Source organism: Abrus precatorius, unplaced genomic scaffold (assembly GCF_003935025.1).
Source record: "Abrus precatorius isolate BTA unplaced genomic scaffold, Abrus_2018 Scaffold3, whole genome shotgun sequence".
NCBI lineage: Eukaryota > Viridiplantae > Streptophyta > Magnoliopsida > Fabales > Fabaceae > Abrus > Abrus precatorius.
This window is the reverse complement of record NW_020874373.1, coordinates 28,970,407-29,042,495: the sequence shown is the minus strand read 5'-3', so window position 1 is coordinate 29,042,495 and position 72,089 is coordinate 28,970,407. Positions and strand designations below refer to the sequence as shown.

The 72,089-nt window shown below is 31.3% G+C and overlaps 5 protein-coding genes across 7 annotated transcripts; 2 read left to right on the top strand and 3 right to left on the bottom strand.

Moving 5' to 3' along the window:
* The first annotated feature begins 12,694 nt into the window (after window positions 1–12,694).
* LOC113863132 (GDSL esterase/lipase CPRD49-like) lies at window positions 12,695–18,017 on the top strand. Of its 2 annotated transcripts, XM_027496574.1 has the most exons (6): window positions 12,695–12,807; window positions 15,858–15,935; window positions 16,387–16,527; window positions 16,833–16,906; window positions 17,565–17,714; window positions 17,800–18,017. In XM_027496574.1, the coding sequence occupies exons 1-6, from the start codon at window positions 12,700–12,702 to the stop codon at window positions 18,011–18,013; spliced, it is 765 nt and encodes a 254-aa protein (XP_027352375.1). In that variant the 5' UTR covers window positions 12,695–12,699; the 3' UTR covers window positions 18,014–18,017. The 2 variants fall into 2 exon arrangements, with proteins under 2 accessions (XP_027352375.1, XP_027352376.1); XM_027496575.1 differs by lacking the exon at window positions 16,387–16,527.
* Window positions 18,018–29,115: 11,098 nt separating this feature from the next.
* LOC113860993 lies at window positions 29,116–52,759 on the top strand. 2 transcript variants are annotated; one of them, XM_027493589.1, is made up of 22 exons: window positions 29,116–29,167; window positions 29,402–29,458; window positions 29,557–29,629; window positions 29,800–29,922; window positions 30,979–31,148; window positions 32,572–32,721; window positions 33,804–33,947; window positions 34,397–34,457; window positions 34,614–34,924; window positions 35,646–35,777; window positions 35,870–35,989; window positions 36,359–36,445; window positions 36,585–36,716; window positions 36,804–36,924; window positions 37,016–37,141; window positions 43,380–43,514; window positions 44,000–44,142; window positions 44,246–44,386; window positions 45,161–45,487; window positions 51,456–51,581; window positions 52,252–52,356; window positions 52,468–52,757. In XM_027493589.1, the coding sequence occupies exons 2-20, from the start codon at window positions 29,408–29,410 to the stop codon at window positions 51,537–51,539; spliced, it is 2,631 nt and encodes an 876-aa protein (XP_027349390.1). In that variant the 5' UTR covers window positions 29,116–29,167; window positions 29,402–29,407; the 3' UTR covers window positions 51,540–51,581; window positions 52,252–52,356; window positions 52,468–52,757. The 2 variants fall into 2 exon arrangements, with proteins under 2 accessions (XP_027349390.1, XP_027349391.1); XM_027493590.1 differs by lacking the exons at window positions 29,116–29,167; window positions 37,016–37,141 and having other exon boundaries at window positions 29,204–29,458; window positions 52,468–52,759.
* A 1,343-nt stretch (window positions 52,760–54,102) lies between these two features.
* On the bottom strand, window positions 54,103–55,002 carry LOC113862435 (chitinase 2-like). Its single transcript, XM_027495523.1, has one exon. The coding sequence runs from the start codon at window positions 55,000–55,002 to the stop codon at window positions 54,103–54,105; it is 900 nt and encodes a 299-aa protein (XP_027351324.1).
* Window positions 55,003–65,093: 10,091 nt separating this feature from the next.
* LOC113862434 (chitinase 2-like) lies at window positions 65,094–65,963 on the bottom strand. The gene has a single exon (XM_027495522.1). It carries the CDS (start codon window positions 65,961–65,963, stop codon window positions 65,094–65,096), a length of 870 nt encoding a protein of 289 aa, XP_027351323.1.
* Window positions 65,964–70,131: 4,168 nt separating this feature from the next.
* Window positions 70,132–71,031, bottom strand: LOC113862433 (chitinase 2-like). Its single transcript, XM_027495520.1, has one exon. The coding sequence runs from the start codon at window positions 71,029–71,031 to the stop codon at window positions 70,132–70,134; it is 900 nt and encodes a 299-aa protein (XP_027351321.1).
* Between the last annotated feature and the right edge of the window lie 1,058 nt (window positions 71,032–72,089).

Genomic DNA, 72,089 nt, shown 5'->3' with positions numbered 1-72,089 from the left:
ATAAAAAATTGAAAAGACTAAAATTATAAACGATCCAAATTAAATGAACTAAAAATGCAATTAAACTTATTTTTTTCAATACCAATTCTATTTATGCAATTTGGAATAATCATATGGTTGATTTTCTTCTCCCTTAAATTTTACTATTTTACCTTAAATAAGAGAGTTCATTGTAATCTCCATTAAGTTTTTCTCTTTTTCTTTCTTTAGTTTGTTATTAAAGATGACAAAGTGAATTCAGCTCAACAAGACAACCCTTATAATTTAACAAAAATACTTATAATTTAACAAAACTAATTAATGAAGTTGGAGGTTTTACATTCGTTAGACTGCTAAGCCCGTCGTCAAAATGTGAATTGAATAGACTAGCCCATTGAGCCTACTTTTAAATTTTTAAAAATATAATATAATTATTTATTAATTAAATATTAAATTTTATAAATATAAAAATACTTTTTAAATTTTTCCTTTGGCTTGTTAGATTAGCTTGTCCACCTTTAAACAGGTCAAGCTAAAATATCTTAGTATATTTTAAAAAAATAAAACGGATTGACCTATTTTATAGTGAACTTTTCACAGGACAAGCAAACTTTTTCAACAACTCATTTCCTTGTCAATGGTCATCTAGTTTCATCATAAATATTCAACTAAAACTTTTGGTCAAAAGTTCACAAAAAATAAGTTTTAGTTTTAAGAGTGAAAAACTTTTCTCATCTAGAATTAAAATATTATTAATGTTAAAATATAAAATGAAATGCTTTGTCACCCCAAATCGATTAATTATTGTATAGTAACTACATTAATTTATTTAATTGAACACGTTGCATTCTTTATTTTACTTTTATTATAAAAAGAATTTGTATTAAAATATATATTTTAAATTATAATATTTATGTAAAACTTTTTAAAATGTAAATTTCAAAAAAAAATTCTTTTAAATTATAAATAATATTTCTAGTATAGTAATATTAATAGCATATTTCTTTTGATGAAAAGAAAAATATAATTATCCATATGAATGAGACAACCATAATAATACAGAGAATTAACTTAGTGACAAAAAAAAGTTCAGAAAAAGAAAAGGAGGCTCCACATATGAACGAGACAACCATAATAATACAGAGAATTAACTTAGTGACAAAAAAAAGTTCAGAAAAAGAAAAGAAGACTCCACATAACTCTCATCTTCACTCCTTACTATTTCCATGCTTTAAATATCATTTCTAGCCCCATACAACTTGGAATTATTTATGTATGAGCTCCACATCCTCTCAAGTTATTTATGCTTCATCAAGGCTTTCTCAATGTTTCAGAATTTGTGGTGCCTATTGTGAACCATGAAGAATAATCCTATGTTGTAGCTGAGACAAAGGAGATATCATTGGTCCTAGCTCACTGGTAGTCAATGGCACATAAATCTAATCATACTCTCCCTTACAAGGCTTTAGTTGGGATACATGAAAGACAGGGCAAATCTTAGTTGCTGAAGGTAATAACAACTTGGAATCAACTTTGCCAACCTTTTAAATAACTGAAAAAAGGCCAAAATATTTTAAACCAAGTTTATGATTCTTACGCAAAGCCACTAAATTTTGTCTATAAGGTTGAAGCTTCACTAAGACCTAAGCTCCTAAGTGGAACTCCATATGTTTGCATTTAAGATTTACATCTTCATATTTGCTTGAGCTTGGTGTAAATTTAACTTTAGTTGAGTCAATATTAAAATCACATTGTTACAGTAACTCTTGCAGGAAAGGAGGATCAATATCATGCCATGAATATTTGGATAATAAGGGAGGGTCCCTGCCATAAACAACCTTGAAGGAGGTCATTTCATACTAGTATGAAAGGACATATTATACCAATACTCCGTCCATGGAAACCAAAAGTAAAGTACCACAAATACATTTTCAAGCATTTGTTGACAACTTTGGATTGACCATCCAATTGTGGATGATGAGCAAAACTTACTGTCAATGTAATGCCACTTTGTTTGAATAAATGCTACCACAATTGGCTAATTAAAACCTTGTCCCAATTTGACATAAGTGATTTAGGAAAGCCATGTAACTTTATAATGTGTTGGAGGAACAACTCAGCAACATATTTACTCAAATAACTAGTCTTTAAATGAGCAAAATGGTCATATTTTGAAAGTCTATCTACGACAACTATGAAAACTATGAACCTATAAGAAGGAGGCAAACTAGTGATGAAATCTATTGCTACATCTTCCTATATTTGAACTAGAATAGATAACGGTTGAAGCAATTCTAATAGCAAAGTAGTAGTAGTCTTTGCTTGTTGACAAAGCAAATAGATGTGAACATAACTTCTAATAACTTTCTACAAATCAGGCCAAAACAATTAAGCGACAATGCGAGCTAATGTCTAGGCCACACCTAAATAACCACCTGGAGGAGAACTATGATATTCTTGCAAAAGTTGAGGAATTAGAGAGTAATTATGAGGAATGACCAAGCGGTCTTTCCAATATAACAACCTATCTTGAGATAAATAGTGTGGAATCAAAGGTGAACCAAGCATACACTGATACAAAATTTCAAAAAGTTGTAAATCTACAATAATTGCGCCTTTTACTTTAGAAATGATTTCACAAGTTGGTTGGGACGAAGCCATCATAAAAGAGCTGGACAAACCATCAGCAGCAAGATTTCTTTTGTCAGACTTATATTCAATTGTAAAGTTATAGTCAATAAACTTATGTAATCAAGCTTGTTCCAATGTTTGTAATGATTGAGCAAAGAGACTCTACTGACCAGTTCAAAATATAAACATATGAACCTAATAGGTAAAGCCTAAACTTAGCAATAGCTTCATTTATGGAAAAAAATTCTTGCACACATGCAAACTATCTTTGAAATTGTGAAACTAATTTCTTCAAGAAGAAAGTTATGAGATGGTGACATTGGTTAAGGATAACACCTATACTGATACCAGAAGCATTTGTTTCCAAGACAAAGGGTTGAGAAAAATTTGGTAAGGCCAAAATCAAGCAGTAACAATAGTTTGCTGTAAAGCCTCAAAAGCCATAGTAGCTTGAGTATCCTAAGCAAAACTAGATTTCTTTAACAAATTTGTTAAAGGAGTTGCAATGTGTGCACATCCATTAATAATCTCTCTATAATAACCTGTGAGTACAAGAAATCCTCTTAGTTGCTTAGCTAAATTTGGAATAGGCCAGACTAAAATAGCTTGCACCTTGGATTTATCCATAATGACACCTTGCCCACTAACCATGTCACCCAAATATTCAATCTTTGTAAGTCCAAATGAGCATTTTTGAGAACTTAACAAATAAAGAGAGTTGTTGTCAGATATGCAAAACAATCTCCAAATGAAAAATGAAAAGACCAAGATGGACTATAAACTAAAATGTCATTAAAAAAATAAAATTAAATTGATTTTCATAACAACACTTTAAAGACATCATTCATCAACATTTGATAAGTGGTTGGGGCGTTTGTAAGTTAAAATTGCATTACAAGCCATTCTTAGTGGCCTTGATGAGTTCTAAATGCAGTCTTGTGGCAGTATTGCTATCTACCAACATCTAATGATAATTAGACTGTAAATCTAGTTTTGAGAAATGTTAGGGACTCCCATAGTTCATCTAATAACTCATCAATTGTGGGTATCACAAAGCTATACTTGATAGCAATATAATTTAAAGCTCTATAATTTATACAAAATTGCCACATGCCATCTTTCTTCTTGACCAATATGATAGGAGATGAAAATGGGCTATTACTTGAGATAATAATGTCACCATCTAACATATCTTACACCATTTTCTCAATATGTTCTTTTCACTTATGCAAATAGTGGTAAGGTCTTACTTTAACTGCTGAATTGCCAGGTAATAAGGGAATTATGTGATCATGAAAATATTGAGGTCGTAAACCTATAGGCTGAGAAAAAATTACCCTATAAGTGTGCAGCAATAGAGTTATTTTAGGTTCAGTGTTGATAAGTGCTATGTTTTAGTAAATTTTTGCATGAATTTGAGCACCTAATAGCTTCAATGAATTGAATTTAGATTTTAATCTCCTTTCAATTAGAATAATTTAAATTTAAGTAATTTAATTAATTTTGAAATTGAGATGAAGATTCATTTTAACTCTCTTTTATTAAATTTTTTTATTCATAGAAATTTAATAAGGATGAAGACATAGGACAAATGCGTGTATCAGACTTGGTTTTTGCCTTGTTTTTGCTGAAGTGAGAATCTCGCTTGAGCGAGAGTGTCTTCATTCTATTTTTAAAGAAAGAAGAATCAAAATGAAAAGCAGAATTTGTGGAGCAGGAAAGAAAAGAGAGATGATAAGAAGACTAGGGCATACCCTAAAGAGATTAGGGAACCTTTCTTTATCCTTTTTCTCTTGTTGTAATGGACGTCATGAGCAAGTAAACCCTGTTTGGGATTGGTTGTAATCTTCTACTTTGAAATATTTTGATAACTTTTATATATAGTTATTCATTTCTATAAATATTGGTAGTTTCATTTTATTCTTAATACTTGATTCTATTTTACGTAATAGTATTTTGATTTAGGATCCAATGTTTAGTTGAAAAACAAACTTTAGAACTGAATTGAATAAAATTCACTCAGTGTATTATGATATTAGGAATAAGTTTTAATATATTAATTGCTCTTTAACTCTTACTTTTAATGCTAGAAGATTCATTGAATATTTGAGGAATCATTATTAATTGAATACTCTTAGAAACCTTGTATTTGAGGAATCAATATAAGAAAACATTAAGAAAGAGTATATACATTAATAGATTAATTTCTAAATATTTATGCATCAATTTATGCATCAAAATATGGAAGAGGAAAAATGGTAAAATTCAATCCTAGCTTAGATTATAATATTTTTACATTTTAGCCAATTTTAATCTTTGAATTTTTTTAATTTCTCACTTATGAACAACTTGTGCAAACATTAACATATTTTTTTGTTAAAAAAATTAATTAGGATAATAGGAACTAAGAATATATCTACCAATCTCTATGCACACGACAAACTTTACTCATTTACTAAAAATAAAAGCTTGGTATGCTTGCCAAAATTCTAACACATGTCATGTGGTAAGTCTATCCACTGATCTTGAGGATTTTATGAAGAGTGGAATTGTAATGTAAACAGCTCAACAGTTGCATTATATGTTGCATGTGTCGCATATGATAGAACTAAGCTTGAGTAGAAAGTATTGGTTGTAAAACTTCAAGGCAATGGCACTGTAATATGTAATATGGGGACCCAAGGTGGCAAATCGAGTTGCACCTAACACCAAATCTACACCTGAAACTAGTAAAAGGTACAAAAGTAACACTAAGGTATGCCCTTGAATTTGAACTTGCAATTCTTTAATGATACCACGGTTGTTAAAGCATTTCCATTTTCTACTAAGACCTAAAAACTAGGAACATGCTCCACTGGAATCTTTAAGCAATGAGTTATCCTTAGTTGTAAAAAATTATCAAAGCTACCATTTTCTATTAAGGTCTAGAAATACTGATTACTATGAAGCTCTATTTTGCAACTAATTTAAGCCTAAAATGCCCAAAAGTCCAATTGTGAGCTTCTTATGCTAAACTGCACAATATATATATATATATATATATATATATATATGAATTAGTGCAAAAATTCAAATAAAATAAATGTCAAACATAAATATATGATTTATAAAAATGGGCCAAAATATAGAGTAATCACTAGGTAATTGCATCTCAATGGGAGATATTTCTTTTATTGGATTTTTTTTTTTATTGTAAGGCAGGTTGGTGGTTCGGAGCAGAGAAAGGAGCTGTGTGACAATTTGTTGCAATGGAATGGAATTATGGGAATTGGAAGTATAGGTTTGATTTTGGTATGTGGGGATAAATGTTTTGGAAGGTGCAGTATACTTGTACTCAAAAAGCTTAACCAGAGAACTTGCCTTAAGTAGTGAGTTAAGACTTTGAGCAATCACTTCACGTCTAATATATATTCTCAAGCCACTCATGAAACAATCTAATAATGCCTCAGAACTAACACCATTAACATGGTTAGCAAGAGCAGTAAATTCAATATAATAATCATGCACAGAACTAGATTGAGACAATTTAAACAAAGTGAACCAAAAGCACTTATAGAGCGAAGGATCAAATTCTAATTTCAACAATCTAGTAAAACTTTACATGAGTGAATAGGTTGTTTCTACTTATGACACCCTCTTTTTCATTTATTTATTAATTAGTAAATTGGTTGATATTAGATAATATTAGAATGTGTTTTAGAAGTGATTTATGGGTGTTTGGTAGAAGTTTGGTGCAGAGGATTTCACTCAGGTGAGCTAAGTCTCGCTCAAGCAAGACTGAGCGCCTAAAACCACAAATTTTTGGGCATTCTTGTTCAAGCGAGAATATGATAAAATCAACCCAACTGTCCTTTCACCCAAACAATAGTGATTTCGCTCAAGCAAGCTGAGATCTCGTTCAGGCGAGATGAGTTCCTTAGACGAGGACTCAGAAGAAAAGTGTTCAACTCTCTATACATTATCTCGCTCAAGTGAAAATGACTCTCGCTCAAGCGAGAATAGCAGAAAAAGCTTTGGTGAACTAGTGTATAGTATTCTCGCTCAAACGAGAATTGTCTCGCTCAAGCGAGAGCGCACGAGAATTGAGAGGTATTTAAGGGATTCCAACATAGAAACTTGCATTACAATCCAAAAAATACTTCCTAACTCTTATTCTCTAAATTCTCTCTTCTCTCCTCTAGAGAAAAGTCTCTGAACTCTGAACTTACTCATAATCCAAGTCTAAATCTCAACTATATAGAATCGTTGGTGAGTATCTCAGAGTTTGGCTATTCGTTTTCACATCTATTTTCTCTGTTTTCTCTCTTCTCAAAGATTATTTTTCTCTATAATATGTAGGAAGATCTTAACTTATTGGACCATATTTTCTACTAACTCCATCACTAAACTTGTCTACTGAGGTAAGGAGAGCTTTGTCTCATTATTGAAAACTTGATATGTTTGTATTCAGAAAAATGTTGTGGTGTGATATATGATTTTGAATGTATGTTAGATTAAAATATTTTTTCTGTGTTTTGATGAGCTAAATAACATATGTTTTAAGTATCTATGTATGTATGTTGTGGAATGAGTCTGGAGCTGACCAACTTTCGGTAATGAATGATTGGTATGTGATATAGTTAATGAACTTGAATAAAATAGAAAGAAGAAAGAATGAACAAAATGTTAACGTGAAAGCATCAAATTAGATTATGATGAGAAATACAAAAAGAGAAATGGAATGAGAAAGGAAATATAATAAGGACAAGTGTGGATAATTCTGAGATACATTAAGAGTGTTAAAGATGGTGGCAATTCTAGGAATATTGGGAAAATGAGGGTGGCTGATGTTCTTCTTGAATTGCGCATAACAAATGAGAACAAGAGCACCACAGGCCTCATACTCATTTTCTGACCTAAACTCCTAATCATGCTTTTGCTAAAAGGGGTCAGGTTGGCACACGTTATATCTGTGTAACTACGACTATCCAGCAACTATCTATGCTAAGAAAGGCCTCAAGGGATCTCAGGGGTAGTGAAATTTAAAATGAGAAATCCAAGGAATAGTAGAAAAGAAATATGATAAAGTTGAATATTTGATAACTATTGTATGCATATAAACATGAATTGTATTTTATGATTGATGAATATATCATCCTTGTTTGTATTGCTTGATTTATTGTAAATTCATATTTGGTAATGAGAAGATAGGCTCATCCTTACAACACCTTTCAGGGAATAAAGATGGTGGATCCCTAAAGACTCGTTAGTTTTTTTAAGCTTTTTATTAGTAGTGGATTAGATCATATATCTAGAGAATGACAACGGTTATGCCATTGTAATTTTATTACACATAGTAATGATGACTCAAATGTTATATTTACTTTAGAAAAAATATTAGAATATGATGTACTCTCACCACTCTTGCTTTTGCCTTTGGGACTCTCTCTCCCTTATATAGCACCTTGTCACTTTGATTACTACTGTTAACCACACAATTAATTCCCTAATTATCACTGTCATAACCACGGGTTAGTTTCAGCTAAATGCTGGCCATGACGCAAGACACTCACCAATTGATTAAGGTACAAACCAATATATATATCAAGGATTGGTCAGACCGTTAAACGCATGAAATTATGTATATACTTTTCTGGGTCATGACTAGCATGGAAGATCAAGTCATTTCATCGCAAAGCGAATCATGGGTACTGAATTGGTAGCTGATACAGGTGACCTTAGTGAAAACGAAAACGTATCCCTAGAAGAATTAACAGAGATAGAGGGATGATTTGGGGATGATGACTAGAATTGTCTTCAATTTTTTGGATGTGGATATATTGTTCATTAGAACTTATTATTTTGTAAATGGTATTGATAAGTCCTAATGCATTTTGAAAATTATACTTTGTAAATATTAAACTCTTATACATTAATGAAAGTAATGCTCTTAAATGTTACTTCAGCCTTTTACTTAAATTTATTTACTTCTGATTGCTCTATTATTGAAAAGTTTTATAATCCTAAGTAATTTAAATGAAAGTTTTATATTTTTACATTTTACATTCTAAATACGAATTTAATTTAATTTTCTCCTTTAATACAAATTTATTTCCTCAAAGTGTATAAATAAATAAGAATATTACACTGCTTATAATTTGAAACCAACGACCACATCCTTTTGAAGATAAATTGCCACAATCGTCACCCGTTGCTTATTCAGAGTATTATAGTAAGAAAAAAAAAATTGCTTTGCTTTGAAAATCCAGTTTAAGACATTAGAACTGTCAAACTTATGAAAATCAATCTTAATGTTCCTTACGTGAAATGGTTGTAAATGCGATCTTGACCTCGCACCAACAGTGGGAACCTCTTTCCTGAGCATTTTTGACGCGAAATCGATATGCTAAAAATTTTGGCCATATTCTACATCATGCTTAGCCAGCATCTCCATAATACACTTCACATTAGCTGACAAATCCTTCAAGCATGTATTCTCAGTCATGGTGGACAATGAAAACACCAAATTGTAAAGAATCACCAACATAACAATTCAATAATGAAGGAAAACAGTGTTTCAGTATGATAGTATATATGTATAGTATTATTAATAGTGTATTTATTTTAATAAAAAAGAAGTATAGCTATCCTTATAAACGAGACAACCATAACAATAAACAAAAAAAATTAAAGAAAAGAAGGCTCACGTAACTCCCGTCCTCACTCCTCACTGTTTCCATACCTTAAAGTATCATTTTCATCCCCATACAAAATCATGCAACTTAACTTAGTCAGTGCTTATGTCTTTCGCCCATGCTCCATTTGAATTCATAACATAAGAATAAGAATAAGAACCTACAAAGAGAATAATTCATTTCTAACTTAGGTAAAATTGTCCCATCACTCAACAGTGATCTCAAAACCTTTCATTTCAGCCTTCTACACCCCAGTTTTCATGTCCAACATGCTTTTCTCCATTGTCCATTCCCCTACCTCATTTCTATAGTACTTTTCACCTTCTATAATATAACATACAAAGTTTTTATTAAAATTTGTAAACAACGCAATCTTTAAAAAGTTAAAATAATTGTCCAATAAATTATTAATTTTTAAATGTTGTTTTTTTTTTCAAAGTGTTTTGTTAGCATTTTTAAATTTCTATTCTCCTACCTAGTTATTTTTCTAAAGCTTTAGATTATAACCCTCGATCTCCTAATACATCTTTGGAGCCGTTTCTCAAACCATCCCTTCCACTTTTAATTTCCATATATGTTACCAAAGTCCTTCCCCGGTGTTGAACTTCTTTTAAACTACCATAATTTCCCCGCACCAACTCTACTTACCTACACTTCAATATTTTTTATTCCCAATCCTGCTTCTTCTGGCCCACAAATGCTAAAAGTCCTTTTGCAATTTGATGATAAATCTAACAACAGATTCAATATTTTAAGAGAGAGAGAGAGAGAGAGGGAGAGAGAATATAAGGGCATGGAGGATAACGTTGAGTTGACGATGCACACTCTAACATCCAAGAATAAATGCTTCACAATTTGGCAAGCATGTTTTTAGAATAGGATTGCATGTTGAGATTTTTCTTGGATTTAACCCCAATTAGTAAATGATGCTACCCACTTTGCAATTTAATATTTATGATGTGTGAAGGGAAAGAAATGCGAAGAAGATTGATCAACTATGGGATGTTATTTTGCTGAAGAATATTTTTATTTTCTTTTGGATTTATGCGTCATTCTTATTCTTTCAAGATACAACTGTTCAATAGCATCACCAAGATGCTTCGCATTCTTGAGCTCTACCTCGCTCTCATCTTCCTCTCATGGATCCTCAATTCTTCACAATATGGTGGTTCACTGTGTAGCCATATGATTAATTTTTTGTTGGAGGTCTCACACTATCTTTTTTTCCTTTCCTGAATAGCATTCTTTCATCTCATGGATCCTTATATTCCCTTAGGTCAAAGTTGTTTAGTACTTCATTGTAAACACATGTTTCTTCTAATGAAATATTAATTAAAAAATTGGCTTACACTTACAAATTCCACAAACTTATCATCAATGGTAAAAATTAATGGTCCATCCATGGACACAAAATTAAGTTATCATTATGTTAAACAACAGCGACATCTATGCCTCCAGTTATCACAATTCTCGCTTCACATTGTGTGTATTCCTTCTCTCTTTCCCCCTTTTTTTCTTCTCCTTTCTCGGTTTATCATTGGCATGCAAATGTATAAAATGCTTTTTACACACAAGTTGGAATTAATTAAATGGTTAATTTGCTTTCTGTCGGGTTCCTTAAGATAATTCCAACAGTAAAATATATATGCTTCTGTATTTTAATGCCCTCGTGGACCAGATGGTTTGGGAACAAGACATAACAACTAGCACAAAATTGTATAAATTTATTAGAATAGATAAAAATATTAATTTAATCTTATCTCATCGTATTTTAATTTATCTTCTAAAATTAGTTTATCTATTTTATTATTATATCTTAAAATTAATTATCGTATATCTTTATAATTATATTAATTAGTTAAGGTTGTAATTAACACGAATCAGAAATTAGTATTTTATATTTTAAGCACATTCTAACATATTATAATATATTTCGGTAAATGTTCATATTCTTTTATTTTTCTTTCACTTTCTATATCTAAAATATCATAATTTGAACAAAATTGTTCATATTGTAAGAAAAGGAACCAGTTGCAACAATTGACACTTTTCTCAACTTTAGTAGTAGCCAGAAAGATTACTGAAGGAGCGGTTCAAGCTGTGGAGCATGGAAGTCTGGGAGGGTAAGGAATTTTATAGCAATTCAATTTTTCAGATGAGTACAAGTGTAAATTTCTTAAAAAACATAACCCATTTTATATACCCTTCACATAGGTAATAAGTATAAAATCTGATCAACCACGCATTATTTTATTATTAAATCGGCGATTATCGATGAACGAATATGTATGGTCCACTTTTTCAAATTTTATTGAATATAATTAATTTTTAATAAAACTTTTAATTTTACATTTATTTTGTAATTATATTATCAATCACATTTTTTCTTCTTCTTCTTGTATTCTTTTTCTTTCTTCCAATCGTCCTAAACTCAAAGCACTGATGGCAATATATAATTATTCATCGTAAGGGATGCAACATATGTGGAATCCCAAGTCTTTGGTCCCATTATTGTTGCTTCATGGGAATAATTTACTTTTTTATTTTTTTATCCCATGTGATAAACTCGCATCTTATCATTTGGTCTGAAGTAATAACAAAAAGTGATCGAAGTTGATTTTTCAAAGATTTGCTTTTATGCATTATTTGATTTTTATTTTATTTTATTTTTGGCCCCTGGTCATCGATGCTCGTCATTTGTGATAATTTTTTATTACAATTTATAAATAATAATTTATGTATTATTTTTTTATTTACATCACTTTTTTACATAATTTGTTAAAATTTAAAATTATACAAAAATATATTTCAAAAATAATAAAAATGTTACTGCTAACTAAAACCAAACCAAAAAATAGAACCTGGTATTAAAAAACAGCGATATTGTTACTTACGAAAATATTATTACAAATTGAGCATGACAAGTAAGAATATACAATCATACGTGATCTGATCTATGTTAAAATAATATTTTATAGTAACAAAATATGTTTATTTTTCATATGGCATTTAAAAATATACCGAAATATGGGATTTAAAAAAAAAAAACAGAAGTATGAAGACTCGAAAATTGACAATAGCAATTTTTGGCTCAAATTCAAAGATTGGAAACAGCTAAAAATTATTTAAAAAATCGTTACAAAAGTGAGCATGAAAAGTAAGAATATATACAACGTGATCAGATATATGTAAAATAATATTTTATTGTAACTAGATAGTCTACTTTTATGTTTTCAATAAATCATCTTCATTTGTATAGTTTTCACGATTTTTGTTTATTATATTAAAAAATATTTTTAGGACAACCGTTGAATTGACCAAAAATGATATAGTTTAATGTTCTGTCGCCCTCCCTACATATAGAAGGTAAATTATTGGACATTAACCAGAGTGAGGGATGCATATTGTGGGAGATATGTCGGGAGCAACGAGGCCTCAATTTGTGCTGTTTGGCTCTTCTATTGTTCAGTTCGGTTATTATGAAGGTTGGGGAGCTACTCTTTCTCACTTGTATTCTCGTAAGGTACTTTTCTTTTCTTTTCTTTTCTTTTAATGTCCCTTCTTCATCTTGAAACGTTGACCTCTGATATATAGTGAAAGAGATGATTGATGTTGAGTTGATTAATCGTATTCAGACATTAGAACGAACATCTTTCATCAGTCTTATTCATTCCTTTTGTCGAAAATGAAGAAGGCACAAACTCATTTTTTCGGTTTTTTCCTTCCTTTTTGCATACAAATTATTGAGTTGATTAAACATGTTCATACATTAGATCCATTCCTTTAATCATAAAAAGGAGAGACGGGTTCATTTTTTCTGTTGATCCCTCCCTTTTAGATTCAAAGTTGTAAAGAAAGGTTATAGAGATTTTGACATATGAATAACTTAACTCTAATAGTAGTTTTGAGAACATGAGATTTTACTAAAATTTCTAATATACTAATGGGAAAAAAATTTAATCATTATTGCTTAATTTGTTTTTGTTAATATAATTTCTCTTAATAAAAATTAATTTATTAATGTAAATGTTAATTATGAATCTATACTAACGATATATAATATTGACGATATACACTAATTTTTATTATTAATGAAATTTACTGTTGGTAATTATATATTTATTTATTAGTATAAAAGTTGGTGTATATCATTGTTAGATCATATTCATACCATCGGCGAAGACCCACCAATGTCGATATTAATATAATTTTTGTTAGATAAAAATTATACTATTGGTAAAGCCTGAATAATGATTAATATATTTTTAGATTAATTTAATTTATTAATTCTTATACATTTTTAAAAAATTAAATAAGTTTTTATATTAATTTTTTAAATTAAAATTATTTTTAATAGAGTTTCTAAGTTTTGTTAAAGCAAATATACCTATTTAAGTACTCTTAAATAATTTAAGAACCCAGTGAATAATTAAAATATTTACCTGGTTTTTAAAATATTTCAAACTTCTAAGTAAGTTATTGTACTTTGACAAAATCTTAATGGAATGTAGGTGAAATTTTAAATAAAAATAATTTGTAAATACAAGGACTTAAATATAAATTAAAATATACAAATATAGTTGTAAATTTTAAATAATTCAGCGACTATAATAAATTAATTTAATCTATATATTTTTATTTAGTATATGATTTGTTAGTATTGTTGTTTATTGTGTGTGTTACGTGGTAAAAGATTGTAATAATTATGGCTTAAGTTTGTCACGCTGAGTTAGATTTAGTTGTAACATCTCATTAATCATCTTTGATAAGATTAGAGGTGTCATCTTTTTCCAAATTTTTACTTTCACTATAAATAAAAAGTGACTACTCACATTCATACCAAGTATTCAGCTTATAATTACGTCAAAATGAAAAATAAAAATACTTAAATATTTATTATTAGTTTTTACTGAACCTTCTGGTAAAGCCACTAATAATATTAAACTATTCTACCTTTTTTTTTTTCTCTCAACTCTTTTGTAAATCTGTGCTAAAAAAATTACTATTTTCGCGGCTTAATTGCGTTACTCCTTACGCTAGGTTGTTTCAATTATGAATGGTTCAAAGTGTAATTTTTATTAAAAAAATATAATATTTAATATTATTAATATATGAAATCTTAGAATATTTTATAAGTTTTAATAAAGAATTTAGTATGACTTTTAATATAAAATGATTATCTAACATTTTATTTTGATATGGTAAGTAGATATAAAAAGAGAGAAAATAAAAAATTATGAAGAATCACTTACTAAAAAAATTATAAATCAACACAGAAAAGTGAGTGTAAAAATTTAAGATTGTATAATATGTCAGCACGCTCATATGGTTCATAGATTTTGTTTTCTTATATTTATGGATGATCCTGTGATGTGACTTTTACCTTAGACTTCAACATATATTTGTTATTTAAACTTTTTCTATTGGATTTTTTTTTCAGTTAAATGAAACAAAAGAAAAAACATTTTTTAACACATGATGACAATTTAATTATACCATATCATTACTTAGCAAAAGTTTATATATATATATATATATATATATATATATATATATATATATATATATAAAAGAAATTAAAAATAATTAATTTTTTTAGACGATGAACATGTTTAAGTTTTAATTTTATTCACATTTTGTTTGACCTTTAAGGGATAAATATATCTTGTTAAGTAACATTGCACAATACATGTATTAGTAAGTGAATGTTTGGTAGATTAATTTTAAGGGTTATATATTATGATATAATTAATTATATTTATTTTTAACATTTATGTCTGAATATTTAAATAAAAAGAGATTTTAAAATAATATATTTCTTTTGAATTTCCTAAAAGATTTATTTTTTAGTAATATTACAAAAAAAATGTATGAAATTATTTATAATAATTCATTTTGTATTGAAAATAACTAATAATTAAAAAATAAAATTTGGGATAGAAATTACCAAAGCATATTGTAATATCCAAAACTTATTTTATTAAATTTAACAGCTAATAGTCGGTGAAAATTGAATTTAGTATAAGTAAAATTCTTAAGAGTTGAGATATTATTCCTCTCTACATAAACCTGATGTGTGTCAATTACTTTTTTAAAACTAAAATCATTTCATTTAATAATTTTATTAGCTTATTCCTTAGATTGAAATGTTTTATTAAATGTATTAAATTTATGCATATATATATATATATATATATATATATATATATATATATAGTTAGTTAGTTAGTTAGTTAGTTAGTTAGTTAATAGTTTACTAATTAATTTTATTTAATGTACAATAATTTTAAAATATAAACATATGTCAATTATAAAGTTACAAGCTAAAAATATTTAATTCATCTGAAAATTAGTAAGCATAGCAAATAAAATAAAATTATATATTTCAACATTTGAATTTCTTAAATTCATATTTTATACAAAAATATTGAAGTATAATAAATTTTAAAAACATATTTCTATCTTTCCAAATTGTCAAAAGAGTGAACTTAAATTTATAAATATCTTTTGGGAAGTAATGATACATCAGACAACGACTAATTAACTTTTCCATCTTACATTAACATGATATAGGCAGATATAGTTTTGCGAGGATATGCTGGTTGGAATTCAAGGCGTGCTTTAGAGATTTTGGATAAAATTTTTCCCAAGGTATTCAATTTTTTAAAGTTATATTCATATGTTATATTCAACGATTCTCATTCTTTTGATTGAAGTTTTAATCCTTTCAACATAAATGTTAAAAAAAAATTCCTCCTTTCCCTTCCTTATTATTATTATTATTATTACATGAGAAGTCTATGATAAATGAAGCTCACAAATTGAATATATGTGTTATGTATTAATTTGACGAATCTTGCACACGTTCTGTTGAACATGCCATAGAAGTTGCCATTGATATATTAGAAAGATTTCACTGATTTTCACAATATTAACTTACAATTTAATAAACTTATTATAATTATCACAAATTGCAAAGCTTTTGTTTGTAGTGTTTATTAATTATTTTTTACATTTATTGTTGTACAATGTGATTACTTTGATTCTTAGTGAGACTGACAAATAAGAAATTGCCCTTTTGAACTGTCATTTTTTAACTAAGAATGCCGCAGAGCAACCATCATTAGTTATTGTCTACTTTGGTGGTAATGATTCTACTTATCCAAATCCAAATGGCATCGGTCCTCATGTACCTCTGGAGGAATACATTGAAAATATGAAGAAAATTGCTATCCATATTGAGGTAAATTTTACCATGTTTCTTCTTAATTATTATCATTTAAAATAAATTATTAGTCTTTTAATATTAATTAAAATATATTTAAAAACACAATAAAAATAGCTTAACATTATTGAATTTAATGTACTGATAACATTAAGTATTATCATTTTCAATAAAAAGTTATAATTTATTAATTATTTATCATATAATATTCAACAACCTTTAAAAAATACTCTTATGTACCATAGGTCCATGTGCACAAAACTAGGTTTTCTTTATTTTATATTTATGATTGCTAGTTTGACACAAATCCTATTGATTGACAGGGCCTTTCAACTAAGACTCGCACTATATTTCTCAGTACTCCTCCTATCAACGAGGCACAAATCCATGAAAATTGGTAACTATTATAATTGATCTGTACTATCATTACAATTTGACGTAAAGGTAAACAGAAATGCAGCGACAGATGTAGAAAATTTATATATGCCATAGAAGAAGTAGAAACATTATTTTTTATATGTCGGGGAATCTCTAACTAATAATTAGAGCTTAATTTTTATAAAATATAAATATTATCAAAGTTTTATCTCTCTCTCTCTCAATATATATATATATATATATATATATATATATGTAAATATAATTTTTATATTAATTATTATAGAAATCAATAATTATTGTTAAATTAATAATTTATGATTGAGTGATAATATAAAAAAATTACACTATCAATGTGTTTTAATTAAATATATGTGTAAAGAAGATGCATTTAGTAAGAGTAATTTTTATATGAAAGTGAGAGAAATAAATTTAACTAATACAATCATGCAAGCAAATCCTTCTACGTAGAGTAAATACTAATCATCATGCCTTGACTTATGTCTAGACTATGATTAGTTAGAAGACATATATGTATATACTTGCTAGCATATGATTAGTTAAGAGAATGTTTAATTGCTTTACAAAAACTTTCAACACCCTTATAGTATTATTATTATTTGAAATTTTACATTCAATTTTAAACCCTAATGAATGAATCGTTGGAGTGAAACTAGTGATCCAGAAGGACACCAATTACGGACAAATGAAGCTTGTCGAATATACTCTGAAGCATGTTTGGAGTTATGTCGCGAGATGAACATCAAGGCCATTGATTTATGGTCTGCAATTCAAAAAAGGGATGATTGGCAAGATGTTTGTTTCATGTAAGTAAGTCTTATACATCACAAAATTGAAACTGTTCAAATATGCATTTCCTTGACTTGATCAATTGCTTTGGTTATTCCTTAGTGATGGAATTCATCTATCAGCGGAGGGAAGCAAAATAGTGTCAAAAGAGATATTGAAGGTCCTTAAAGAATCAGAATGGAAACCAAGTCTTCATTGGAAGGAAATGCCAAGTGATTTTGCCGAAGATTCACCCTATGATCCAGTTGCCTCTGATGGAAAGACAACTATTAATCTCTCTGATTTTGCATTCCCCAGTGATGAGGAATGGGATTAGAATTGTGTGCATTGAAAATGATATATCAACATGCTTCATTTCTTAATGAAATATTGAAATATAATTTTTTCACTCTTATAAATTACCTAGATATAATGAATGAATTTACTATTAAATTTTTTTTGCATACACAAAGACTTTAACTTAAGATCTTGTCTAAGCGATATCGAGTCAGCATGTCAATCAAACTAATTTCTATTGATTTTTTTTTTCTTATTATTCTTAAAGAATCAATTCTCCGTATCAAATGGTAAGAATTTTGAGGTTGTGAAGTAGTAAATGAAAATATATAACTAAACACATTTTAATTTTTTTAAAGCATTTTAATTGTTAACTAAACATTTTTAAAACACTTTTTCTCAAAATTTATTAAAAATAATATAATATAATTTATTGACGTTATTAAATACTATATTTTTAATAAAAAAATATTATTGTATATGTTAAAATCTTCAACAACTCATGAGGGAGCATTTAGGTTAGAATTTATAGAATTTAATTCATCCAAAAAAAACTCTTTAAAACAAACATGAAGATTAGCATAAACAATTGATAAGATCCAACTATTAATTTAATTAATAGAAACATACATATTAATAACATATTTATATTTAGAAATTAAAGATATTTTCACTTTTAAGGATTTGCGTAAACATCAAATCTCTCCTAAGAAACTAATTCAATTAATCTTAAGATAATAATCAAAATTTATCTTTGACTAATGTTATTGATTAATTTGAGAAATGTTTTACCATTTGCCTTTCTACGTTGTAAAATATTAAATTCATTTAATTTAAATTAAAAGATCTAATAGCACCTTGACAATGGGTTAGTAAGTTTATATGATCTAAAATGCTTGATTATCTAATATGATCTCATTATTAAAATATTTTTTTCCTTTATCAATTTCCATTCCTTTATTACAATCAAGTGGTTTATTAATAAGAGTTTTATCTTTAGAACTAGAGTATAACCAATCTTTCCTTTTTTCAATAGGAAAGATTTAATAAAAATCTCTATCTCTATAATCTCTATATTTTCTTTTAGTATCTATGTATAAGTTCTAGATTTTTTTTCTTATAATTAACTAAATTATCCTTCTCGTTAATCTTAGAGTCTATCTACTTATTATGGATAGAAAGTTTCTTATTAGAATCATTCTTTACTAGCATATGCATTTGTTTATATGTATTGTAGTTCTTAGTGGGTTAGACATTTTTCTTAATCTATTTTGTTTTTACTGAAGTGCTTAGTATCCAAGTTATGAACTAATTAAAATTCACATCTTAAGGAAATTTGGAGTTAGGAGTAATGTTTAGAACTTTCTACTATAAAAGTCTACTTTCTCCATTAAAATCAACATTATTTAAAGTTTCAAATCTTAAACTTGAACTTACATGTTCACTGTTTAACATTATTTTGCCTACCCTAATTTTTATATTATCTTCTTTTTCTTTGAAATCACTTAATCAACATCTAATGGCCAAAAATACTTTAATTAATTAATTATTTTATTATAACTCAAATTAGTAACAATAACATCATCCATTTTTATCTAATTAGATTATTACCATTACCATTTAATTCCTCTCTCTATTTAAGTAGATCATGATGATTTACTTTATACTTGAAAGTTAAATTCTTGACCTACAAATAAGGCATAAACCCTTATACTTTATATTAAATTCTTGAACAACAACTTTAAAAGAAAAAAAAAATCTTAGAACAATTTCAATACATATTCTTGCAAATTTATCTTTAGATTGGACTAAAGTATTATAGTTAATATTAAGCATAGTACTTATACTAATTCCTATTTGTTATAAGAATTTTTCATTAGACAGTTTTATAGAAAGGTCAAGGATTCTAACTCATAGTGCTACTTTCTTAAAATTTTAATCTTTAAATTTAAATAAATATTTTTATTTTGAAATAACAAGTAATGATATAAAACTAGCCATTATTCCTCAAATAAAGCATATCAATTATCATCCAAATTATTGAATTTACAAAAAAAAAAAAAAATCATCATTTGAATCTAAAAAACTTTAATATCTTTATTTTTATCCTAAAGAGATTTTAGTTTTTTATTTATTTATGTATTTCAAGCTTATAGATTTTCCCTAAAAGTTTAACTATTAATATCAATTTTCAGATAGAGAATTAACTTTCATAATATATTAGAGAGAGTATTGATTCAAGATACGTAGAACTTTATGATTCTAAATCTTAATGATATCTTCAATTTTTTAAGGGATTTGTAAATCTTTTATTATAAAAGAACAATCTAATTGATTTTTAAATTAAAATTGATTCTTTTGAATAATAAGTAATAACAATTTCTCTCTATAAAAACTAAACCCTAACTAAGGTTGATTAATTTTTGAGTAAATAATAAGTATGTATTATCTTCACAATATTTTCTTCCTTTGTTTTGTCATCAATCTTCACAGTCTTCATCCTTCTTGCTATCAAATCTTCCTTTTCTTTATATGCTTGCTTTATCTCCATTATGAGTATGGTTAATTTACACTAGTAAAGGACACTTTCTTAGTTAGAGATCTCACAATTTCTTAAAATCAACAATTGAAATTACAAAATCATGTCACTCCTAAAAAAAAATAAATTATTCTGTGATGTAGGATTATGTAATCCTAGCTACTTACGCCAGTGTCAAAAGTTTGTAACTAAAAAAAGTATTGTAACATGAGTGGACAGAAAAAGAGAAAAATAATCTTGCAAAGAGAAAGAGAGAGAGAAGCAATGTTAATAATTATATTATTTTTTATTTTAAAATTTAAGATTATACATATATATTATTCAAGAATTATTTTATTTACAATTATATTATTTAAAAAGTTATTCATAATAATCAAAAAACAAAAAAAAAAGTCATTTTCTTAAAAATTATTTTTGATTGAATTTTTTATTTTAATTTGTATCAAAATATTTTTAAAACGATTTATGCATGTACGGTTACATGTTAATAAATAAATAAATAATTGAGTGAAAAATATACTTTTCCCCCTTAATTTATTACGCTAGTGGAAATTTCTATCTTCATATGTATAATTAACACAACACATCCTAATTTATTATAACTATTGCAATTTGTTTCTTTCATTTAATTTCAAAATTATTTTTAATAAAATATTTTATAAATTATTTGACTACCTTTTACAAGTAATTAATTAGAAAAAGTAAATAATAATAATAAATAAATAAATAAATAAATAAATTTTTAATGATGACCTTTAAGTTTATCTTTAAAATTTTAAAATTAATCAAAACAAACTTTATAAATAGTAGAACTCTATAAAATAAAATAAATTTCATGACTGTTCTACTCATAATTATTTAATTTTATTTCAACTTAAATAATTATTTATTTTTATTTGAAATAAAAATGTATAAAAAAGTATTTTTATTTCAAATAATAAATTATTGTTTTTAGTGAATGCTGTGATGCCTAAATATTTGAGGAGTATTTTTTACCCTTTCATCTAATATAATAAGATATAAACATTTGTTAATTAATAATACATTTGAGTTATTGTATACTCTCATCACAATTAGTGTTATGCTTACTTAGAAGTAAGAGTATTTTTTTTTTATTTCAATCTCCTACATCGTTAAGAAAGAAGCAACAAATTATAGTTGTTTATGTGAGGTGATTTGATTATGGTGGTTTATTTCAAGTCTTAATATAAACCATAATAGCAAAAACACAGGACAATTATTATACAAGATAACGAAATATTTATTTTTAACTTTGTTTATTTGATTTTTTTTTAATTGTATAGCATGTTTAATGTGAATCATCTGCTAAAACACCCCTAGAAGTAGTTTTCTAAAGAATAATTTTCATGCATCATCTCTTCGAGTCTTCTACTAACAATTCAATAAACGCACCTTAGTTGCCTTATTCTTTATGAACAATAAATTTTTTTTTTTTTAATATTTCTTTGGAATAGTATGTGACAAGGAAAGTGTCAAAAGATCTTTCAATTTATAGGGCAAAGAAAATGTAGGAATATATTGGAAAAGTTATTTGAATATGGTATAAAATGAAAAGAAGTACAATAATATGGTGTATTTTGCAGTAATGCCAGAATATATCATTGCAAAAAATGTCAATGACAAATTATACGTGAACAGAACTATGTCAATGATGAATTATACGTGAACAAAACTATGTAGGAAGCTTAGATTGCAGTTTCAGGTTGTACAAGATTCTTTAAAAATGCCAATGACAATTTTAATAGTTGTCAAGGCTCTGCAAAAATTGTTACATCTAATCTTTGCATAAGGTCTGTTTAAACTAGCCAAAGGCATTTTTTGACCAACTATTCACCTTGCAATGCACAGAAATGAAGTCAGGAAGATGCCTGACATCTATAAATTCACCAAAGGCATTTTTTGACCAATTGTTCACACTACTATGCACTGAAACAGAGCCAAAAAGACCTCTGAGCCTTGTAAACTCGCTAATGGTCAGTTTTGACCTATATCCATCACATCATATCGGGAGCTGTAGCAAAGAAGACCCCATAAATTGCCAATAGCGATTTTACCTCTTTATGTATGGCTACCAAAGCTTATGCTGCATGTGTGGAAAGAGAACGAAAAATTGAAGAAGAAGAGGCTTTCTGGACAAGAAGAAGGCTGAGAAAGAGAGAGAGAGAGTAGGAAACTAGAAAAAAAACAGAAAATAAGAAATACAATTTTCAGAAAAAATAGTTAAAGATTCAACTATTGATTCAAGAAAACATATATTTAAGCAAATTCAAAATTTAAATATTAGTTTTTCAATTTTATTTAATGTGTATTTTAATATATATGCTATTATTAATGTTTTATGTTAAGTTTTAACTTTTTTATATATGATGTGAAGTGGATTATATTATAATGTAATTTTGCTATAAAATTAGTTAGTTAGATTAATTTAGTAATAAATTATTTAAGTTTATTTTAGAATGAGTTAGGGTAATTTGTAATGAATTAATTAATTAGTAATTACTAATTTGCATGCACAAAATATTTTAATAAAATCTGAGAATTAATTTAAAATAATTAATAATAATATAGTTAAGTATTTATATTGAATGTCTATATTTTTAATAATTATTTATTGCATTTTAAATATTTATAATTTGAATAGTAATTATTATGAATTTGTTTAAAATTTATTATAAGAAATATAATTTAAAATTTAGTAATTATACTATAATAAATTTTGATTTTATAAGAAATATTATTTTATAAATATTTTGTAGGAGTTATTTAATTTATATAATGTATTTAATAATAATTTTTTATATTATTTATAAGAAGTAACGAGATTGTTACGCTTTCGTCACTTGTCAATAATGCTTCCAAAGACAGAAATTATGGAAATTTTACGACATATTGGCTTTGATCAAATTTTTTAACTTTGTTAAATGTAAATAAAGAGATTACTTATAAATGCACTTGTGGAACGTTGGTGACCTAAAACACATACATTTCACCTGGTTTTGTGGAGAATTGCATAATTACATTAGAAGTTGTTTATATGTTACTTGGACTTAAGATCAACGGTGTAGTAGTAATTGTTTTACAAATTCCTTTACTGTAGTAGTACAGGATATTTGTGAAAATTTAATAGAAAGCCGACCTTATTCGAACAACATTGAAGGATCAAAAATTAGATTAAAGTGGTTATTACAACACCTTGGTTAGCTTCCTTTGAATTCTGAAGTGGGTTACAATAACATGTTCGTGTGTATATTCTTTGCTTGCTAGGACATGTTTTGATGCCAAATAAAAGTTATTCAATTGTACATGCAAAAATCTTGCAATTATTAACAAATGTGAATGAAATTGGCAAATACAATTGGGGATCAGCATGCTTAATCTCTCTTTATAAAGGTTTGGATCATACTTCTAGCTATGATGCTAAAGAAATTTGTGGCTGCTTGATACTTCTGTAGGTGTGGGCATGACATTGTCTCCCATGATTGGCTCCAATATGAGGAGAACCAATAATATTTTCACTTACTCTTAGATGGAGACACTTGCGATTTCAAGCGAATACTCTGTTTAAGAATCTTCAGAATATTAGATTAGCATTAGATCAAATGGATGTTAATAAGGTAAAGAGTTTTACTAAATCTTATTATTATATTACATCATGATATCTATACAAACCTTTTTTAATGAGGATTAACACTAATAAATTTTGTTTATTGTAGTTTTTGTAGACACTATATGTGGATGATGAAATTGATGCAATAACTTCAAATAAAGTGAGGCGTGAACAATAAGTGTAGTCAACTGTTAGTCCTTTTATGTGTTTTGAAGTTATAGAGTGGCATGCAATTTACCTTGTGATGTGTCAATTTGGATATGCTCAACCTATTCCTTTTCAGCCTCAACAACTTGAAAGAGTCCATAACAGAGACCTACGTGGAGCAAAAGAACTAAATAATTGCGCAATCATACATCACAAGTGGGTGACAATGTAGGAGCATCAACATGAACATATTTTAGAAGGAGTCTAACATCAAAATTTCTATTCTTCTAATAAATATTGGGCATGGTACACATTGTATGCAATGGATTGACAATAGTTATCTCCACAGATGCAAGACTTAGCACCTTAACAATAATTGTTGCCTATAGAGTCGTCACTTTCTGAGCATGAGGACATTCCTATGGATGCACCACCTATCCAGCCATAAGATATTTCATTAGCTTCTGTACAACCAAATCAAGAGTATTATTGGTCACCTGAAAGGAATGAGTGACAACCTTTTCAATGGGATGAACAATCACTACCATCACAACAAGGATGTATGTCTATAGGTAGGGCAAATGTTGGATGTGGTCGAACAAGCAGGTAGGAAATGGGTCAAAGGTCAATTGATTGTAGTAGTACTAGTGGATTTTCTCATGAATTTATTTTAACATATGATTTTGTGATAGATTCAACTTCACCTTCTCAAAGCAATCTAGTTACAAACTTTGATTTAAATGAAGAACCAACTAAGGAAGATGTTTCTGTACATGAGAAGGATATGTATCGACCAAAACCAATGTATGATACTCTATTTGTGCAATGATTTATGATGATTAGCTCGTGGGATTTCACGCCTCAAGAATACATAGATGCTCAACCATTAGAAAATGCATTGGAGCCAGAAATTAGATAGGAATGCAACAAATGAGGAGGTAGACACTCAAGAGGATGCAAGTAAACTAGAAAGACGAAGGAGATTTCTTTCTCGCATGTTATGTCCCTTTACACATCCTCTTGATAGATATAGTCATTCTTTAATAAAGAAGAAAAAGGAAAAAAGATGATAGTATTTTCTATATCAGTAGTGTCTGTACTTGTCATTAAGTTAATAGTAATTTTTGTATCAGTGGTGTCTGTACTTGTCACTAAGTTATTAGTATTTTCTGTATCAGTGGTATCTGTAGTAGTCAGTTGTAATTTATATATTTCAAGTTCGTGCATGTTTGAGAACGTATTTTAACTCCTATTGTGCAAGATACTAATAACACATTAATATAAAAGAAAATAATGTTCATCACAATCAATAACAACATAACAACAAGCAAATTATCACTACTCCACACTATGAACCAGGGCCAGGAGCATTAGGATGACTATGGTTTTCATCTCGACATAGACTACAGCGTGGTGGCCGCCTCATTTGTCGTAAATCCATTTTGTTAAGAAAATGAGTTGATTTTGGATGACCTTTTAAAGTATGCTTTAAGGCGGGGTTAGTGCAAAACTTCTAACCTCAATATTTGCGCTAATTAGATTCATTACCGACAACCCCAAATTCCTTCTTGTAGACTTTGCATACTTCATTGATTGTATAAACTTCATTCACATAAGTACACTAGTCAATGTTTTGACTACAATAAGCAGTAATGATGTGGCGACATAGATATATATCAGTTTGCATGTTTTCACAATCACAATAATTGTCTTAGATGAACTCTATATTCCTGCTCTTGGAGGTTTCCACTGGCCATTGCTTCTTCTTATTGCTGATATAATTAACTCGTGACAATCAGAAATCATGCCAACACTATCATTGATAACAATATATTTTCATAAATTTTTAAAGAAAAAACTTCACGCATTTATTGTCTCACCTTCAACAACAACAAATGCAATCAACAGTATATTCTAATTTTCATCTTATGCAACAACCATTAGTAGAACTCCCTTATATTTGCCATATAAATGAGTTTCATCAACTTGCATAAGTGGCTTGCAATGTCGAAATGCTCTAATGCAAGGACCAAAACTTCAAAACATTCATTGTAATATTTGAACATTGGGAACCATTTCATCATTGCAATAAACCTTTGCAGCATCTAATTTCACAATAGATCTTCAAACAACATCACATATAGCTATGCACTATTGTGGCAAAACTTTAAAATGAGGCTTTCTAGTAACCAAATACTTTTTTGATTGCCTTTTGTTTTGTCAACCACGTTTTCTGATAACTTATCCTGTATCCAAATCGAGATTGAATTTTTCCAATCATTACTTTGATTTTAAAAGAAGGATCATATTCTACCATTAGCTTTATACATTCTACAATTGTGTTTGTATCTAACTTTTTGTGATCTTGAGAAATGATTGCAACAATACAAGTGTGTGGACCATTATATTTTTAGATTTCCTAAATATACTCGTTCTTCCTGAAACTAGCTCAAAAAAACTATCTGCAATCTAAGTCATATCTTACACATTTGCAACAAAAAGTATTTGGTTCTGACTCTAACACTTTGTAGTCCACTCCTTTTGATACACTGTAATACTTTACTATTTTTATAACAGCTTCTTTGTTACTGAATTGTCTTTAAACATACAATTTATCATCTCTTTCTGTGTTTCCTACCAATAGCAAACATAAATTAATTAACAAAACTAAAATAAATCTCACTAACATAATTACAAATTTCACATACTTAAGTTTGCATACTCTGACAACTTAGAAGCATTCATAGCATCAATATCTAATTCACGCATGAAGGGTGACTCCTCAAAAGGATGTTGCCTACCCATATTGGTCTCCTCTTCATCAGCATCATCATCAAGATCCTTATCACTTTGATATTCTCCTTCAAAGTCGTAGTCATCACTTTCGCTGATGTTGTGTTCCGAATCTATCTCTGTCTCAAGTAGCATGACAAATTTTTCTTGAATCTCATTACTTTTGAAAACAATATACAACTCAATCGTACCACTTGGAGGATGCTGTTGCTGATGTATCTGAAACATTTGTTGAACATCATCATCGTTGGTTAATGAAATTGAATGATATTGCATAAAATCGCTAAATATCGACATTGGACATCGTACATAACACTTTTTACTGTTTTTGAAATCGGAACTTCATGAACTTATTGACAAAGTTAATACTTTAAATCTTCAAATGGTACATTATATGGAATATACGCACATATTGGCTTCTCGCATGCAAATGTCACACATTCACTTGAATTTGGTATAATCTCACCATTAAAATAAATTACAACAGACACACTCATTTTTTTTTTCCATAAATACACAAGCTTTACATACACTTTTTAAGAAGTGGTTCAAATGGTTGTAGTGACTAGTTGCTATGAATGGAGATTTCAATATTTATAACCTCATCAATTAAAAATTACTAATGATGTTTTATAATAATTTTTAAAAATTTATATTGGTCAAGGTTGTCGTTGACGAGTTTTAAAAAATTATAAAACTTTTTTTTTTAGAATAAAAGGTTGTTAATGACAATTTTTACCGATCATATTTACTTTTTCTTTCGCTAAACTCGCCAATGACAACTTTACTTTATAAAATATTATTTTTTTTGTGCTATAAAATTGCCAATAGTGAGTTTAATTTATGAAAATTTATTTTTTTGCGCCTTAAAATTGCTATTAGCATTTTTTTACATATACCATATTCAGATAATTTTATAAAAAATGTTATATTTTAGTAATTTTATTAAAAAATCCATAATAAAAAAATAACCTGAATATATTTATTAAAGATACTATCACGATTGTGTTTTCATAAACTTAAATTATAAACGGATAATGGTAAAAAAAAGAATTTATTACTTTGTTTAACTTTTTAAATCTGGTTGTTTTATTAGTATTATTATTATTATTAATTATTAATAAAGAATATATATATATATATATATATATATATATATATATATATATATATATATATATTCATGCATGCTATTTCGCTGTTTGAATTGATATGTGAACCACTTATTTGTTTTACTCTTTGTATATACTCTTTACCATTTTTGGCTAACTGTATAAAAGTTAAGATATAATCAAGATATTGAATTCAATAATAATCAACGCACAGTGAACAAGTTTGGCTGTTGAAATTATTGGAATTTAGATAATGCGAAGAAGGTAGAACAAGGATTCTATTTTTTTTTTTAATTATGACATGTTAGGTGTGATATATTCCCATTAAAAAAAATACCTAAAAAGAATTTCCACCTTTTGATCACTTCAATTTTTTTTATTAAAAGAATTATAAACTTACTTTACACTCTTTGGTTTTGAAATAGAAATGTGCAAGGATACATTTCAAAAGACAATACATTAACTCTTATTTCTTTTAATACTAGTATATATTTTCATATATTTGATTAATATTTTTAAATTTAGGTAAAGTATAAAATATTAAAAATTCTTGTGTTTAAAATTAATGTAACAAAGGCAAAATTATTTTATTTATAATAACAAATTTAAATTTCAAAATACAGGCATTTAGAAATATGAGTTTTGAAAGATCTAAATATAGTTGATTGACCAATGTTGTTTAAATATTCATTATGCTTTAATAAAATAAAAATTATTTGATTGAATATTTTAAAATTAATATTTAATAAATTTTAATATTAATAAAATAAATTAAAGAATGTACAATTATTCAGTTGGATAAATAATCAAAGAGAAAAAACATATTTTAAATTAATGTTAAAGCTCAAAAGGCTAGTTAAAAAATAGAAAAGCCCATGGTTCTATGACAAGAATCCATTGGGCTCTGAAAATGGGGGTGTTGGATTATTATAACATTCGTCTTGTGGCCACCGCAGAGGAAGGCCCAACCTTCTGGTAACGTTCTTAGGTTAGAAAATCCGTTCTCGCTCCCAATTCAAACCATTATTATTTGTTGTTTGTTATATGTTACTCGCTTGCTTTACGATCAGTGTAGTGTATAACTTTTTCTTCCTACAGAACTTCACTGATTATTTTTAAACTTGAGAAAAGTTTATTTATGATTACAATTTTGCTTCCCGTGAGTTCGAATGAAGGACACTAGAATCTAAAACAGCTTCTTCTTATTAGAGCAACATGACTCGTTCTAAAGCCAACTCCAAGAAGCAGCATGGCATCGACTTTAAGGTTCCTCTATTGTCCCAGCACAACCCTGTTATATGTGTAACTATGTTTATGTGTTTTTTGAAGCCTTTTAATGCGTGTCACTTGTTTCAAAATTTCAGAAAATAAGGCGGAAGGTTGGGAGGAAACTGCCACCGCCTAAGAATACTACTAATACTGAAATTAAATCTAAAGGTATTCTTCTCCTCTAATTTTTGCATAGGTTTTGTTTGTGATGTGTTTATTTACAATTTTCTGTGTTAGTGAGGCAAAGTGCAAGAGACGTGGTGAAATTTGCTATATCAACTTAATTACGTGTTTGTTTTTATTGATGAAAATAACAATGTGGACTGTCTTCTTTACAGCAATTGTTCTGCCAGAGCAGAGCGTAGCAGCGGAGAAGGCTGGTTTAGCTGTGAACAAAAAAGGTTTGACTCTGAAAGAACTTCTGCAGCAAACATCTCATCACAATGCAAAAGTTCGTAGAGGTATATGTTTATTTTTTTGAACGTGTTGTCATTGTATGACTGGCTTTAAATGTGCGTTTAAGTGTGATTAATTCTATACAGAAAAAAATTCTGTGTTTGAAAGCAATAGAATCCTCAAAAAGATTAATCTTGATAAACTGAGTTGAACAAAATTTTTCAGCTCAATTAAGGTTAATTTATTCAGTTATTGATTAATCTTAAAAGTTTGAGCCAATTTGTACTTATGCACTTGCTACTAACATGGATAGGGAATATGACTAATGTATGAGGTACTTAGGTAATTCTATCTATTATAGAATTACAAATGTAATGTATTTTGTGTTATAATTAGTAGAACATTTTTATGAATTGAAATAGCAATGACCCTTGGTTTGGAACCAAACCACCAAATCAAAACCTTGGTTCTGGTTTAGTTTATACAATTTTAGGAATGGTGGAGATCAGCTCGGTTTGAGTTTAAGCCTCAAACCAACTAATTGTGGACCATGAACACATAAATCATTTTAATTGGGTCTTTGGGTTAGGACTTAGCGGGGTCTATCAAATCAGATATTCTTGATCCCTGTCAAATTACAGGGATCTATTGAAAATTTCCATATAGTTCAGGGAGGGACCTATAGAATAATTAAACTAGTGCCCTGGTTCCTGAACTATTTGAGACTTTTCAAATAGGTCCTTGTACTTGAATATGTATCAAGAATATTCTGTTCAGTTTGACAAAATTCTAACCTGCAGACCCAATTGAAAATAAATTTCCAGTTATAAACTTTTATAGTATAGGAACCTATTTAAACATTAGCAAAAAGTTCAGAGACTAACAGATTAATTTAATCGTAATTATATTGCTTGGATCTTATGAAATTTACTCTAATGGCATGTCATGATTACTTCACTTTGTTGGCTCAGTTTTTATTCCTAATATTCTCTTATTTTTTGACCTTTGATATGATAAATTAATATTGCTTCCTAATTTAATCCAGTTGAGCATTCAAATTTTTGTTTAAATTCAGTGGTCCTTATATTAATACTATTTTTTTTCCACCCCAAAAAATACAGATGCATTGATGGGTATTAAGGACTTATTCATCAGATATCCAGCTGAACTGAAGTTGCACAAATATGCTGCTGTAGAAAAAATTCGTGAGCGCATTGGTGATGATGATAAAGTGGTTCGAAAATCATTATACGATCTTTTTAAAGCAGTGATATTACCTGGATGTAAAGAGGTACTTTCCGTTTTGTTTACTACATTACTTTCTGACAAATTGTCAAGATGCTCCATCATCATTTGGAAGCATAAAATATTCTAGGCTGCAGCGTTTATTCTCTTCTCTTTTTCATAAGAGTTCATGTAGAAGCAAGAAATAATACAAAGCAGGAGGATCAACAATTGTCCTAAAGCTGCATATGACACACTAGAGAGAAAAGAAACAATGAAAAAGTGCATCACTTAAAAAGTGCAGCCCTGTGCTTGCTTGAATTAGATACACCCTTTCAAATTTTATCAGCAAAGGTCCACAATACCCAAAGGGGGGGGGGTGTAGAAGAAATTTATAGCTAAAAGTTCTGGAATCATGCTCCTGCCATATTAACCACTCTCCAGCTAAAGATGCACAATATTTTCATCCTACACCCTACTCATTCACCCAAAAATATATGTTGTTGAGCTATTCTGACTTGTTGCATTTATACAAATGTTTTGCAGAGAAACTTTTTATCTCTTAGAAACTCAAATATATAGCATTTGTAAAGGATTTCAATCAGGGAAATATTAATTTCCAATTCATCAAATTTTGTAAAATTAGTTTAAATATACCTTTGTGGTAATATTTTGATCTTTTGACTTCAGAATATTCTGCCTTTTAGAAAATAATGTGCTTATCATTTATTTGTTCAGAAGATTATATATATATATTTCCTGCAAGATTTTATGACTCAAACATCTTTCCATAATTGTCATTGGGGGGGGGGGTGCAGTGCATCATCATTTCATGTTTTCTCTATTCAGAATTGTTGAATTTTATTATGGTACACTAATGCAAATGGATACATGTTAGTTTTTCTTTTTAAAGTGATATTGAAATATGCAATTAAATGGAAGTGACGGATACATATATAGATTACCGTGTTTTTTATTATAACATGGAAAAAGCTCCAAACTGAGTTTGTCTCTAAACTGAGCTAGCAACAGTGTGCCCACTTTTAAATTAATTTAAGATGCATTTTTATCTTAATCCACTAAAATTCAAGGGTGGATAGTTCCTAGTTGCTTACTTCAGAGACATGTTCACTTTAGAGGAAGACTATCCTTATTATATTCTTTTGCAGTTACCAAGTTGGAAACCTGATACTTGATATGTTTTTCTCTTGAAAAAATAAATGATGTTTTTTTCTCATGATTTCTGTTTTGTTATATTGCCTCTGGTTATTAATCTATGATGCATAAGATGTCAGGCTGCATTACATATACTACCTGAGGCTGATTGCTATCCTCATTGTTTTTGAATTCTGATTCTGAGGATCTATTGTCTTTTCCTGTGATGCATCCTGTAATCTTTATATGATTATATCATTACAGTAAAGATTTTTTTTTTTTTATTTAACATCATTTGCCTTATTCTGATACTCAGTTCTCCCTATATTTTGAAGGATAATCAAGAGCTGATCATTTCTCTATTGATGGCTTACATTTTCAATGCAATGACTCATTTGGCGGTTGATATTCGGATCATGGCATTTGATTTCTTAGACCTTGTTCTTGAGTTTTATCCTCCTTCCTTTTCTTCTTATGCAGAAAAGGTGATACTATCTGTCCGTATTCTAAATTTCTTTACCAATATGTTAGAATTGCCCCTCGAAATCTTGTGCTTTGTTTCAAGATGCTACTCTTTGTTTGATGGTGATGGGGGGAAGGGTTGTAGGTGATTTACTCATGCAATAGCTGCTGTTGTGGGCTCCTGTCAATTTACTGATGCCCTTGTAATTGGATACTGCATCCACCTCTTGACAGATGAAGCTTTTATTTATATATTGGCCAAGTGTCAATGCTTTTTGTCGGTACATTAAGGAAGAAATAAGTTGAAATCCAGTGCCGTTAAGGCAACAATTAATCAGGATCTGGTGCACACCATAATCAGGAAGTTATCTTTTCCAAAATAAACCATAATCCCTGATTTCTCTAATGTGCAGCTGTAATTACAGAATTATAGGCTTGTATTTGAGCTCAGATTTGGAATTCTATTCCTTTAAATACCTCTGTTGTAATCATTCTTAGATCAGTGAAAATAAGAATCACTTTATCCGCACTTTTGTTATGCAGTTTCATGCAAGGGATCTTTAAATTTTAAATTACTTTTTGTGTTGGAATGTTGCCTAGCAATAGAAAGTGAAAAACAAGCTAATGCTTAAATATCTTTGGGTTTGACAGAACTTGTTGTGTTTTCCCCGACAATAGCTTAAAACTTACTTGAGCAATTTCCTTGTTATTTTAAATATTCTTATTTCCAATTTCCTTTTATTTTGAATTGTCATCTGGTCGATATGATGTTTTTAACTATGCAGTTTGAACAATTGTCTGAGTCTGAGGAAATTCATGAAATTTGTTTCAAAGTACAAAAAATATTTCTACTAATTATTTCTTAGTTTTGCTGGCAAAATACATGCTGACTGAATGCATTTCTATTTCCCATGGTTTGTCATAAAGGGTTTGTGTGCCGTCATTCTTTTATTTATATCCTAGCCTGTTGTTTTATTCTATTCTTCATCTGCATACTTTTATTCTTTGAACCTTCCTGAATTGAATTTTATATCTTTCCTGTAATGTATTTCTGTATTTGAGGCTTATAATTCCCTGTAATGTTGGTTGGTTGGATGGTTAACAGATTTTTCAGAATTATGAGGATATTCTAAGGAAGAACCAGTACTATTTACAAGACAAAGGAAAACTAAAAGATGCTCTTGCTGGGTTGGTTCGCTGCTTGTCACTCCTGCCATGGAATAAAGAAGAAACTGATATGCATAATAAGGTATTGTGTTTTATTTAATTGTTAATATTGGTAAGACTCTGTGACACGAGTCAACAATTTGAAATGCTTTGTCCAGTCTTTGTAAGCTTTGGTATTTCTATGCATGACATAAACCTGCTCTTGCTTTTTTATTTTGGCAATCTCTTTTGTCATTTTTTTTCCACTTCTAGCTTTATGCAGCGATTGAATTATGCCAACTTGTAACTTTTGCTCAGGATAGGTTTAGTACTTTATAATATTGCACAAATCATAATACACATTACTATCTGGATAAATACATAAATTATGAGAGAGTGGGAGTTATGACTTATGATATAAAGTCTAGGTTTTTCAGACCTGGTAGGTTTCTGCTGGGTAAAACATCTTCTCACTGTGATTAACACAGATTTTATTTTGTCTGCCGTTCTTGCATTCTAATTTATTTCTAATGGTTTTTCTAATTTTGATAGGATGATACTGGGCAAAGGGTATTACATGCTTTTGAAGCTGATATGGCTATGAGCTCTAATGGTACGTAAAAAATACATTTTGGTTTTGAAAGAAATAACTAATTGACTGCTGTTGCATGAGTTTGCATAATTTTCAAATATCTAATAGGTTTGTTAAGCTTTCTATGTTCTCAATAATTGTTTGACCGCCCTGTTCCATTTTTATCTCTTTCTGTAGGTTTTTCTCATATCATAAAGAAACTGAAGGATCTAGTGCCAGTATTAATAAATAGTTTCCTGGAATTTATTCCATTGATTCATGGTATGGACAGTCTTGAAGGGAAGTCTTTTGGTTGTATGGCATCCATTCTTAATTGCATAGATCTTATAGTTAGGTCTTTTGCATATGAGACTGATAAGGATGCAGAATCCCCAAGTACTCAAGGTGGACCTCATTTGGCTGTGTGGGATGTTGCTATCTCATCTGCACTCTTGAAGAAATTATTTCCACTTTTCCCCCTCAATCCAGTGCATCAACTTTCAGAAAGGGTATGTGCGTGTTTGTGTGTGTGTGTGTTTATTTTACGCTTTAGTGGGTAATGGGGAGTAGAACAATAATTGTAAACTGGGAGTCTAAAGAGAAGATAGAGCTTTTCAGATTGGCTATTTTCCCCCTTTATAATTCATTCAATGTAAATTTGACTACATTTCATCAAATATTCTGGTTTGCTAAGTTAATTAATTAGGTATTGGTTTGGTTGTTACCTGTAAATAAGACATTTTTTTAAGAAGATAAGACAGAGTACACAGGAGGAGATGTAGCTCTCAAAATTTTCTTTGTATGCCTACTAAGGAGATTCCTGAATTAAGTCAGGTCCATTCCCTAATTAGGTTCGAGGATAGACTGTCATAATACTTTTTCTTGTCTCTTCTGTTTGGAGGATATCTTATCCTCATAGTTGTATTCCTGCTTTTCCCTTCAATAAATTTTGTTTTCCTCTGAGGAATTAATATCAAGTACAATTGGTCCTGAAAAATTGAATAAATTGTCTTTTGACAAGGCATGTGAGGAACATATTGATTTATGTATTTGCTTTGGACATCAGCTCTCAAGTTTGGCATGTTATGATGTTATGTTCAACTATATTTAGTTTACCCCTATAAATTGTACTGTGGTGAATTATGGTGATCGGGTTCCATTTTATAGCAGCAGAACTATGATATTCCTTTATTTTCAAATAAACTAATTCTTTTTGCCTTTGCTTTGCAGGATTATGATAGGGTGCTTGACTTGAACATGGTCATTGCAAAAATATTTTTTGAATTAAATGAATGTATCTGTCTTCCTCCTGATTTGTTGGAGAGATTTCTGGAGTTCATTGAAAATGCACTGCTGGGGAAGGTTTAATACATATGCTAGTTCTTTTAAATTTCATTAAGTTGAAAATAATAGTCATTCTATTCCTCTATTTGATCGGAATTTGTCATATACAGTTCTGCAGAGCTGCACAGTCTGGTAAGGCTATCTGGGAAAAGCATCTAGTTCAGCTCCTTTCCTTTATTCCCAAATTTGTTTCACATGGGGCAAGCTATGGAATATCTCGTCTTCTTCAGGTTTGACCTGCCACATGAATTCTAGATATTAATTTATTTTTGTTGGAAGTCATTAATTTTGGATATTTGGATTTTCTGAATATTTGGTGGCTTTTGGTTTCTTTATTGTTTTCATTATCTGCTGATAAGTTTTCATTTATAATTACAAAATTGTCATTTGTTATAATTGTTTCATGTTTCCAAGATGTTTGAAGGATATGCCGAAAGTAATATTTTGTTTCACTATTTCCTTCGTAAATTCTAGAGAATAAGAAACAAAGTAAAAATTCTGGTATTGTATTCACTTCTATTGTGTTTATGTTTTGATGTTTTTCCTTCCCTGTAAAGGTTTTGATGTTGCTATTAAAATGGAATTTGTGGCACTGACAGGCTTTTACCCAGACATTCAGGGAAAGCAAACCAGGTTCCTTGCTGAAATTGGCCTGTCTTTCTGCTATTGAAGATATGCTAACTCCTGTGAGTTTGGCTTCCTCTCATTTTGAGAACATCCTTGAAATTCTTGAAACTTGGATAATCTTATGAAAATGATTTTATAACCCTCTCCTCTTCTCTCATTCCTCATTAACTCGTGTTTTTGTATATGGTTCAAATCTAGATCCAAAGCATGCTTTCCCTGGAGACAAGCAATCCAGAAAATTTAGAACTTCAAAATGCTTTACTTGCTTGGATTAGAGATCTCCCTCTGTTGCTGATGCAGCTTGGAGATAAACACCCAGCCTGCTCCTATGTAATTGTTATGTTGATTTTGAAAAGCAGCTCTTTATGTGAAATTCCTGGATTTGGCAGAATTTTGAGATATTAATGTTCATCATAGGTCGCGTTACGTCTTCAACTTCGTATTGGACAATGTGCTTTGTTGAATTCATCACTTGTTTACATGTATGACAACATGCAGAATTCATTGCAAGATTTTTATTGCACATGTCAAGAAGGAGGTAAACACAAACATGCTATTGATTCAATATTAATAATTCACCACGCATAGTTACTCTTGTCTTCTAATTGTATTGCTTTTTTCTCTTTTAGGACATATATGTTATGGTCCTTTTCTCAGGCTTCCTCGAGAATGTCAAGAGCTCTCTTTATGTTCCCTTTACTATTTCTCTCATTTGGACTTACCTATTTTAAAGTCAATAGCATGTTGTTGCCTAAGTAAGCTTTCACACTTCTTTAAAATTTCACCAACCTGAGATTTTTTATTGTTTTGAGTTCATCATATCTCATCACTTAATAATTTACCAATTATCATATGCACAATGAATGATGAATATTTTTAAATATTACCATGATACATGCTGGCAAGTTCATCATATCTCATTTCTTATGACCTGTAGTATTCTTTTATATATTTTATTATATCCGACATACTTTTGTCAATTGTCATAACCCGCCATAACTTTATGGCAGTTTTTTGGCTATCTACCGTGCCCTGCCATATGCCATTGATAACATTGTTCACAACATTTCTCTTCAATTTGGTGATTGACCTTTGGAAAGGAATGTGGTAGCTATTAGACCATTATCTAGTTTCTCTTTAATGAAGGGTCGATCAATATCTATATGTTTTGTCTTGTCATGTTGGATCGAATTATGGGCTATGTTGATGAGTTATGTTGTGAGTTAGTTCTTGGGAGGGAAGAAGGTTTATGTGATGATAATCCTTATTTGGAAGTTTTTAGATGAGAGAAAGAAGTTTCATAAACCCTTTTAGCCCATATTTTTATGTTCCTCCAGTTTTGGGGAATTTTTATTAAACCCCCTCCCCCTCCCTTCTCCTCTCCTCCCTTACCCTTAAAACATTTCATTCTCTCTCTCTTCCATCTCCCAAGCAAAGCCTTAATGTGAGATATGACATAGAAGTCTTCCTTACTTTGATATGGGTTATTTTGAGGAGTATTTATAGTTTTTCCTTGAAGATTACAATATTTATCAAAGGGCCTCAAGAGCCGTTGGCCCAGACATGAGGTGAAGGGCCTATGACTTGGAAAGTATATGTTAGGAAGAAAAAGAGAGGGGATGTGAGTGCTGAGGTGGCAACCTTAGGGGAGCAAGGGTAGTTAGAGGAAAGAGAAAGAGTAATTCTGTTATTTGATATCAGAATTGGGATGATGAGAATTGATTCATGCTTTTGGATAATTTGGTGAGGGTAGAAAACCTTTTGGGTGACTCTAAAGGATCTAGGCTCTGGGACAGAGGGGATTTTCTCCTTCTGTATTTTCCTTTTTCTATCATATAATACAAACATATATTCCCTTTTCTTTCATTATTTACTTCTATTGTTATCTGTCTTGTGTGGGTTGTATCAAACTGGTCCGACCTACTGGATAACATTGCTGGATAATATCACCGGTGGATGCCACCAAAAGGAAAAAACAGTAGAACGAAATCAGTAGTCACTAAGGAGGCGGAGGAAATGGAGGCTAGAGTTGAAAATGTCAAAAGCAAAATCATGCGTTTGTGGGTGGTTGTGGACATAAGAGTGCAGAACCAATTGACATTGGAAGCCATGAGAAAGGAGGCAGCTGAAACCTAGTTGAAGATGTTAGAGTTGATGACGAGGAATCAAGGGAAGTGCACCAAGACGAAGGGGAAAACTCAGTGGTTCCGAAGGAACAAGAGCCACCAAGAGAGGAGAAGACAGTGGGATCACACAGTCGATGGAAGTTGTTAGTCGGAGAAGCCCTCGATGAGTTCCATCAATCTGTTAAAAAGATTGAACTTCCCGTGTTCAACAGGGAAGACCCAGCTGGGTGGCTGACGAGAGCTGAGATATACTTTAGAGTGCAGGAAACCAATGAAGTGGTGAAAGTGAACCTGACACAACTATGTATGAAAGGAGGAACCATACACTTTTTCAATGCTCTGCTCAACAACTACGAGAATCTGACTTGGGACGATTTTAAGAGAGAATTGATGGAACTATTTGGAGGATTGGGAGAAGGAAGCATATATGAGCAGCTTACGACCTTGCGTCAATCAAGAAATGTGGACAAGTATATCCAGAAGTTTGAATTGTTGATTGCTCAGGTTCCCAAGCTTCACGATGATCAATATTTTGCTTATTTCATTCACGAGTTATGTGAAGAAATATGTGCGTGGTTGCGAAGTATGAACATGGTGCAACCGTTATCTTGTGAGTGGATAATGAATGCCGCACGTGTGGTGGAGCTGGAGTTAGGAGGGAGAAACAGAGGAGTGTGGGGGAAAGGAGAGCCTCGAGGAGGAGGAGGAGGAAGCTATGCAGGTCAAAAATCCGTTTCTAATTACGTGGGTCGTGTGACCCAGAAGGTACAGGGTACAGGGCACAGGGGGTGGTGTTGATGGGCCAGGCCTAAATTAGAAAGAGGCAAGAAATGAAAAAACACGGAATGGGCTGCATGAGAGGGGAAATAAACATGACCTACTAGGAGCTCCTAGACAGGTGGCAAAAAGGCCTGTATTTCAAATGTGGGGGGACAATATGGGCCGTTCCATCAATGCCCAGTGAAACAATTGAGAGTTATTTTAGTGGGCGTTAAAATCAAAGTCACGTGTGAAGATGAGGAAATGAGTCAGGGAACAGGGGAAAACCTAGATGACGAGGGCGATAAAATCGATGAAGAATGCAGCGCTTTGTGCCTTAAAAGCTTTGAAGCATGCAATGGAAAATCTCTCCCGACTCTGAAGCTGCAAGGGAAGGTAAATGAAGTCCCTATGTTGATTTTGGTAGACAATGGAGCTATCCATAATTTTATATCTTGCAAGCTAGTGGAAACGATGGGTTGGGTGTGGGAGTCCACGAAGAAGATGAGAATTTTAATGGGAGATGGACACAAAATTGAAACTTTTGGAGCTTGTAAGGGGATTAAGGTGGTTGTAAAGTAATTGACGTCTTCCTATTTGACCTAGAGGATCTAGATATGATCCTAGGCATGGCGTGGTTAATTTCCTTTGGAGAAATGACCATCGATTGGGGGAAACAGGTGTTGAGTGGGACACTATACATGACCAAAGGCTCTTGAAAGGGGTACCACAAGGAATGGAAAAGCTCTTCATTGCAAGCATTGTTGGGGTCAGGGCTCATTGAGGAAAAAGGGTCTTTGAAGGAGGAAAACATAACATTGAGTAAGTCACAACAAAAGGAGTTAGAGGAGGTGCTGGCCCAATTTGATGATGTTGTTAAGAAACTTAGGTCTAACTCACTCCCTAAAGCTAGCTCATTGGAGGAGGACTACCTTGGCCCTTATAAGGAATACTTTAGCTCTATTCCTAACTAATGTGGGACATTTTAACACACCTCTCACGCTCAGGGCTGGGCATCTGGTGCGTGAAACTTACAGGACTGGACATCTGCATGGGTGAACCCAACAGGACTGGACATCTGTGAGTAGCTCAAATTCAAATTGAATAGGCTCTGAAACCATGTTAAGAAACTTGGGCCTAACTCACTCTCAAAAGTTAGCTTATAGGAGGAAGACTGCCCTGACCTTTATTAGGAGTATTCTGGCTCTATTCCTAATCAATGTGCAACATCTTAATAGAAGTGTTCATTGAGCCAAAGGGCTTACCCGAACATGCCATAAACATGATTCCTGGGCAAGGTCCCATTAATGTAAGGCTATACCGCTATCCCTATCTCCATAAAAGTGAAATAGATAAGCAAGTTCAAGAACTAATAAGGAATGGGCACATCTGTCACAGCCATGGTGCCTATTTTAGTCCATTTATATTGATGAAAAAAAAAAAAAGACAATAATTGGAGGATGTGTGTTGATTATAGGGCTTTAAACTGGGCTACGGTTCCAGACAAGTTTCCAATACCAGTGATTGAAGAGTTATTGGACGAATTACATGGATCCAAGTTCTTTTCTAAGATGGATCTGAAATCTGGGTACCATCAAGTTCATATGAAGGAAGAAGACATATCTAAAACTATGTTTAAAACCCACGAAGGCCATTACGAGTACTTAGTAATGCCTTTTGGATTGATGAATGCACCCTCCACTTTTCAGTCCCTCATGAATGAAGTTTTCTGTGTAGTGCTCTGGAGGTATGTTCTTGTATTTTTTGACGATATCCTTGTATACAGCCGTGATTGGTAGTTCCATCTAAATCACCTGAATGATGTTTTAAGTACCTTGAGGCAGCAATAGTTATATGCCAATAAGAAAAAGTGTAGTTTTGGCCGGATGAGTATTGAGTATTTAGGACACGTGTCTGTCCATGGGGTAGAAGTTGATCCTGAGAAGGTCAAAAGTGTGATTGAATGACTTGTCCCTTGAATGTGAAGGGTGTTCGAGGATTCTTGGGGCTTATGGGGTATTATAGGAAGTTCATCAGTGACTATGGCAAGGTGGCCAAGCCATTGACTGAATTGACCGAAAATGAGGGATTTAAATAGAATCCAATCAAGAGGCTTTTGAAGAACTGAAAAGACGGGTGATCACAACCCCAATTTTAACTTTACCAAATTTCGAAAAGAAGTTTTGAGTTAGAATGTGATACATCTGGGCGTGGAGTAGGGGCAATTATGATGCAAGAAAAGAGGCCCATAGCTTATTACAGCAAGGCTTTGGGGAGTAGGAACCTATCAAAGTCTGCCTATGAAAAGGAGTTAATGGGTGTTGCTTTAGCCATACAACATTGGAGGCCTTACTTGTTAGGAAGACGGTTTAAGGTTTATTCATACCAAAGGAGTCTCAAGCAGCTCTTGCAGCAATCTATAATGACGGGAAATCAATAGAACTTGGTTGCTAAGTTGATGGGGTAAAATTTTAAGATTATATATAAGCCCGGTGTTGAGAACAAAGGGGCTGATTACCTTAGGCTGTCTATGGCCGTCCTCCTCCGGTGATTGTGAGGTGTATGCAAAGGGGAAATAAGGGTTGAGGCTGTGCAAAGAGAGCTGCTTGATAAAGATGAAGCTCTCAGACAACTCAAGGAGCATTTGAGAAGAGCTCAGGATCGTATGAAAGTGCAGGTTGATAAACAAAGAAAAGACAGGAGTTTTAATGTGGGAGAGTGGGTGTTTTTGAAACTAAAACAGCACAGGCAGCATTCCTTGGCGGCTAGGATCAGTCCAAAGCTTTCAGCAAGATACTATGGACCTTCTGAAGTTGTTGAAAGGGTTGGTGAAGTGGCTTATCATCTGAATTTGCCCCCTTCTTCAAAAATATCCCGTGTTCCATGTATCTTTATTGAAGAAGGCTATGGGGAATTACACTGCAGAATCTGAGTTACCTACAGGATTAGAAGATGAAGGCTCAGAAGCAATTGAACCTGTCTCATTGTTGGCTTCATGAAGTATAGTGAAGAAGGGGAAACGTGTGAATCAGTGGCTCATCCAATGGAAAGGGAAGTCAGCAGAGGAATCTACTTGGGAGGACGGGCTTGTAATCCGTAGTCAATTTCCTACACTAAGTCTTGAGGACAAGAGTCCTATTCATAGAGGAGGTATTGATGAGACCCAAGTGAACAAAGCGCCTCAAGAGCCTTTGGCCAAGACACGAGGTGAAGGGCCTGTGACTTGGAAAGTATATGTTAGGAAGAAAAAGAGAGGGGATGTGAGTGTTGAGGTGGCAACCGTAGGGGAACAAGGGTAGTTAGAGAAAAGAGAAAGAATAATTCTGTTATTTGATATTAGAATTGGGATGATGAGAATTGATTCATGCTTTTGCTAATTTGGTGAGGGTAGAGAACCTTTTGGTGACTCTAAAGGAGCTAGGCTTTGGGACAGAAGGGATCTTCTCCTTCTGTATTTTCCTTTTTCTATCATATAATACAAACATCTATTCTCTTTTCTTTGCATTATTTACTTCTGTTGTTATCTGTCTTGTGTGGGTTGTATCACCCTGCCTTCTCTCCTTCCTTACCCTTTAAACGTTTCATTCTCTCTCTCTCTTCCATATCCCAAGCAAAGCCTTAATGTGAGATATAACATAGAAGTCTTCCTTACTTTGATGTGGGTTTTTTTGAGAAGTATTTATAGTTTGTCCTTGAAGATTACAATATTTATTTAATAAAATAATTTGAAAACCTGTGATTGTCATGTCATCAATCTAGAAGTTTAAAATGTGTTTTAAATCATGTTGATTTGAAAGTTGGCACGTTTCCCCCAAAAGTAAATGTTGCATTGATAATTTTAATGCTTAGAACATAGTTCCTAAATTATCTGTAAGAGATTCCCACAGAGACTCTCATATAATATTTAGAAATAAGTGTTTTGATAAGTTAAAGCTATGGAGCATACTCTTGTACAGTACTTTTTACTAACTTCCAGTGCTGGTGCTTCTAATGTGCAATATAGCCAATCTCTTTTAAGTATGCATAGGATTGGATTCTAATGATATCAAAATTCTGTACAGTTTTCTAGGTTAATGCTTATATATCAATAAATTTGTTCTAATTGCAGGTACTGATCTTGATCCTTATGTTTTATTTCGGATCATAGAGATTCTCCATTCAGCCTATAGAGATGGACATATTAAAATTGCAGATTACTTGAGTGTCTTCATCACCTTGGTCTTTCGTTTCAAAGTTTCTCCTGGTAGCTCACAGAGACTTTTTTGGCCGACATATTTGAACTTCTAACTTTTGATAATATTCATTTCTTATTTTTTCAATTTAGTTTTTTTGTCCATTATGCTAAGTAGGTGATTAGAAAAGATTGGAAGGGGTAGTAATTGGCAATAGACAAACATATTCCATATCTGCATTGCTAATTTTCATCCTTACTGATCCATCCAATTTACACTCCTACCATTTATATCCTGCTTCTTTTTAACTTAGAGATAACATTACAAGACTTACATTATTTACACAAGTACTTGAGCTAACAAAGTTACTGAATTGTGGAAATATTTAACCATTGACATGTATAATTGTAACATGCTAGGTAGGTTGTGGTCATCCTAGGCCTGGAAAAAGTTTAACCTAGTCATATAGGGTGATTGAATTAGCTATGCTTGTCTATCATTTTACCCTACCTTTGGTAGTATTCTGGCTTTAAAAAATGTTATTTTAATTTTGCAGAAATTAGTTCTACTGGTTTTAAGAGTGATCCTCGCAGCCAAACTTTGAAGTCAATGACAACTATTCTTTGCTCATACATGGCACAGATGGGTGACAGTTCTCTTGTTCTACAGTTGATAGAGAAAGTGATAATTGATCAGATAGTAAGTTGGTGCAATTGTTTGTTTACTTTCCTGGTGCTTCTTTTTGGCTCATTTGGTGATTTTCTAGAAGAATGAGTTCTCATACTGATATTTTGTACTACAGCCACAAAAGCCTTCTTTGGATAATAGTTATTCTCTCCTAAGAATACTTGTTACAGTTGATTGCAAGCCCACAAGACTTTCTGAACAAAGCATTATCACTCTAGGCCATCATCTTTCTGAATATCTCGTGGATGTTGTGCTGGTGAGTCTGCTGCCCAAATCCCTATGACAAGCCATCAATATATGTTTCAAGCTATGTTGTCGCCTACCCATTTAATGTGTCTTTATTCATTTGGAAGTCCCAAATCATACTTCACATTTAAAATAACAAACTTGTTTTTTTTTTTTCTTTTGGTCCTTGGTTTTGTTTTGAATGTCAAGATGTATAGAACATCTTTGACATATTATGATTGATTGGTATCATATTTACACCCAACTATTGAGCTGGGACTTTATTCTTTTTTTTTTTTTTTATCATTCTTGCATTAATTTAATTTTATGGTGAACTTTCCATGCTAATAAAAAGTTGAGGCTGTATAAAACTAATTTTTGAACCTTATGGGTATTATTTTTCAGAAATAATCAACATCTTTTCATTTTCTCATGCTAGCATTTCTAATTCTAAGCAACATCTATCAAATATTATCTTTTGTTTTTACAAAAAGAATTTTATGCTAGATTCTTATTATCTTCTCGGGCTGTAGTAAATGCTTCTTGTAATTTATCAGTTTTGTTCTTTTTTTTTTCTCATTTTTTTCTAACACAAATGGATTGTAATTTTTTGTTGAGATTAATTGATTTAATTATTTTCTTGTTTATTTTATGACTTTTTGCATCCCTTGTATTTTTTTTTATTAACAATGTTTCTAGTATCTTATTTTGCCTTTTTTTATTTTCTAAAGCAATGGGTCTTAATTTTAGCTAGTGTTAATTGATTTTAGTATTTTCAACTGATTATATTATCATTGTATCACAGTGCATTCCAGAAGATGATGATGAACAGGGCACTTCCTCCATTCAATTAAGTACTCTGCATTATTATCTTCTACCTTGTTTTTTCTTGTTTGACCGATGCCACAAACTTATGAATCTCGTGTTGAAGACAATGGGATCAGCTATAACAAAAAGTAGTTTGTCACCGATATCTGATAATTGTACTCAACATACAAGGAACTGCTTGATTAGGGTGAATGCTGTTACTTCTATACTCTTGTTTATGCACAAGGATGCTAAATTGCAACAGATTTTGGCTTTATTCAAGGAAGATATTGATAACATCATACAACAAATTCTTTCTTTACAGGTAGATTTAACCTTGATGAACTGGTATTAATTGCTATTTTGAAACTTGTTCATAAATATTACTTATCTGCAATTCCTTTCCATTGGATAAAAGTGAAGTTTTAATAAAGGTGTTCAGTATTTTGTGGTTGTCTATACTCTGGTGTGTAGATAGTTCACCTCCTCTACTGGGAGGCTGTGGCTTCAACTTTTAAGGATCTGTTGCCCTTGAAATGTACATCTTTTGCACAAAATGCATACATATGCTCATTTACTACTTAATCCATATTTTTTCCTCTTTGCTGCATAAAGTTCTAGCAGAGTGCTTATTGCATGCTACATATATCTAGCATGGAAATAGTGTTGGAGCAGATACGAAATGAATTACATGCAAAGATGTTTTTGTATTAATGTATTAGTATAAAATGAGCTATTTTATTACAAGATAAATCATTATCTTTGAAAAGGTTTACTTGATAATTCTGTTCTGATGGTAGACTTATTACAACTGCTCAGCTGCCAATCCCTTAGTGAATATCTGCTAGTTTGAAGGGACATGTGTGGTAGCTATGAGAATACTATCCAGTTTTCCTTTAATGAATTGCTGATCAATCTCTATATATTTTGTCTTGTCATGCTGGACTGGATTATGGCCTATGGGCAAATGCTGATGGTAGACTTATTATCAGATAGAAGCTTCACATGACCAGTGAATTTTATTGAGGTCATCAAGAATAATCCTCATCCATAGTAGTTCACACACTACTTAGGTCATAGCTCGAAAATCAGCTTCAACACTTGATTTGGCTACAATGCTTTGTTTCTTGCTCCTCCATGTTACTAGATTCTACTCAAAAAAATACAATATCTCAAAATGGATCTTCTATCTAATATGGAACTTGTATAGTCCGCATATATATCTATTTCCAAGGATAGAGACTCTCCCTTTTTAGAGAGTATGCCTCATCTAGGACTTCCTTTTAGACATAAAATGTCATGTCTAATATGGGATAGATAAATTAGCTTTTCTGAAAGTTTTTGGCATTGAGCCTTGCCTACAATCTGGGTTAGGCTCATTATTGTTTAAATGTGTTAGAATCTTGTAAATATAGTAACTGTGTATTTTGTAATTATGTACTCTTCTCTATAAATTGAAATAACTCCACTGTGTCCTAAAACACATGGATTCAATATTTTCTCCCTCAACATAGTATCTAGAGTCTAGAGAGGCAACCTTAATCCATTTTTTTCCAGTGGACCCACTGTTCACTGGTGCCTTTTTTTTTTTTTTTTTTTTTTTTCCGGCACTGCCGCCACCATCCTCCACTGTTCCGGTGCTACCACCTTCCGACCTTCGATCACTACGGCAACCCCATCGTCAGTTAGCTGTTTGGACATCTATCAGTTGCATATCAAGAATACTTTCTTACAAGGTGATCTACTCGAGGAAGTCTACATGGAGCAACCTCCTTTCCTCAGGAGGAGTCCTCTGGTCTTGTATGTCGACTGCGAAAATCTTTACATGACCTCAAGCAGTCACCTAAAACATGGTTCAGCAGATTCAGTACTGTGATTCAACAGTTTGGTATGATTCGGAGTGAGGCTGACCATTTTGTCTTCTATCGTTACTCACCTATTGGTTGCATCTACCTGGTTGTTTATGTTGATGACATTGTTATCACAAGTAGTGACCATTGTGGTATCGCACAGGTGAAGCAACATCTCTTCAAACATTTTCAGACAAAAGATCTTGGCAAACGCAAATATTTTTTGGGAATAGAAGTAGCACAGTCCAAAAATGGGATCATCATTTTCCAAAAGAAGTATGCAATGGATATTTTGGAAAAAATAGGAATGTTAACTTCCAAGCCAGTCGACACTCCCATGGATCCTAATGTTAAGCTCTTGCCGAGTCTTTTCTAGATCCTGAAAGGTAAGGACGATTAGAAGGGAAGTTGAACTACCTTACTGTTACCCATCCAGATATCTCATTTGCAGTGAGTGTAGTAAGTCATTTCTTTAACTTTCCATGTAAGGAACATTGGAATCCAGTGAATTGCATTGTTCGATACATCAAAGGAGCTCCAGAAAAGGGTCTTTTGTATGAAGACAAAGGACACACTTGAGTTGTGGGATATTCTTATGCAGATTGGGCAGGATCTCCCGTAGATAGAAGGTTCACCTCTGGATTCTGTATATTTGTCTGAGATAACCTTGTCTCTTGGAAAAAATGTTGTAATCTGATCGAGTGCGGAAACGGAGTATCGAGCTATAGCTATAGCTATAGCGAGTCAGGAGTTTATATGGCTCAAACAATTGCTTCAAGAACTAAAGTTCGGAGAGGTCACACATATGTCACTTATATGTAATAATCAAGCTGCTTTGCATATTGCCTCAAATCCAGTATTTCATGAGAGGACAAAGCACATTGAAATTGATTGTCACTTTGTCAGAGAGAAAGTCATGTTCAGGGAAATATCTACTAGTTTTGTCAATTCCCATGACCAACTAGCAGACATATTTACTAAGTCACTAAGGTGTCCTCGGATTAACTACATATGTGACAATCTTGGTGCATATGACCTATATGCTCCAGCTTGAAGGGGAGTGTTAGAATCTATTAAAATCTTGTAAATATAGTAACTGTATATTTTATAATTATGTACTCTTCTCTATAAATTGAAATAACTCCGTTGTGCCCTTAAACACAGATTTAATATTTTCTCTCTTAACAAAAAGAATATCTAATGACTTAGTATCAATGATATTAGAAGTTAGAACTTAGCCATGGTTTGGCCGATTTGTAGTTGTTGTTGGACTAGGTTGGGTTTTCTTCTCTTTTGGTAGATGTAGGTGTAGATGACATGGAATTGAGAGAAGCAACAAAAATCAGCTTCCATATGACTTTCTTCCTGAAGCGGGGGATAAGGGTAAAATGACTGTTTCACTAAAAGTGACATCTATGAGAGATAGACCTAACAACTCAGAGGGTAATAATATTTATAGCACTTTTAATTTGGAATATACCCTATGAAAATATACTTAACAGCACGAGGATCCAACTTTTCATGATGTTGACTGTGAATGTGAACAATTACAATTCAACCAAAGTAACGAAACTGAAGGTTGTTCATAATAGGAACAAAAGAGTGAAAGGTAGACATTGACTGAACATAAGTAGAGTCATTCTAAATACAACTAGTAACCTTTTGATTACATAAGCAGCCATCAAAACTGCTTCTTCACAATAGGATTTTGGCACTTTCATCTGAAATAATAATGGCGTTACAACTTCCAAGAGAAGACGATTCTCTCTTGCTGCATCCCATTTTGTTGAGGGGTATCTTTAAGTGTCAACTCATGAACAACTCCTTTCTCTTGTAGAAATTGAGATAAATTCTGGTTCACGTACTCTCATCCATTATCCATCCCTAAGTGTTTAATTGCTTGTACAAATTGTGTTTGACTTAAGTGATAAAAACACCTGTGCAGTCATCAATAAAAGATATAAACCATTTAGCACCATAAATATTAGCAATAGGAGTAGGTCTCTACACATCGGAATAGATAAGATCTAAAGGTTTATTACTTCTATTAAATTCTTTTGGAAAAATAACATAATGGTATTTAGCAAACTGACAGGCATCACAATGGAAAGGATCAACAGACTCTTTTGAAAACAAAGAAGGAAACATACTCTTAAGCAAACTAAAAGATGAATGGCCTAAAAAAGCCTATATTGAAGCCAAATTTGAGAAGAGAGAACTAGGAAGAAGATTGATCACAAGAATTGATCCTCTTTCTTCTAACACTGTCAACTTCATTTTGCATAGACTGAAAGTAACAACCCTTTTTGTTCCTCAAAAACTCCAATCATCCTCCTTGAGGAAAGATTCTGAAAAACATACTAAGATAAAAAGAAGATCACTGCACAATTTAGATTATGAGTGAGTTTATGAATGGAGATAAGGTTGTTAGAGAGCTTAAGAACATGAACATTTTTTAATAGAAAAGATTTGATGAGTTGAATATTACCATGCCTAAGAATGGAAATTTATGAATCATTAGCACCTATAATGTGATGTGAATTAGAATTGGTGAATTGAATATTACCACACCCAAGGAGTTACATGAAGAGGAGCTAATAAAGGCTTGTAGGCATTCTAATTCTATCTTACTAAGAGTAGGAATCTCCTCTTCTTCCTCAAGTGAAACAGCCTCTGAGTCACTAGCTGTTTGGTTTGCATGTCTCTATATGAACCCTTTGAATCCTCCCATGCATTTAAGGACATCTTTCTTAACATGTAACTTGAAGCTGGTTTGCTTGGTGTGACTATGCTTCTTGCTCTGAGTTCACCAATGGTCATCTTTGTTAGGTTTTTCAGAGAACTTAACAAACGTTCCAAACTTCGGTGACTTTTCTAAAGATGCTAGTGCTGAACCATCCATGTTTTTTTCCTCTAACATTACAGCCCTGCGATTCTCCTCACCTCTGACAGTGTGGAGAACTTCTGACAGAGGAGGGAGGTTCTTCTTGCCTAGAACTGAATCCAAATGGAATCGTATTTAAAAATTAGGCCAGAAAGAAATTTAAAAATCCCTTTTTTTCAATAAACTTGTTGAGTAGTAGAATTCTCATTGCATTTCATCTTCAGGTTTTGGGTTTGGCCCAATTCAATCCATAGTCTTTTCAGAATTCCATAATATTGTGTCACAGAAGAGACCATTGCCTGACATTAAAAATTTGGTTCTTCAATTAATAACAGGCAGCAACTTCTTGCTTTTTGGAATGGATTTGGTTCAAGTTATCCTATATCTCCTTGGCAGTAGTAAAGAACTTTCGACTAATTTCCATAGTCATAGAATGTCATAACCAGGTCATAATAAGAGAATAGTCATCATCCCAAGCCTCAAATTTTGGATCATCCTTACCCGCAGCCTCCCTTTTAATGTGAACCGCATTTTACATCCCTTAAGAATTGTGCAGATCAACTGGGCCCACTATAGATAGTTTTGATTATCAAGATGGTATGATTGCCCTAATATGGGAAGGTCATTAGGCCTAAGGGAGGCAATGGGCTAAGTAGCAAAGTTTTTTTGCTTAGCCATTGTGGAGAAAGCATATGTTTTAAGAGAGAACACTGCTGGTTTGAAGGAATGACATCCTCAATGGTTGCAGCTGGGGTAGCAAAGGATCATAATCAATAGAGGACATCCCAACGAACAGATTGGTGTTTGCGGTGAGGCAAATGGAGGACGGGAATGAGGCATATTAATTTTATGTGCTGACAAGAAACCCTACTATGTGGTGCTGTGTTGAAGCTCTGTCAAGGATGAAACTCTGGGGATAGGTCAGTCTTGGTGGTGAGCTCCAGATGGTGTGGTCACTGGAGTTGATCAATGATCCGGCAGCAGCAAGAGTGGCAGTCGCGGTTAGTCACATCCTATGACTGAGTCAGAAAAAGAAGAGGCTAAGCACAATGAAGGTGCTTCAGGTTTAGAGATATGCTGTAATGAAGATGGGCTGCTAGGGTTTGGGTGTCGTGATGAAGGTGGCTAAAGTTTGGTGTGTGGAATCAGGGACCCCAAGATTGGAGTCTCTGAAACCAACTTGAAAATTCTGTTCTGGGATAAATTTTGTTCTTAGAATTGCATTACAATTAAGTTCAAGTTACATCAGTCCTAAAATTAGGGTGGTTCAATGTGGGGCGCCATGTGTGGTGACACTGCTCAGGCTGACTTAAGGGTTTCATAGTTTGATGTGCACCTATACTAAGGTCCATGTAAGTTAGAGATAGTCAAGCTAGTAGATTTTGTTAGATTGAAGTCTGGTGGTAATGGAAAATTGCAATTTTCCAGTTCAACAGATACATCCTAAGCTTTGACTTTTTTATTGTTTTGATATATTTCACTTTTCTGGTCTTGTTAATATATTTGGTTTCCCAGAAATTATAGTAGCCCTTCTTTGCTCATTTTTGTTTTTTATGCAGTCATCGGGGGAGATCAGTATGGCAATTGAAGAAAGGCATAAAATACAATGTGCATTTGAACGACTGAAAATCTTAACAAGATAACCATGGTCAAGAAGGATGTTGTGGAGTGAGAAACTGGTTTGCGTGAGTTTTTCAAGCCTTGAACACCATTATTTCTTTAGTGAATTTTCTTGCATATCATTCATCTTCATGCTTGTAACTTACCATTTTATTATCTCTTGCTGTTGGCATACGTCTTTAGGAATTTCAGGATAATCAGTAGGTCAAATGCAAATTAGTATCTTAAGGTTTGGATCATGTGTGATTTGGTTGTTGAGGTGCATTTTGATCTCTAATGTTCATAAAATGTGCTAAGCAACCCATCTGTCGCACATGCTTTAGGGTAGTAAAATGCAATTTTCTGTTTTATGTACTTATAGATATAAGATGCTATTGGTTTTTCAGCTTGCCAGGTGTGTGTTCACAAGGTAGTCTTTAAATGTCTCTTGATTCTGTCGTGCAGCATAAAGTTGACTCCTACATTGTTGAATTTACAAACCAATGTTTATCATCCTCATTCTTCATTTTCCCTCGTAATTTTTTGAGATATGTTTTTCTTCTTTATAACACACTGTTCTTGCAAATAAATCTTTTGCTTCGTTATTTTGCATCCAGCCCTTCTAATGAATCTGATTATGCATGACTGCCATGGTCACCAGATAAAAATGTAATTTGTTGCTGAATTAATCCATGCAAGTAATGAAAATAGCTATTGGGTGGTTTTGATATGCTGCTTTTGATATGATATTTGCAGACATTGTTGGCATAGGAGGGACACCTTTATTGTCAAATTTACAGGCAGAAAGACAAGGACCAAGATCTGTGGTGGACAATTTTATAAATCTTGTTATACATGCATGTATGTTTAGATAATAGATAAATAGATATCTCAGTTGATATATATTTATTTTGGGTGTCCATTTTTATCTTTTGGATTGCTTCTGATTTGTAATTTTTCTGTTACTTGTAGTGGAACCAGTTAAGGAGAATGTTTTCAACTTTGATAGGGAACTCGGCATCAATTTTGTGAATCTCAGTGTAGCATACCTGGCATCCTAATCTATCGTCTTACTTTTACGCAGTTTAATCTACGAGCAACTGAGCGCTGCGAGCAGGCGGTTTGTTTCACATTGTAGAGAAATATAAATTTTGCCTCCAATTTTGTCTATAGTAATGTTTGTTCTATTAGTTAGCATCTTGTTGCTTTGTGTTATATATATTATTACCCAAACTCCAAAGTGGTAGAAGTATTTAGTATTTACATCATTGAACATCCCAGTTAGTGACAAATATCTAATTGAGTAGTAATATATACCGTCTTACTATATTCTATGGGGGTGGTTGGAAATACAACTTTATTAAATGTTTAATATATATTTTTAAATAAGCTGAAAAGAGTTTATTTTGATAAATTATATTGAAAAACTTATTGAAATGAAGGTTATAAGTTATTTTTCTTAACATTCTTTAATTCTCTTTGTAATTTATAAAAAAATTAAATTAAATAGCAAATAAATCTTGAAAACAAAAAATTTTGAATATTTTTTTCATTTAGAAAATAATTAAAGCAAGCAAATATCTAGGAAAATATATAATTATTTTTTCAACATTAGTTCACAATTGATATAGTTAAATTTGACATATATTTATTAAATATATGATTTTTCATATTTTAAATATTGTTAATAAAAATAAATAGGGAACTATTATAAAGTTTAATACCAAAAATTACATATTAATTCTTTTATGATTTATTTAGAAATATAATACAAAATTAATTAAATAAGATTTTGATATTTCAAAGATTTAAGATTTTTTAATTTCAGTCTTTGATTTTTTGTGCTTGTCGATCATGGGGATTTACTTTGTTGTCACGGTTCAGAGAAACACGTTCTCAATTTAATTTACAGGAAAGGAAAGAAATTAAAACCAACTATGTATAATCAGGGATATTAATCCCTTGATTCTAGCTATACAATTAATTGAAAAATTTGCTCCTCGAATTTAGGAATCAACCTGATATGGATTTTGCAATTCTTGGCTCGGTATCCAAAAAGAAATGATGTCCCAAGTGTGATTCCCCTGAAGTGCTTGCAGTTCTTGGTATAAGAGGGAATGCAAATAGAAGACAACTGACAGAATGCAAATAGAAGACAACATAGCTGACAGAAATACGGGTGAATGGAATTGAGTGTTTAATGAAATTGACACTTTGCTAACTATAAATTAACTTGTTCCGATCTTCAATCATCGATGTTAAGATATAATTAATAGTAAATTAAGTTATAATATACTAGATATTTCACAAAATTTTGAAACAAGAAAAAAAGAAAAAATACAAAATAGGCAAATTTAAAAAAGTAAATGACAAGAGAATTACACCAAGAGTATACAGACAGAAAAGAAACATAAATAATCGTAGTTATTTAGATAAAGAAATAGACGGCATACACTCAGGTCTTATTTAGAATATGCTTGAAGACTATAAGTTTAGCATGGGCGTGCACATACATCACGTGCAGCTATTATAGTCAGTGACCCATAAACACAGAATTAAATGATAGAAATTAAGCATACAGTTGCACAAGGCTTTTGGATTTGATAATCAATCCTCAGATTTGGTGAGGAGTTGCTGTGCCTTTATCTCAACGTAGTAAGGTTCTTCAAGGACCTTGGAGTCATTAGCATCCCAAACAAATATGCCAGGGAGTGAATCACTTCGAAGGAGAATTTCGCAACCCTCAAAGAAGACCTTCTGTGATATTTTACCGGCATCGTTAGGATCAGTGCTATACCCTGCCAAGAGTTTTTTAACACTAAAGAAATCAGAAAGGCTTCTGTAGAGATTTACAAAAGCATGAGTTGTGGACACAGTCTGATCATAAAACTGGTAGTCAACCCAGTCAATATGTTCTTTGTTGTCTTTGTACAAGTTCTTGTAGTTGGTTAGAACAGGATTAGCTGGATCAGTTGAATCAGATGGAGCAATGGACACCATCATTCCTTTCCTCTTCAGGTATTCTATAATTTCTCCGATGCACTCAACAAAGCCATCAGACTCAATATGCTCATAGTTGATATCAACGCCATCAATTACGGTTTTTGTAACGCAACCGCAATCGTCCTTGTAGTCGACTTCAAGGATTTCTCTGAGTGACTTCTTGGCATTGTGAATCCATTGTAGTTTGTCTTCAGGATTGAATGGATATTTGGTGCCACGGCCTCCAATGCTTATTACCACCTTCACATTCTTATATTTTGCCTTCATTTCTTTGATTTTGACAGCACTGAAGTCACTGACATTCCAAGATGGTCTGAAATTCCCTTTGCCTCTTCCCGTACTAGGGTCGTAGTCGTCTGTGGCAAAGGCCAAAATGAAGTGAAATTCTGAAATTTTTGGATTGATGATCTCAACTGGGAATTTTGTCAATTTCGGGGAAGGCTTGGCGCCAATATATTCTCGAAAAATCTCTCCCTGCACAAAGGCTGCTGGTTCGACAGACATTGTGGGTGCCTAGTTGTAGAAACTGAGAGATAACTGGTTTTCTTAGTTTCGTGGGTTGATTGGGATAAGGCTGGTGAGAATGGCCAACTCTTGGCGCCCTTTTATAGAGCAAGCTGGTGAATGATTCTTCACTTTGTTTCTGTCTATATTCTATTTAGTATTTGTAGCATCTACATGTATGTGACGCAAAGCATCACATAATCTGCTTGCGTGGCCTTGCTTTTGTCACACAATAAAAAAAACAGTTTACCCCCGAGACACGTTACGTGATGAAGGCCATAATAATAATATTGTAATTGTAATTTTCTTTGATGATTCGCTGCACTGTTTGCATTAATTGTATATTCATTCTGCATCTACCTGCAATGCAATGACAAATATTATACTAGATTGACTGAATATCTACACTTTGTGAACAAAGTTATAAAATTATCGTTGCCTTGCAAGATGTTAGTTAAGTTCATGCAATGGTTGTTACGTAATTTAAAATCATTACATCGCTGTTTTTCATTAATAGATTGTAAAGACCCGTTCTGCATGTCGGTTTGCACATGCTGTACCTACCTATGGTGATAAATATATCAAGTTAAGATGTTCATTTCTGAAAAATCAGTTTAGCTTTTGTTATATACAATGTATTGTTTTTAATGTTGTTACAGAGACCAGTAAACACTAAAAATAGCATTAATACCTATACTATGCATCTCTCCTGTAAATAAACTTAATTAATTTCATGCATTTTATTTAAAAGTGGTTTGGATGTGAAGCTATGGGCTTTGCTACCCACCTGGATTTTCAATTTTTCTTTTCACATGAGGGAGGTGATTTGACACATTCTCATATTACTCCTTCTAAGAAATAACAATCCATCAACATAGTAAATTTATAAAGAAAAAAATTTCTTCTTGACTTAACATTCTTTTCAATCGCATGATATACTAAATTAATATAAAATAAGGTGAAGCATGTTATTATTCTCCATAAATATTCTTAAAATTTTTTTTGTCTTCTAAATCTCTTGTACAAGTTTTAGTTAGAGAAAATTACAGTTGAAGTTTATGAGGAATAAAACCTATAAATAAAATATTTTACCAACTGGTAACGGATCATGATAGAACTTCTTATATATCATGCATTTCAATTTATTATTTCTCTTCTATGCATATATATATATATATTTGTAAATTTTCAGAAATAATTTCAAATCATTTTGTATATGAACTCCTTAGTACTGTGATGCAAAGCATGACATAACTTGCTTACAACACGCAGGATTGTTTTTGTCATGCATTGGAGACCAAATTTAATTAAGAAATTGCATTAATTTAATAAACGGGTAGTGAAGTTATATATATTTTGTCAAGAAATTTAATTACTTTTGCAAAACAATCCGGCTCAGATCTGCACCAAGCGCTAGCTGCTTAGATTCCTAACAATACTTTTTTCTTTTTAATTTCGGCATGTGTTGCATTTATGTGGTAAGTTTACAATAATAGATATTATGTAAGGATGACTAATTATAATGCTGGTCCACCATTTTATATCTTACAGTAATAAATTTGCAGTTGCCAAAATATAAAATTAACACAAAATTCTTGAAACAAATATGTGCTAATTAATTGGTTTACATAAAACATAGTTATATATATATATATATATATATATGGATCGGTATTGTTCTGATTTCGAAGTAGAAGAAACTTACAAATATAGTAGAACTTCTTGTACAATCTTTCAAGAAAATTGGAACCTTACAATAAAAACTTTAGAAGGATTTTTCTTAAGACTATTGGAATTGGTCATTTACTCGTGCTTTCAAATGAGCTTGAGCTTACAATTTATAGCGTAAAAATTTACTATTCTAAGATTCCTTCTTATCTGGTGATGTCCTTGATTTCTTGCAATTATTTCTTCTTTTTTCATGTCCATTGTCTTCTAGTGCAATTATTTATTCTTTTGTGAAATCCGTTGTCAAGTTTTCTTTTGCTTTAGTCTTTTCACTTCTTCTTTTGTCAAATCTTCTTTTGCTTTAGTCTTATATTGTCTTCTATAGAGATATTCCGTAACAGTCATCTCCATTATCAAAAAAGTCATAGTCATCATCTTCGACTGGACTTAAACTTCTCCGATCTTTTTCTGATGTAATACTTGTGACTTCTGGTGAAATAGTTTCAATAATTTTCTTGAATTCTTCTTCTGAACCTGCTGCACTTAGACTGGCTAAAAATCTTGCCTTCTGCTGAAGAAATTCTTGAGTCTATTTTTCTTTAAGAGTTTCTTTAGTAAGCTTGGGACTTTGAACATTATTTTGTATCCATTGATTGATTTTTGTAGTTTCCAGAAGATTGAGATCGAAATTGATCACCACTTGACCTTTATGGTTCGGATTAATAATTGGACTGATGAATCATATTCTAATTTTGCTAAATCATATTGCCACATCATTATCCAAGAAATTCCTTGTGATGCAATAAAATAGATAAACTTGTATGGTTCTGGGAAGCTGACTTTTTCAGAAAAAAGCTTGAAAGCTTTTTGTGCCTTTTCTGGTAATATTTCGTGAACTGGTCCAAAGTTGTGGAACCATGCAGAAAACCATTTTGGGAAATGTAAAGAAATCCCCTTCCTGAACCAAATAAACCAGGAATGGGTGTCTGATCTAACGAAAAGAAACTTTTCCCATGCTTTAATGTAATCAAAATAGTTATATTGTACTAGCTGATATTATATGGTAAATCTATGATAGCAATACAAATGTTGCCCCCATTCTTTTGGAGTCAATATTTGGCAGATTTTGAATCTTAAAAAAATTATTTCTTGTTTCTCATTTTTCTTATGAGTTAATTCTATAGACTTTGAATCAATAAGAATTAGCTCATAGAATTCTCTTTTTTGTTCAGAAGAGGATGGGACAACATGACAATTTAGTGGAAATAGTCTTCTTGCTATCTCAGTACGATTTAATTTGAACCATTCTAGCTCTATCTCCATTAAGGATAACCCATAGAGTTTCTCATAGTATTCTGGTGTTTAGTTTGTTTTTCTATAGGCTTCTGATATATTTGTTCAGCTCATTGGAGTAGCTTTCTAGTCTGACTTGGTTGGGAAGGTTGATTTTGCAAAGTTTGAGCAGGCTTAGCTAAAACTGTGAATCTGATTGGTAGAGATGGTTGGACTGGCTTTATGGTTGTCTGTAAAATTTGTAAACTGGTCATGAGTTTTTTATCTTTATCTTTGACTGGTGTTTTTGGTAGTTCTGGTTCATTCTTTTTTGGTATGGCATAGTCTGAGCTAGTCATTTTTGACATTTTTCCTGTAAAAATTCACTTGTTAAATAATCTGGTGAAAAGGTTTTTTCTCCTTTAATATGTTGTATCTCAAAATCAAAGTTAAATAATAATGTTTGCCATCTGGTGAAAATATGTTTTGAGACTAAGTTTTAGACATCTTTTTGTAAAACAGAAGGGGCTATTTTGCAGTCAGATCTTACTAAAAATCTTTTGTTGAATAAATCATCTTGAAATTTTTGAATGCATAAAACAATGCTTAAAATTTCTTTTTTAACAGTAGAATATTTTTGTTGTGCAGGATGCCATATTCCTGAGTAATATCTTATAACTTGTTCTATTGTAGATTCTGGTAATTTTTGTTTAAGAATTCCCCCATATCCTAAATCTGAGGCATTTGTTTCTACAATCAATCAGGCTGAAGGATCTGGTATTCCTAGATAAAGGAGACTTTTGACTAATACTTTTACTTGTTGAACTATTTTGGTCATCTCTTCATCCCATAGTTGGGGATTTTTCCTAAGACGTTTATATAAAGGAGCACATATTGTTCTAATATTTGGTAAAAAATCTGCTACATAATTTAAACATCCTAGAAACCTTTGTAATTGAGTTTTGTCTTTTAATTGGTCTGAAAATTTATCAGCAAATTCTATAAACCTTTGTATTGGTGTTTTGTGCCTTGATAAATATTAAATCCTAAAAATCTAATTTTTTCTTGAAATAATTATATTTTTTTAGCTGATACACACAATCCATTTTGTTTAATTAACTCTATAAATTTATTTAAATATTGTATATGTTGATTATTTCTTTTGAAAAGATTAATCCATCATCTAAATAAACTATTGAGAAATTCATATATGGATAAAATATATTATTCATGATTTCTTGGAACTCACTTGGAGCATTCTTTAATCCTTGGGCCATTACATTCCACTCAAAATGTCCAAATGGTACCACGAAAGCTGTTTTATACCTATCTTGTTCTTTTACAGATATTTGATAATATACTGATTTCATATCAAATTTTGAAAATATATTAGCATTAATTAATCTTTTGATTAAATCTTGTTTATTAGGTATAGGATATATAATCCATTTTAATACTTTATTAAGGGGTTTATAATTTATTACTAATCTTGGAGCTCCTCTTTCTTGTTCTGAGGCTTTATTTACATAGAACCCAGTACAACTCCAAGACAATTTTGAAGGTCTAATTAACCCTTTTTCTAAATATTCTTCTAATTCTTGTTTACAAAATTTCAATTGTTCTTCATTCATTTGTATTGGTCTAGCTTTGGTAGGTATATTTGTTTCATCAAATCCTTCTTTATATGGTAATTCTATCTCATATTTTTTTCTATGGTGAAATGCTATAGGATTTAGATTACAAATTTCTTTTGTAATTCTTTTTTTCAAAATCTTGTATAATTTTTTTAATTTTTTCATTTTTTAATTGTTCTTCAATTCTTCTATATTTTATTTCTTTATTTATAAAATTAATTTATTTTGGTTTCCTTTCTATTTGATTTATTCTAGTTATTGATGTTTCTTGTATTAAATTTAATTCTCTAATCTTTGGTGATTGTAAAAATTTAAATTTTATTTCTCTATCTGGTATTACTTTACTAATAATTTCTGTACTATTGATTTCACATGGGTATAATAATGTTAAAAATGGAGTTCCTAGAATTATTTTGTTTTCTATGTTTTTTACTAATATGAAAGATGTGGTAAAGCATATTTTGTTTTTACAAATCTTTCCTTTTGAAAGTTTATAATTTATATTAAGCTTATTTCCTCCAGCTACTAATAATTGTTCTATAGTTTTTTCATAATATTTTGTGAGTTTTACTCCTTCTTGTATACAATTTACATCTGCTCCTGAGTCTATTAATGCTATCAAACTGAATTTTTCTTGTTCTACTATTAATGTTATTTCACACCACCATTTATGTGAAGTGATTAATGTTAATAATTCTAAATTAAATATATCTGGTTGATCCTTTATACCTGATGTACTAGTTTGATTTTCTTGTGATCTTAAAATTTCTTTTCCTTCTAAAGACAATAGTCTAATTTCTAAATCTTTTTGATATTCTTTTAATTCTTTTACTTCTGTTTTTAGATTTACTATTTCTTTTTGTAAATTTTTTATAGTTGTTTGTTGACTAGGAGTTCTAAACCTATCAAAAACTTCTGACATTTCTATAGGTTTAATTACTACTTCTTGTGGTTCTTCTCTAGTTACAAACTCATTAAGTTTTTTGATAAATTCTGTCTTTAAAGGTCCTTTTTCAAGGCCTTCTATTATTGTTATTAAGGATTGAATTTGGTCTCTGGTTATAGTATTAATTTGTGGGATTTTACAATCATCACAATTACATAATCCTGATCCTAAACAAAAGTCTTGTTCTTCTTCTGATTCTTCTGAAGTATTATCTAGTTGGTAGATTTCATTTTCTTGTGTATTTTCATCTTTAAATTCGTTATCTGAAAATTTAAGTTCTGGCTCAGAGTTGATTAATACTGAATAAAGCACTTGTTTAAGTTCTTCACTTTCAAAAGAGTTAATTTTCTTTTCAACTCTACATTTGTCAGCGCGGTGTCCGTATTTACCGCACTTACAACAGTTTTCTTTAAATTGGTTACTAGTATTATTATTATTTTGTTGTTTAGGAGTATTCTTTTTATATGATTTTTTGTAGGGGTTTTTCTTATATGGTGTCTTTTGATAAGTTGAAGAATTTTGATTTTGTTTTCTTTTATTATTTTTTCTAATTATTCTACTAGGATCTTGTATAGGTCATATTCCATACTGTGCACAGAAGCTTCCTAACTCTACTTTTCCTATTATTTCTTGTTTTCTAATTTGATTTTGTAATTTTATATCTCCACATATTTTTATTCTTGTATCTATTGCAAAGCCATGTAATTGTCCTAAGGTTAATGTTCTGTAATCTACATGTTCTCCTAATCTATTTTTGATATTTTCTAAGACTTTTGCTGCAAATAAGGAAGGAATTCCACAAATAAACCTTTCTTTCCAATATGGCTCATTAGCGTCCTCTAACATCATTACTTTTGACATAAACATATCCCTATACCAGGTATAATCAGTCATAGTTGGACAGCTAAGCTTATGTAATTGTTCTCTTATTCTTTCTCTAAATACTATAGGGTCTCCTGTAAAATGTAATAATATTGTATAGATGAGTGTTACAACAGCATCTTGTTTATTATTTTCTTGTTTAACATGTCCTAATATAAATTCTCTATCTGCAGGGGTTACATAGTTGTCCCACCAACCCCTTAATACTCTATCAGAAGCATTTTTCATCTTGTAGGCGGTAGCCGCCATAGCCATTTGTTGTGTAATATCAAAGATTTGTTGTTCAGAAGCACCATCAATATTCCATTCTACAATGTCATTGCCTCCATAAGAGTTTTGTACAAAGTGTGGCCTATTTTCTAAGGCAACATCTAGTAGTGACGGTCTTTTATAATAATGTTTTATTTTTAGATGTTCATAAATTTTATTAATTTCTAAGGTATTTATTGTTTGTTTATCTATACTTAACTTTGCTATTTTTATTTTTATTTCTTCTATATCTAATTCAAGTCCGGATTTCTTTCCTAATTCTTTCATAGCTTGTGCGGACATAGTAGTAATTGGATATATTGGTTTATCTAAATAATGTAATTTTTTAATATTATTATCACTACTAGAATTTTCTTTATTATTTTCTATCCTATTTAATTGATTAGTCATTAAATTTATTATTATGTTAGAATAATTTAATTGTTGATGTATTTTATTTATATCTTTTTTATTTATTGGTTCATTATTTTCATTAGTCTTTTTGTAAGGGCTAGCTTTTACTTCTTCATTTTCTACTTGTATTTTTATTTGTTCTAGAAGAGGATATTCTGCTTCTATTATTTTTTCAGTAGTAGTTTTCCATATATTTTTTATTTTTTGTAAAGGATTTATTTCCTTGTTAAATGGATAATCTATATTGTTTCTATTACAATATTTTTCCTTCCAAGGGAAAAAATAGGTATTTATTTGTATTTCTTCTAGGTATTTATAAAATTTTTCTCTAATTTTTGTCCTTTGTTGTTGGTTGAATGTTTCCATTAACCAGGCTTTTCTATCTATGTTGTGTTCTCCATCAATATCTTCTTTAATCCATTCCTTATCTATAATAAAAGGTTCAATCTTTTCTATTGTATTTAAGACTTGGGAAGGTGTTGGACTATAATTTATCTCAGAATTTTGATCATAAACTGGAATAGATACTCTTGGTCTAGTTATGTTGTCTATTTTGGTTAGGTCTATATCTACTGTTGATCCGCTAATAGAGTGTCTTGAAGGTTCTCTAATAGTGAATGGTTGTGTTATGCGAATAGATTTGAACCTATTCATTCTGAGTCTAAACCTTTCTGGTTCTTCTATAATATCTTTTATTTCTGTATTTTCTTGTTTAATAGAAGAGGGTTCTTCAAAAACTCATTCTTCTGGTATTTTTAATTGGTCATGTCTTAATCTTTTAGGTATTTATACTAAACTTCTATTTAAATTAGCTTGTATAACTACAGTTTCATCTTTATTAATTTGTCTATTTGCTTTAAATCCATAAGGGATCTTGGTAATTTTTTAATAAACTCTATAGATCACATGAAATGGATCAAATGAATCATCTACGATATGTTCTTTTATTTTGGTAAATATTTTTATGGCTTTAGATGTTTTTTCATTATCTAAAGACATTGATATATTGGGATAACAGTTAAAGAAAACTGGCCCGTCATATAGGTTGCTTTCTAAAGCTGCTATTATTGAATCACTTTTGTTGTGTAGTTTCATATCTCTTAATAATACAAGTATAGGGAGATCTACTCCTATCTTAAAATTTGGTTTTACTGCTAGTTGAATTAATCCTATATGAATAAATTTAAAACCTTCTTGTCTATGGTTCTGTATAAGTTGATCTTCTAAGAGTTGAATTGTACTATTTAGTTTTGTTCTAGGATAAGAATATTCTATTTTGTGGATCTGTTCATAATTATTTCTAAAGGACCAACCAAATCTATCTTTATAAACATCCTTTTCTTTAATTATAGGTATTGACCAATCATGTAAAGATTTTTCTATATCATCTATGGTAATTTGTTGTGGTGTTGTTGAAGAAGAGGAAACTATTTGTGAAGAGGAAGAATTTTCATCTTCTGCTCTCATTACTCTTGTAATTATCTCTATGTTTTTACCTAGAGCTAGATTACTCATTGTTCTTAATAAATTCTCCATCTTGAATCTTAAAGGTTACGGGAACACCAAGGTTTACCAACAGTTTTACTACCCACGCTCAGGACTTACTACCGAGAACACCCTCCAGGCTTACCAACGTATACACAGCTCTCACTGTTACCCATTTAGATTCTAAATAACAAACTTATATAGAACAAGTTATAATTGACTCAAGATATAGCAGAAGAAGATTACAAGATTAATGATATGCATATAATTAAAATTCAAGCTCTTGACAAAACTTTCAAATCCTTTTTATTTTCTTTAATGTCTAAAAGAAGAAGTTTCTTTTGAATACTATTCTGAGTTTGATAAATAAATTTTCTAATTTATCTTAATTTTCTTCTTATATCAACAGGATGATAAAATTCAAGTTCTCCAAAATCATATATATATAATAAGGCATAATCAGTATTAACCTCTCTCTCCCCTCTTGAAATCAAAACCCATTTAGGCTCTGATACCAGTTTGGTGAGGATCGGTATTGTTCTAATTTCAAAGTAGAAGAAAACATAAACATAATGATGAAAGTTAATAGAAAAAAAAAATTTGAAGGTCTCGTGGAGAGTTAAATGACATAACTTAAAAGGACAAAATTTTACTTTCATTTATATCTAACAAATTCAATTCAAATAATTATAGTTTAAATAAATATTTTAGCACATCTAGCATGAAAATTGCCATACATCCTAGTTACCCTTTTCAGTTTCATTATCCTTGAAACATTTTTAATCAATATTTACACCGATAGTAAATACACATGTAACCTAGTTTTTTTTTTTCATATTTTATTTTCTAAGGTTTTATGAATTTTCCAACTAATTTTAAGAGTTAGATAATTTAAAGACTTTGTTTAATTTAACTCAAATAATATTAAAGATACAAATAAAATAAAGAAAAGAAAAAGTTATCATGTTCTAATAATTTTCAACTCATCAATAGATGATAAAGTGATATCATAAGAAAAGTTATTATGTCGCGTGTTATCAACACACCGAAACTAGAATAAAATAAGATAAGTTATCATAATTTTTGGTGATAAATTGAAGCAAAACAAGTTACCGTGGAAATAAAAATTTTAGTCGACGTGCTTGAAAATAGCAGCATCCTTGTCACCTTATTTTTATTGAAGAAGTACGTTAATGATCATGTGTTAGGTTCGAAATTTAACTCACTCTTCATTTAATGCTTCCCTTGAGTTTTATCCTCGAGTGACATTTTTGACGAAAGGGGTGTGAACATGCATGGTGGAAATTCGCTAGGTATAGTAGCAGGGAAATGAAATGGAGAAACAAATTCACTCAAAACGCGACAATACAAGACAACCAAGAAATCATACTTAGACAAGCAAGCCACACAGGTTGGGTCTTATTAAGAATAAGTAGCAGACTAATCAATCTATAAGCAAACATAGCACGGTGTGTTATAGCTTGTGACCCGTACGTAAAATGAAAGAAATTAAACATAGAGATGGGATAAGAGTTTTTAATTTACTCCTTATCACACTTAGTGAGGAGCTCTTGAGCCAACTTTTCAAAGTAGAAAGGAGGGTGATCATCTGCGGAGTAATTAGCGTTCCAAACAAAAATGCCAGGGAGGAATTGGCATTTGATGAGGTCTTCGCAGGCCTTAAGAAAGTCCTCTGGTGATATCTGATTATCCTTGTCATTTGGATCAGTGCTGTATCCTGCTAAGAGTTTATCTTTGAAGACATCTGATAGGTCACGGTACAACTTTTCAAACTCACACTTTGAGGACAAACACTGATCATAGAACTGGTAATCGACCCAGTTAATGTGGCATTTTTGTTCCTTGTACAATGTCTTGTATTGCGATAGCACGGGAGCTGATGGAGCAATGGACACCACATTGATTAGTCCATCCTTCTTCAGGTATTCTATAACTTCACCAATGCACTGAACAAAGTCATCAGACTTAATATGCTCATAATTAATATCAATTCCATCAATTACAGTAATGCAGCTGCATGGGTCCTTGTAGTCTTGGATGATGGCTTTGAGCGAAGCCTTGGCATTGTCAATCCATTTTTGTTGCTGAATAGGATTAAATGGAAATTTGATGCCACGACCTCCGATACTTATTACCACCTTTGCATTCTTATGCTCTCTCTTCAGCTCCTTGATCTTTTCAGTACTAAACTCTTGCACGTTCCAAGTAGGCGTGAACTTTCCAGTGCCTCTTCCATCGCACCCATACTCCTCTGTGGCAAAGGCCAGAATGAAGTGGAATTCTGATATTTCTGGATTGATTATGTCAGGGAAATCATGTAATCCCGGGCATGACATGGGACCAATGTATTCCCGAAAAATAGTTGGCTTCACAACGGTGTTCAAAGACATTGTGATGATTGGAGAATTTAAAGGATATATGCCCAGCTAGTTTAGCTCTTGTTTTGTGGGTTTGGATCGACGAGGGTGGTCGGAATGCTCATCTCCTGACACCCTTTTATAGAGCTTAATTAGGGCCCGGGGCCAGCTTCTTAATTTTGTTGTATTGTGCATTATAATTAATAATAATTCTGCATATGCAATCACTTTAAATTTCGTGAGCATCTTCGTAAGATGCAAAACATGACATAATCTGCATACGTAAGCCTGTTTTTGTCATACAGTAAAAAATATTTATTTATGAAATAAATGAGTACTGTAATGAAGTTATTTTATTCTGTCTATAAATTTATTTATTTTTTCACATCGATCATGTGGCTGGGATCTACACATAGTTGTTTAGATTCATTGTACATACATTTATTCAAAAAGAATATAGATCTCCATCTTAATTTCTGCGTAACGTTTGGTACATTAAACGTGCCACAAATGGATATTGTATAACCGATGACTAAACGTTATCGTTGGCAGCGATTAAATACGCATGTGAAATTGTTTTAATGACTGGCGATAGATCACGGTGGAACTTGGTATCATGCATTTCGATTCCTTAATTCTTGCCATCTAGATTTGCAGATATATAATTATTCGTGAATTTTCAGAAATGATTTCGGATCGTTTTGTCTATGAAGTCCAGAGTAATATAATGCAAGGCATAACATAATTTGCTTACGTAATATTGTTTTTGCATGTCATGCGATGGAAACCCAATTTAATAAAGAAATTTCATTCATTTAATAAATGTTTAGGGAAGTTATATATTGTCCAGTCAGGAAATTTAATTACTTTTGCAAATCAATCATGTGGGTCAAGCTGCTTAAATTCCTAACAATAGTTTTTCCGTTTTAATTTCGACATGCATTAAATTTATGTGGTAAGTGTGCAAAAATATATATTATGTACGGATCATTTCATTCGAAACATATGTAAGCGTTCTCATCTATTAATAAATGTTAAACTTCCAATTTTATTTTTAATCAGTAAGTTGTCATTGTGTAATGTGAATATAATTTTAAGTCTACCTAAAATTTAAAAATAACAATACATCTCAGATAAAAATATCATTATTAACAATTTAACAAGAGTGAAATTAAATATCACAATGATGGAGTTTGATAAGAGCTGACCTCATTATTAATAACAAAACTTACGTTGTATTAGATAGAAGAAAATATTTTCTAAAGGTATGGAATTAGTTATTAAAATTAATTATAACGCGGAATACATAATCTGTATATGTGAGTTTGCTTTTGTCATATATACAATAAAAGTATTTAAACAAAATAATACATTTATTAAATATATGGGTAACATAACGAAGTTGTTTTATTCTGTCAATAAATTCAACTGATTTTGCACATCGATCGTATCCACAACTAGTTCTATAGATTCATTGTACATATATGTTTACTAGAAAATAATATAGATTTCATTCTTAATTTCTGGGTAACATTTTATACGGTAAGTGTGCAATAATGGATTTTATATAACGATGACTAAATGTGCAATAATGGATATTATTAATCATTGCTGTGCTGTTTTTGCTGCTATGCATCTCTACAAAAGTCAATTGTAATCAACTTTTGTCGACATTTGTGGCAGCAACTTGGAATGATACAGTGGTAATAGCTAACAGTGAGTTAACAACGCTAAGACACATTCATAAAATGTATAAAAAGCAAAGTTGACATCTTTAAACCCAAGAAGCCCTTTTGTTGGGACAACTCAGAAGCTATTTGATGACAAAGAGCCTGAGACAACCTAAGAAACACTACACAAATCAGAATTGAGCAAAGCTATGGAATATGAATTCAAGGCACCTATCTCTAATAAAACTTGACTTTTATCCCATATCAAGGGCAGCAGAATAGCATAGAATCAAAATGAGTCTTCAAGACTAAGTACAAGGCAGACAACATTGTAGAAAGGAAGAAGGCAAAACTAGTAGCCAAAGGATTTTAAAAAACAATAGGCTTGAACTATGTTGAGACATTCAGTCCAGCAGTCAAAGTAAACACTGTATGAATTATTTTGTCTATTGTAATTCACTTTGATTGGGAGGTTTGACAGATGGACATTAATAATGTTTTCTCAAATGGCTACCTCATGGAGGCAGTCTTCATGTACTAGTTAGAGAGTTTTAACAATACTACCAAACCACAACATGTATGCAAGTTAACAAGGGTGATCTATGAACTAAACTAGCCTCTGAGAGCCTGGTATGAAAGCTTCAAAATTTGGAGATTTCATAATACCAAAAGTGATTCATTACTATTTGGTCTTAGAGAGAAAAATGATATCACCTACTTTTTTTTCTATGTTGATGATATTATAGTGACATGGAGTAATTCTAGTATCATAATGAGCATTGTCAAGCAAATGAACCTATTGTTTACATTAAAAGATCTTAGCAAAATGAACTATATCCTTGTAGTTGAAGTGAGTAGAGACTCAAGTGGCATATACTTCAGACAAACTAAATTTAATATGAAGAATGCCTCTTCTTGTCCAACAGCTATTATTATAGGAAAATAGTTTACAACGCAAGGGAGAGAGTTAATGAAAAATTCATCCTTATTTTAAAAGGCAACTGGGGCACCTAAATATTTAATAAATGCTATACTAGAGATTGTTTATTAAGCTAATAAGTTAATACATGAGTTCCTAAATGGTCCAATATTGGCAAGGCATAAAAAGGATCTTTAGATTTCTTCAAGGAACAATCTCACTCTTCCTACTCATCAAACCTTCAATTGATCTAAACTTGATTGGATTCTCTAATGTTGATTGGGTAACTAATATGGATGATTAGAAGTCACTCGCTGGTGATTGTGTTTTCTCATGTGAAACTCTCATTAGTTGGTTTTCAAGGAAACAAAGAGTGGTGTCCAGATCAAGCACATAATCAAAAGATAGAGTATTAGCATGTCTATCTCTAGAAGTTACTTAGATCAAGGCCTTTTAAAAAGAGATTCAGCTGCCTTTACCTAGAACACCGGTCTTATGGTGTGACAATTTGAACCCTAAAGCTTAGACTTCCAATTTAGTACTTCATGCAAGATCAAAACATATAGAGACTAATGTTCACTACATTAGCAACCAAGTGCTATATAGCCAAGTTTCCATAGCTTATGTCTCCTATGCTGATCAAGTTGTATTTTGTCTTACCAGAGTCCTTACACACACTAAGTTCGCCCAACTTAAAGACAAACTCAAGATGGCGTAACCACCCACTCGTTAGACAAGGGTGGTTAAAGAATGAGTCTACAAGGTGAAATGCTATTTAATAACCTAATAAATAGTCTAGATTGTATCCAATTATAACATCATCAAATCATTCTATTTATTTTAATATCTATTAATGCTAGGAATTATGATCAATATATTTTTGATATCCCTTATTCCAGAGTTTTACAACTCCCATCACTTATATATATATATATATATATATAGAGAGAGAGAGAGAGAGAGAGAATGTGTAAACATTCAACAAAAATTTAATAAGATTATTTTCCTCAATTTCTATCGTAGATTAATAGAAATATTAATACAGCTCCTCTTATCTAAATCATTAATCGAACATAGAGGGTCGTTCATTTGGTCTAATCCCTCATTCTACTATAATTTTCAGTGTTTCCCTGTGTTAAAGGATAAGCCTTAATTAGTGTCTTTCTCGTAATTTGGAAATTAATTTGTTTAGAATGAAACCTAATCAAATGTTTAATAAAATTAACGATTTGCTAACTATAAATTAACTTGTTTTGATCTTCAATAGATATAATTAATAGTACATTAAATTATAATATACTAGATACTTCACAAAATTTTGAAACAAAAAAAATAAAAAAAAAATACAAAATAAACAAATTTAAAAAGTAACTTACAAGAGAATTGCACCAAAAGTATAACGACAGAAAAGAAACATAAATAATCGTAGTTATTTAGATAAAGAAATAGACGGCATACACTCAGGTCTTATTTAGAATATGCTTGAAGACTATAAGTTTAGCATGGGCGTGCACATACATCACGTGCAGCCATTATAGTCAGTGACCCATAAACACAGAATTAAATGATAGAAATTAAGCATACAGTTGCACAAGGCTTTTGGATTTGATAATCAATCCTCAGATTTGGTGAGGAGTTGCTGTGCCTTTATCTCAACGTAGTAAGGTTCTTCAAGGACCTTGGAGTCATTAGCATCCCAAACAAATATGCCAGGGAGTGAATCACTTCGAAGGAGAATTTCGCAACCCTCAAAGAAGACCTTCTGTGATATTTTACCGGCATCGTTAGGATCAGTGCTATACCCTGCCAAGAGTTTTTTAACACTAAAGAAATCAGAAAGGCTTCTGTAGAGATTTACAAAAGCATGAGTTGTGGACACAGTCTGATTATAAAACTGGTAGTCAACCCAGTCAATATGTTCTTTGTTGTCTTTGTACAAATTCTTGTAGTTGGTTAGAACAGGATTAGCTGGATCAGTTGAATCAGATGGAGCAATGGACACCATCATTCCTTTCCTCTTCAGGTATTCTATAATTTCTCCGATGCACTCAACAAAGCCATCAGACTCAATATGCTCATAGTTGATATCAACGCCATCAATTACGGTTTTTGTAACGCAACCGCAATCGTCCTTGTAGTCGACTTCAAGGATTTCTCTGAGTGACTTCTTGGCATTGTGAATCCATTGTAGTTTGTCTTCAGGGTTGAATGGATATTTGGTGCCACGGCCTCCAATGCTTATTACCACCTTCACATTCTTATATTTTGCCTTCATTTCTTTGATTTTGACAGCACTGAAGTCACTGACATTCCAAGATGGTCTGAAATTCCCTTTGCCTCTTCCCGTACTAGGGTCGTAGTCGTCTGTGGCAAAGGCCAAAATGAAGTGAAATTCTGAAATTTTTGGATTGATGATCTCAACTGGGAATTTTGTCAATTTCGGGGAAGGCTTGGCGCCAATATATTCTCGAAAAATCTCTCCCTGCACAAAGGCTGCTGGTTCGACAGACATTGTGGGTGCCTAGTTGTAGAAACTGAGAGATAACTGGTTTTCTTAGTTTCGTGGGTTGATTGGGATAAGGCTGGTGGGAATGGCCAACTCTTGGCGCCCTTTTATAGAGCAAGCTGGTGAATGATTCTTCACTTTGTTTCTGTCTATATTCTATTTAGTATTTGTAGCATCTACATGTATGTGACGCAAAGCATCACATAATCTGCTTGCGTGGCCTTGCTTTTGTCACACAATAAAAAAAACAGTTTACCCCCGAGACACGTTACGTGATGAAGGCCATAATAATAATATTGTAATTGTAATTTTCTTTGATGCTTCGCTGCACTGTTTGCATTAATTGTATATTCATTCTGCATCTACCTGCAATGCAATGACAAATATTATACTAGATTGACTGAATATCTACACTTTGTGAACAAAGTTATAAAATTATCGTTGCCTTGCAAGATGTTAGTTAAGTTCATGCAATGGTTGTTACGTAATTTAAAATCATTACATCGCTGTTTTTCATTAATAGATTGTAAAGACCCGTTCTGCATCTCGGTTTGCACATGCTGTACCTACGTATGGTGATAAATATATCAAGTTAAGATGTTCATTTCTGAAAAATCAGTTTAGCTTTTGTTATATACAATGTATTGTTTTTATTGTTGTTACAGAGACCAGTAAACACTAAAAATAGCATTAAAACCTATACTATGCACCTCTCCTGTAAATAAACTTAATTAATTTCATGCATTTTATTTAAAAGTGGTTTGGATGTGAAGCTATGGGCTTTGCTACCCACCTGGATTTTCAATTTTTCTTTTCACATGAAGGAGGTGCTTTGACACATTCTCATATTACTCCTTCTAAGAAATAACAATCCATCAACATAGTAAATTTATAAAGAAAGAAAATTCTTCTTGACTTAACATTTTTTCCAATCGCATGATATACTAAATTAATATAAAATGAGGTGAAGCATGTTATTATTCTCCATAAATATTCTTAAAAGTTTTTTTGTCTTCTAAATCTCTTGTAGAAGTTTTAGTTAGAGAAAATTACAGTTGAAGTTT

Bases quoted from the DNA above. Each gene is read 5' to 3' on its own strand.
- LOC113863132 (XM_027496574.1), top strand. From the start codon at position 12,700: ATGTCGGGAGCAACGAGGCCTCAATTTGTGCTGTTTGGCTCTTCTATT. The intron at 16,528-16,832 runs GTAAATTTTACC...ATTGATTGACAG, and splicing joins AAATTGCTATCCATATTGAG to GGCCTTTCAACTAAGACTCG. The intron at 16,907-17,564 runs GTAACTATTATA...GAGTGAAACTAG, and splicing joins GCACAAATCCATGAAAATTG to TGATCCAGAAGGACACCAAT.
- LOC113860993 (XM_027493589.1), top strand. From the start codon at position 29,408: ATGACTCGTTCTAAAGCCAACTCCAAGAAGCAGCATGGCATCGACTTT. The intron at 35,778-35,869 runs GTTTAATACATA...TGTCATATACAG, and splicing joins AAAATGCACTGCTGGGGAAG to TTCTGCAGAGCTGCACAGTC. The intron at 35,990-36,358 runs GTTTGACCTGCC...TGGCACTGACAG, and splicing joins GAATATCTCGTCTTCTTCAG to GCTTTTACCCAGACATTCAG.
- LOC113862435 (XM_027495523.1), bottom strand. From the start codon at position 55,002: ATGTCTGTCGAACCAGCAGCCTTTGTGCAGGGAGAGATTTTTCGAGAA.
- LOC113862434 (XM_027495522.1), bottom strand. From the start codon at position 65,963: ATGTCTTTGAACACCGTTGTGAAGCCAACTATTTTTCGGGAATACATT.
- LOC113862433 (XM_027495520.1), bottom strand. From the start codon at position 71,031: ATGTCTGTCGAACCAGCAGCCTTTGTGCAGGGAGAGATTTTTCGAGAA.